Here is a 60,948-nt window from a genome sequence, read left to right on the forward strand (position 1 = left end):
CATGTGACTGAAATACAATTGGAACAACCCCCCACAAGTACTACAGAATCATCAGAATGGCTACATTGGCACCACTTGTATCAGTAGTATCGCTAGTCCTCATCACCGTCTATCATTCTCCAACATCAAGCTAGCCAAATGATCCAAATGTCCGAACTATTCACTAGCTTAGCCAAGGAAGAATATGCAAGAGAATTGGCTAGACAGACTGCAACCAAAATCGTAGACCAATTCTAGGCAATCACCATAGAGGTCAAGGTACTTTGGGCACAAATAGATGAGAAGGAGGTAGAAGAAGTGTGCATGAACCAAGCTCTCCAAGCTCAAGAGAAGGCAGTGAGGGATGTGACCTCCAACCTCCACCAAAGCCAAACACAGCCGACAGCAACAGTACAAGCAATGACAATCCTACATACCTATTATAACTCCTTGACCTTCGCACATGCTCAGTAGACGGAGGTAGTGGAACAAGCTCGACTCACTCTAATTCACAAAGAAGAAGAGCTCCAGTATTGCAAAGACAAGCTTGAAGACATGAAACAGTCTTTAGCAGTACGTGCCTTCAGCATTGACGAGCTTACAAGGGAATGCAAAATCTTAAAGGACCAACTTGCTACCGCTCTCCTACCGCTAAAGAGGCCAGCACTTCACAAGCACAAGTCTTGGACCAATGGTCCAATACAACTGAAGACATTCCTTAATAGGCGAAGGTCACCTTGCAAATGAGAAAGCTTAAGGAGGCATATACAACCATCTATCAGAAATACAAAGAAAAAATGAATGAGATGCACTCCCAAAAGATAATCATCTCCAAGCTTGAACTCCAATTGCTAGTGCACAACAATGAGGCAATGGAAGACAACACCAATGAAGCCCCACTACAATGCACAACTGTGGTGTACCAAGAGCTTATGGCTGCTCTACAAGTGGAAGATCACCTCAACGCACGCGTGCTTATCCAATGGAAGAAACTCCAAATCAGGATCGTATCCGCTTATCCAACAATCAAATGGGAACGTTCCATAGAAACCAAAACTCTGCACATAATTTGTCAAGACTTGTCCAAAGATGAGAAAAATATATTCTGCCTGTCTACACATGCCGGGTTTATAGCACTCAAGACAGATGCTTTCATTGCATATGTATGCCTCATGGGTAGTCCTCCCCTTAGGGTTATTGTTGGTTTGTTGCCATTGCTACAAAGGCCAACACTATTATTTGCAAGGCATGACATAACCGATATCCCACCCATGCAACTGATGATTCCATCGCACTAGCAAAAAGAAGTGTCAGAAGATGACAGGGCCTCAACTTCCCATATCTAACCACTCTCTCTGCCAACCTCATAACCTCACTTACCCTTGCTGCTACCACCCTCTTAACCTTTCCTGAGCTCCATCCTAACATCTATTCCCTCCATCATCTCTTTGCTCATGCCTCTCACCATTTTCAACTGACCCAACAGTCACAAACTTACGAACCCCTCACACCTAGCTTCTTCCCTTCCCTTGCTAATCCTACCCTCGAGGATTACGAAGCTGCTCAAACCATTTGCCCAGTTCTTCCCTCCCTCCCCTCTGCTCCCCCTTCCACAATTATTACTCTTCCATATTTCTCCCCCATGTCCCCAAATTCTCTCCCTGCCCCATCATCACCTCCGACACTACTTGTGCTGCCATCCACAGAAAATAATACAGTATTTGATTTTGAATATTAGGTTTCGGATAATTCAATTCATACTCCCATGCCAAGTTCCAATGATGGGTATGATTTTGATGAGATACCACTTCCCGGTAATCCCATCAAGGAATTTTGGAGCAAATATCCTGATTGCTACAAGTTGAAAAGAGAGCAAAAGGATAAGAAAAAGAATGCGAATTGGGGTGCAAATAAGAAGGAAGAGAGTCCAAGGGAGGACAAAGGAAAAGTGAAGATCGAGGAGATCAATGCAATTCACTGATGATAGTGACAATGACATTCTCTTCATGTCTAGTCTTACCACTTCAGATTATGCATATTCCAAGGACTGGATTTTGGATTCTGGTGCTTCATTCCATGTTACTCACCTTATGGAATGGTTCTCCAATTATGACAGTGGAAAGACAGGTTGTGTGCATCTTGGAAACAACTATGCATGTGGCATAGTGGGAGCAGGTGACATAAAATTTTCTTTTGCAAATGGGTCTGCTTTTGTTTTAAAAAATGTGATACATGTGCCTAAGCTGACCAAGAGTCTCATTTCATCAGATCAGCTAAATGATGCTAGTTTTCAAATCATCTTTGGTTTTGGGAGTTGGAAAATTTAGAAGGGCTCTATGCTTTTAGCAAGGGGTGCCAAGTGTGGGACTCTGTATCCCTTACATGTATCAGGGGGGTCTGATCATGTTGTTGCAATAACTGAGCAGCTAAGCACTTCTTTGTGGCATTGCTGGTTTGGCCATATGAGCCAAAATGGAATGAAACTCTTATGCCATTTGGGTTATGTACTGCATTTGATTTTTTTTAACTTTGAATTTTGTGAGCATTGTCTCTATGGGAAGCAAACTAAATCAGCCCATAAAAGAAGGGGAAAGAAAGAGCTTGAAAAGCTTGATTTGGTGCATTCATATGTATGTGGTCCCATGCCTACAGGTGGGGATGAATACTATGTGACATTCATTGATGATGCAACTAGGAAAGTATGGGCTTATGCAATGGCTCACGAGAGCGATGTGTTCCAAGTATTTCAGAAATGGCTGGCTTTGGTTGAAAATCAATCATGTAGAATGCTTAAATGCCTATGGACTCTGACAATGGTGGAGAGTATCTCTCTCATGACTTTCAACATTTCTATGATACACGTGGGATCAAGAGGGATCTCACATCCCCTCGTACTCCAAATCAAAATTTGGTTGGAGAAAAGATGAACCACACCATTTAGGAAAGGCTGCAATGTATGATTTCCAATGCAAGTCTTTCTAGTGGTTTTTGGGCTGAGGCAATGAAGACTACAGTGCATGTGATCACAATACTAGATCACTTAGTAAGATGGTGGTATTCTTGAAGAGGCATGGAGTGGCAAGAAGCCCTCTTACTCTCATTTACGTATATTTGGGTGTGAGGCATATGCACATGTGCAAAAGCGCTTCGGAAGAAGCTAGATCCTAAGTCTAGGAAATGCATCTTTCTGGGTTATGGTGAAAGTGGAGAGATGGGCTATCGTCTCTGGGATCGAGAAGCAAAGAAGATCATATGAAGCCATGATGTGGTCTTGAATGAGAAGAAGATGCATAAGACACCCATGAGAGATGTGAAAATGAGGAGAATCACTTTCCAAGATGTGAATCCACCCGCGTATGTTGATCGACAACAAGTTGTCCATGCATCGAATGTGCAAGAGATGGTGCCACCAAGTACTCCCATAGGTACACAATTAAGGGCAAATGATGGATCATCTATTGGTGGAAATGATGAGCCAAATGAATGTGGCTAATATGCAGGTGGGACATCAAGCTAAATGCCCTTGAGAAGATCAGCTACCTAGAGTGTCTAGACCACCTGATAGGTTTGTTTCCAGGGAAAGACTATGTGATGCTTTATTGATTGCGAGGAGCCCTCTTACTATAGGGAGGCTATGATGCGTGAGGATCAGTGCAATTGGGAGTATGCTATGCAATCAAATATGAATTCACTCATCAAAATTAAGACTTGGGACTTGGTTTCTTTGCCACATGGAAAGAAAGCATTGCCATGTAAATGGTTCTACAAGATGAAGGTCACACGTGATGATGTGCCTAAGTACAAGGCAAGTTTGGTTGCTAAAGGGTTCAAGCAAGAGAGGGGTGGGGACTTTGATGAGATACTCTCTTCGGTTGTAAAGATGACCACACTTAAATGCATGCTTGGACATGTGGCAACAGAGGATATGGAGCTTATGCAAACGGGTGTCAAGAAAACTTTCTTGCATGGGGACCTACAGGAGTAAATTTACATGGTATAGCCAAAAGGCTTTGAAGAAAAGGGCAAAGAGAATTTGGTTTGCAACCTGAAAAAGAGCCTCTATGGCCTTAAGCAAGTGCCTAGAGAACGGTATCAAAAGTTTGATGCTTTCATTCAGTCCCAGGGTTTCAGAGAAGAAGCAAGATTGATCACTGCCTCTACATTAAAGGGCTAAGGATAATAGCCCGATGCTCTTGACACTTTATGTGGATGATATGCTATTGGCTAGCAATAACACTTATGAGCTAGATGCATTGAATACCAAGTTGCATGAGGCCTTTGACATGAAGGATTTGGGACCTACTACAGGTCATATTCTTGGTATGCGCATCACGCATGACCGGAGTAGTAAACTACTTTGGCTTTCACGAACGCAGCATTTCAATATGAAGGTGGGGAAGGTTGTAAGTACTCCATTTCCTTCATATGTGAAATGAGTCAGGCAAATAGTCCCAAATCACATGAGGAGAGGGCCATGTGATGGACAAGGATACTTGGAGCTATGGCAGATGTTTGCAGCTTGTGAGTTGCTTGCCTTGTCTGCATCTGTGTAGCCCGCTTATACGTGAGTCAATGACTTCTGCAGATGGAGGTTGCCATGAACGTCATTATAGATGAGTGTAGAATGTCATTTGTGAAGCCTTGCCTTGCTGTGTGAGAAGCCTAGCGTTGCCATGGATGCAGTTGTGGAGCTACGTAACCATTTGGATGTCGTTACTTGTCGTTGGGGAAGGCCATAGGTCATAGGGTTGAGCCTTTGCTTCTTGGAGTCATCACTCAAGGTTCGCAGTTGCCTTTTGTTTGCAGCATGGGATCATTTGTCGGTTGGAGATAGCTACTCATTTGATGCCCAATGTAGCTTGTGAGGCGAGGCACTTCTATGGGCTATCTGCGTGCTTTAGTTCTTCATAGAAGGCTTTTGTAGCCTTTGTTGTAGCTTAGCTTTCGATGTGCCTTAGGAGCCGCTTCTCGATCAGTAGCATTGAGGCAATGCTATGCATGTAGATTGCTTGATCTCTCTGGCTTTTACTCAGTTACAACAGCCTTCTAAATAGACTAAGAGTCCCTCACATAGATTCTCTCCAAACACAAGTCTCTCTACAAATATAGTAGAGAACAATGAAACATCACAATGGCTTGGAATGCTCACAAAACTCCGTGGTCACTAAACTTCCCACTTTCATTCTCAATGGAATCTCTCAAGGAATTCAATAATCTCTCTCCCACATGGAATAATGAACACAAATCAATGAATGGAATTATGGTGGACAAAAATTTTCTCACGGAAGAGAAGAATGGAATGAACAACTCTCAATCTCTCAATCAATCTCTCTCCCACGCAATGCCTCAGCGGATGGCAGTAGAGCTCTGATACCATGAACAAATTGGAGAGAGAAGATGGGGAAGAGTGAAGATGGAGCACACCACAAATGACTAACTATACACTATATTTGGAATAATAGTAGCCACCCTTTGGTGAGTTTCTATATTTTGGGGTTTTTTTTGGTGCTTTTCAGGTGTCGCTATTTTGATTCGTAATATGAAATATATGTTGGAGTGCAAAATGACACTTTTCTTCTTTTTGCCCTGACCTATGGGGGAAGGGTATACTGAAAGACTCCTCTCGAGATTTCAAAGAAAATTCGTAGGCATTTTTGGCTTGCCTGAGGAGGGAAGGCTTAAGTAAAGGTATTTTCCCTGAGGAAAGGGAAAATGATGAGCCACCGCCGTGGACACGTGTCATATGTATGTTGGCGTTGTTGTGACTCTTTAAGACTTCACTCCGCGTGGCATTACTCCGAACTTTTGGTGGACACATGTTCTTCCTTGGTTCATCGGCCGTCAACTGCCCACATGGCCCAGCCCCGTGTGGATTTGCTGGAAGCCTCAAGGTAGGCTTGTTATGCTTCCTTCCTCCTTCCCCACATTTGATGGATGTTTCGTTGTGCCTCCCGCATTGTTCACCTCTGCTCTGCGTTTGGCCGTCTTCCATTGGATGTGTTCGTTGGCGTGCGTTTTGTTGCACAACGTCTCCCTCTCGCATCTGTCGCCTATCTCTGTCCGACGGGAGTGATGGTGTTGCAAAATGTGTGGATCCCCCATGCTTCAGACTGGAGCTCGTTGGCGGTGGTGACCAACGCTTCTTCATGTGCAGGTATGGCCGTGTAACCTTCTCTTTTGGATCGGAACTCAATGGCGTTCGCAGGCGTGGCTTGCAGGTATGGCCATGGAAGGTTGTGTGGTTTTTGTTGCCCGACGTATACGTCAGCTTTGCATGGCTATTGGGAGAAGTGCAATTGGGGTGTGGCGATTTCCCTTACGATTGATTGGTTGGTCTGTGTTGGCACGACATCTCCAGTGCCTTTGGATCGTTGATACAAGCATCAGAAACCAGCTTTGCATGGCTATTGGGAGTGACCCCATGGCGTTGTTCCGATTTCCCTCAGGATTGATTGGTTTGTGTGTGCTATCGCGACACCTTTGACGCCTTTGGATCATCGGTAGGAGAATAAGAAAAAGGCTTCTTGGCTCAGAGTTGGGAACATGGTGGCATAAGCAAGTCTATATGAGGGCGGGATGTCCTTGGTGCACGATCGCTTGGGCTTTGCTATTCTTTTTACTCTCCAAAACCCTCACTACTGCATTGCCCACCTCGCCTGTTCTTGCATCCATGGCTTCTCCTTTGCACGTCTTTGGTTCTGTATCCATGGGCTCCGCTATTGGAAGGGATACATTCGAAAGGGATATCTGATTTGTCTCCGTTTCATGAGATTATTTTCATACTTCGATTCCTTCCTTCCTTCGTCTGAGCTTTTTGATTTCACTTCCGCCCTAAACACTCCGTTCTACTATTGTCTTTACCAGAGCTGGAACACTTTGCTACTACTTACGTTGACGCTGGTGCACAGGCATTTCCAGCTGGCTTCTGTGCCGGTATTGTTTGTCTTGTGTGTAGTTTCCTTGCGTAGCGCACGATTAGTGGGTTACCGATACATTGTTGTAGATGAACGAAGTTTCACAAATCTAAAAGAGGAAGCAGATGACTCGAACTATCCAATGCAAGGTGTTTATGTTCCACATTACTTTGTCGTGATGATTTTCGTTAAGGACCCTTGAAAATAGAAGCCCAAAGTTGTGATTGTCTGTGACAAGCGAAGGACTAACAGAAAACGGTGCTGACAAGATACGATCCAACAGAGTGTCGGAGATGTCGGTCATAAATATTAAGGAGGAGGTAGATGAATGGGATTTGTTAATGGGAGAAACAAACGAGGGTGTGCAGCCAACGATGGAATCCAAGCGTGGTTTTAAAGCAAAACGTATGGTGTAGTCTTTTTTTTTTCCCGGCTGCTTCCTTACTTGTTTTAATTGTATTGTTCATGCTTACTCACCTTCTGTTCATCTCTTTTCTGAACTGCAGAACTGTATTCGGAGCCTTCTATGGTGCAGTGTACTGTTGACATAGGCAATGGTAAGCAGTGTTAGCTTCTGTCCTGCATGAGACGTCTCCTTCTATCGTATTGCTCTCAACTGACTTTGTGTTTCTGTCTTGCAGGGTCTACTGTAGGTGGTTCAGGAAGTCCTTTGCAAGGAGGCCCTCACATGATGCACCGGGAGCCAAGGGAGTGAAACATTCTGCAGTGATAGCGTCTACTGTGGCTGGTTCAGCAACTGCTTTGGAAGGAGGTCATGTGGGCTGCTCGTGTGATGCACCCCAAGCGAAAGGAGTAAAACATTATGCAGTTGGAAGCAACGGGAAGAAATCTCTTAAAAGAGCCTTTCATGCCACAGCAAAATATGTGTATGAAGAAGGTAAGTTTCATTCTCAACATTTGTTGTTACTACTTATGCATCCAAAATATTGACGATGTGTGTCTACTGTGCAATTTTCATTGCAGGATATTTTTTTAGGAACCCGCGTTTATGCACATACTCACAAACTACAGTGGTTGTTCACAGACGCTTTTTATTTAGTGTGGTTCATCTGCATTTTGTGCAAAACTTGTCAACGTAGTGCATCAGATTTTGGTGTAGGGCTTTAGGTGTTATAAAAAAAAATTCTAGGCCTTGTATGCATTTGGAGATGGACAGTTTTCTTATTTTCTTTTGCAGCTCCAATGTTTTGAAGAAGCAGCACAGTGAAAACTTACAGACAGTGGCAGTGATTTGTCCTTCTCTTTGCGCTGAATTGAATTATATATGTTATTGACAGTCTCAGTCACTACTATTTTTTTTGTTGCACTTTCTATAACATTGAGTAACCAAGTTTTTTGTGCTTCAAGTATACATCACCGAAATTTCACAACGTGGACCCTTTTAGATTCTGTGTTCACTATTAACTTGGTGTGCCCTCATGAAACGGTGTATCGATTGTGCATTCCAAATTTAATTGAAGTTTACTTCTTGTGCATCCTAAATCTATTACTTCGCGCATGGTAGTTTTGAACATACTGCTGGTATCGCGATAATTCTTTCTATCTTAAATGGTGTGTTGCCCTATCAGCTAGATTTAGATTTAGATGCTCGTTTGGGAGAGACTAAAATGAAATCGTTTAGACTTCACAAGCAGTTGTAGCTTGAATGAAGAGATTTGGACTACTTTTTGATTAGCCTTCTCCTTTAGTGCTAGCCTTCGTCATGGCTGAGTTTGCCCTTCACCTCCGGAGTGCCGACAGAAACTCAGTACGAAGACTTTGTATAAATGGATGCTCAAGTATGTGTGGGTGTGTGGATTTGTATGTGTGAGAGCATACTTTTATACTATGGTCTACACCCACTGTTGGGCACTGATGACGTCAGTGGGGATGTCATAGTAGCTAGTCCCTGCTATGCGTGATGGAGTTTATGGTTTTCAATCTTCTGAGTGACTCTCGTGAGATTGAAACTGCACTATGTTGTGTTTTTAGAGGATGAGTTTGGGAATGTTCCTGGATTCATCTAGGTATATACTTCTCGCATAACTTTACATTACTTTGTGATCCAAGCTGAATCTCTTTTCTTAGTTGTTGTTCGATAAGAAAATGAAAGTGCACACCATATGTGTTTCCATATTGATGCTTGTTATGTCCATTTCCAGCAACAAGGCAGTCATCTCAATAAAGAGGGAGTATGAAGGTGATGCCACATCCAATGCTTCATTCCAAGATAGATGTAGTGCTGTCCCCCCTTTGCATGGGAGTGAGTACAACGTCCGTGCAATTGTCCCTTTGATAGATTTCTTTGTTGGTGGGGGAAACTCATTGCCTGTACTATGCATTGACGTGGTCTCTGAATTCATATGCCATAGATTTGCTTTTGAGGGAAAACTGCTAGCAAAATATGGAACATACAAAGCTTGAAACCCAAACTATCCCACATCCATTAGGGCTAACTTTAGCAACCACCGAAACTGTGATACCATCACTTTGGTCATTCCACACGCTTTTGTAGAACAATATAGGGATTTGCTGCTGCAAGTGGATTCCTTTTATCGAGTAGAAGGAGCTACCGTTGTTCCAAAAGCAAGTGGTGAGGGAGGCACTGCCAATTATTCCTTGCACATCAACGTAATGACTGCAGTTATTCATGGTGAGCCATTTGATGGTAGCATTTCCTTCTTCCTTGAAACTACCATTGCACTATACTTTCCTTGGGCAGCAGAGACAATGAAGTCAGGTTTAGGTAACATATCCACTGTGGGTGGAACAATTGCTTTTGTCATCATCAAAGTTGATTGCAAGGGTGGATAAAACGATCAGGTCATTATTGCTGATGGGCCTCGCAATGAGGACAAGGCTGTGGTAAGTAAATTTTCACATGCCTATTGAAGTCAACCATTTAACCAAAAACATGCACTGACATTTCTGTTTGCAACAGTTGACCTTTGTGAATGAGCAAAGGAACGAGCAAGTGCAACTAATTCAAGAGTTCCATGAGAACGGCATTGTGATGTACACTTTGAGGAATGTTCCATTCATGCGTGTACGCGACTGTCTATGTGTTTTTGACTTTACAATTCTAGGAGATGTTTCGGAGGGTGTACAAAGGAAAGAGTTGAAGCAGGTCTTCATCAATTAAGTGTCTTTGTTCAGATTACGGGCTAGCATGTTGACACTGTCCTTTGTTCACAAACTCCATTTATTGTGCCGCATAATGACAGCATTGTACGTGTTTGTTCAATGCTGTCAGAGCTGAAACCTACTGAAGAATTCACCACCACCATTAACAATTCTGGACATGCCATCGCATTTGACCCACAGTGAACTCATTACTTTACACAGACGTGGTTTTCTCCACAGTTTTATTTTCTGGTAGGCAGACCCCATTTTGGTTTCCTTACATTATGACATAGTCACATGTGGTGCTTCTGTCATTTGTTCTGGACAGCACTGCACAAAACCATTTTGGATTGGTGTCTTTTTATGTAGTGATTGGACAGCACTCACATCTGTCATTTTGGCTTGCTTTCTTATTATGGACAAACTGAGGGGCTGAAGCCCCATTTTGGGTTGAAGTAGTACTTGCCAACTTTTGTTCCTTCAGAAACTCTTGAAATGGAAAAAATTTTAAATCTTGCAAAACTCTCCTTTGTATTATGTTGCCATTTTTTAATGGCCTCTTTAATTGAACATGGTGGCTAATTGATTAGGCTTGCACAAAGTGTTTTGAAACCTGTGAATTGTTACTACATTTGTTATGGTTGCACAAAACACTTTATACTTACATTCCAAACTTTGGGATGCCTCCAATTCAAATGTGTGCTTAAATCATTATGCTTGCAGAAACTGTTTGGAAGGTTTTGAGGTGGTATTACAGTGACTGTGTTTTCAGCAATCACATTACAATTATGTTCATAAGTTTGTAAACAAACAAAACAGAAAAGATCTGTTGCGCCCATTATGGTGGTTAATTATTCATAAATCCAGAATTGTTTTCAAAGCTTTCAAGTCTTTCCACAATCATTATGTTTCCCCAAAACAGTTTATGCTTACATCTAAAGCATTGCGGGGCCTTTAATTGAAACATGTCCTTTGTTTACACTCGCTTACTGTCAGAAACCTTGATCGCCATTGAACATGATAATTCTGATTTCTTATAGCAGATCGTGAAGTTCAAATCACAAACATATCCCTTGCTCATGGAACCAAGAATGTTGGACTTGGAAATAGTGATTTGATGGTGTGGAGGCGTTACTACAATCACTGTTCTTGGAGTGAATATCTTACACTGAGATTTCGAATTCTGTATATTATAAAAAATAAAGCTGAGATGCACGCACTTCACAGTTATTCGTTGGCATGGTACATGGTAATTCTGCTTTATTCTAACAGATTGTGATGTTCAAAATGTAAAGATCTCTTGCGCTCACACAACTATGAATGTTAGATACTGTACAAATGGATTTCATGAAGCACGTAAATGGACATGACATAGCCAGGGCCCAGGCTTTCATTGAAACCAACCCAAACAACACAGACATTATCAAGTCAATTCTTCCTCTCATCGCAAATGTTTTGTGTATGAACAACTGGCAGACACACTACGGATCTCCATAACAAATTCTAAGATGGTGCATAGATCCCCATGGTATTTCCTGGCCAGGATTGTGCATACATTGCATGATGGTGAAGTCACACGAGACCATGTCTCATTGTTTGTTCGCATAGGATCATCGTCGAGGCTCCTAGTGTATGATTGCATCAACTACTTATCAGTACAACTAAAACAGTCCTTCAAAATTTTATGTGATGGTGACGATCTGGGCACGCTGATGAACATTGGCACATATATGTATGTCAATGTCAATGCATTGATGATTGATGAGACAATGCAGACACTGTCCTGCCACTGTTCCCAGCAACTAGAAAAAGAAAGTACACAGCATGGACAAAGGAAGACGAGCTTGAAGTGCACGACTGTGTGTCTGCCTATGCACCCAAATCTTTAGCAAAGGAAATTGCAACATCCTTTACCTGCATAGGCAGTCCCACAAGCAAGTTCATGGTGTCATAGGTGGTCAAGAAGATCTACCACATGCGCAAACAAGCAGAGGAACCACCAATCATCTACGTGCAGTCATACGCGTAAGAACGGACATCCCAATCACGAAAAAAACACATCATCAAGCAAGAGGAGAGAGTGATTTGTCTGAACAGCAGTTATATGAATTGAAAGTAATTGATTCTCCCCATTTTGCATGTGCATGCTATGGCATATTGACATTTGCAAGCAAACTATGGTGCCTTAGCAACAGCAATAACTTATTCTTACAGGAAGAGCACGGACTTTCTACTGACATTTCATTTGTAGAAAAATGCTATTGCAGTGCTTGTGCAAAGCAAATAAGGAAGAAGCAAGTGCCGAAGTTCTGCAAGAACATGACTCAATGAACCATGTCGTTTTGCCTCCACATTAAACAACATTGAGGGACGACCCATCTCCATCCGAATTTCATTTTCTCAAATTAAGCAGTTGTCATATGATGGTTAGTTTGGAATGCGAGGTAGTGCAACATTGAGGGACAACCCATCTCCATCCGAATTTCATTTTCTCAAATTAGGCAGTTGTCATATGATGGCTAGTTTGGAATGTGAGGTAGTGTTGTTAATGTTCTTGCGGATGTGCATAAGGCATAGACAGTTATACCACACTTAATTGACGATGTAGCAACAATATAACCACAGCTATATGTCTGGCCTTATACACCCTACTCTCACAATGAAAGTGTTGAATGAGTTGATCACAACACCACTTTATAAGGACAATGGTGTACAACTCAATACAGTTTGGATGCAACACATTAAAAGTCTTGATTGCCTAAGCGCAAGCATGATTGACATAGACAACTCACTTGAATACGAAGGCGTAGATGACGAAGTACACATTGACACCCTCATACACGGTATTTATACATCGTAGCAAACTGTTGACTTTGAGGATCAAACTATAAATGTTGCACCATTGGAAGGCTTCTCACCGTTAAGCATTCTAAAGGACAAACATTGTGAGGAGCTTGCGTTTCCAACTTTGTTCTTTGGATATGAAAGAAAGTACAACTTACCTTCTACAACAACATACCAAAGCATAGCATAGTGCGAATTAAAGAGCAAGGACCGAAGATTTGCATTGTCAATAGAGAACTTGTTTTTCAAAACCGTGAAAATCATGGTCAAGAAAGTTGTTTCATCCACTTGGATCCGAATGCGCAAAGGGCAATTACGAGGAAGAATGTTGCGAGTAGAAGATGCAACAAAGGACACAAACATTGAGAACTTGTTGCAATCAGACATTGGCTACAAAGACTTTGCCTTTAAGAACGTCGTAGGATTATAAAACCAGTTAAAGAAGAACTTGTTAGCAATGTTAAGGCAATTAGGAGTGCCAATGTTTTTCATCACGCTATCAGCAAAGCCGAAAGACTGTGGGAGCCGTTGGTAAACTATTTACATGAGCTCAGGTAATCGAAGGATGACCAAGACAACAACAGCACAAGTTCTCGTGTCCGTAAATTGATTCGCTCTGACCTCAAAAGAGTTAGGAAAATGGGAAACACAATATTAAACACACAGCATGTCAGTGCGCAACAAGCCGTGTACCTCTCACTATCGCTACCATTAACAAGCACGATAAGAGAGTTCACATATATAAACACTAGCACATCCGAGGAACGCACACTCTTTCGAAAGCGACGATGGCAACTTGAACGAATGGATCCAAGTACAAACATATTTTTCGATGACATAATTTCAAAGTACAAGAAAAGATTACCAAATCTGCAAGACCTTTGCCTAGCACAATTTGCAAGCCACTACACAAGCGTTGGGTGTAAAAGCAAAAAACCTAAGATAATCAAACATTGCTACACCTACCATTCATTGATGAAGAGCACTCCACAGATGCAAGAAACACAACATGGCAAGAGATGTACACTGAAAACATTGACATCATAGAACGAAATAGACAAGATTTCCAAAAAACAATCCTTCCCATTGAGGAATACCACATAGCAATAATCGGAACAACATCATCAACAACATCTATGGAAACAATGCATCAACAAGAGCAATATGACCTTCGCTTAGACATTCCACCCGAATGCAACTCGAAAATGTTTAGCCCACACTCAGCTCGTGTAACCGAGAGAATAGCAAATGAAGAGTACCATACGGTTTGCAGACAACTTAACAACTTGCAATGCATAATCGTCGATGACTTATTACTAAAGAAACAAAAGGAGCCAAAAAAACCAATTAAGCTATTTTTGTTAGGAAATGCTGGAATTGGCAAAACATATGTACTTCTGCACATCGTCCAAGCACTACTTAGGCACACTCTCACAAAGACACTGCGGACATCACAAAACATAGAGCGCTTCTACTAGCATACACTGGCAAAGTAGCTCGAAACATTGGTGGATGCACACTACACTCGGCGTTGCATCTACCCCTGATCACAGCAAAATACACGGGTCTAACACCGAAAAAACAACAGACACTCTCCATGCTATATGAAAACTTGGAGCTTATAAATCTCTCTAATGGGGCAACATACTTTTGTTGGCAGACATGCGAATGCGTGAAATCAAGCACAATCACTCCGAACCATTTAGCAGACTAGACGTTCTCCTATGTGGAGACCTATGCCAAGCAAGCCCAACAAAAGACAACTGGATCTTCGATGACAAACACACATCGTCCACACTTTTGAGCGATGTCTGGAAGAATGAAATAAAGTACTATGAGTTATGTCAACCAATGAGGCAAGAGAATAGCATATACTTACATATCCTGAACAAAATCAGAGTGGGCAGTCACATTCAAGAAGATATCGATACGCTCAACGACCTATACCATCGACAACCTTTAAAAAAGGAACTCATTCCTCACCTTTTCTATACAAATGCTTTAAAAGATAAGCACAATGATGATGTGCTCATAGTACTGCAAGGAGAAGCGCATGTGATAAGAGCAATAGACCACAAAAAGAAGACATGTAGGAAGTAAATAAAATTACCCAAAGACCCTAAATCTGCAGGGGGGCTACACCAAGAATTAAAACTTAAGATTGGAATGATATCAAAATATGCTTTGGAAACCTAGACATTTTTTGATGGGATGGTAAATGGCACAAATGGTTTCTTCATGGGCTCAACATTGACCACAAAACCACCAGTACTATGGATGAACTTCCAAGATCCAAACATTGAACACAACACAAGACAAAAGAATAAAACACTATACGAAAAAGAAACACCCAAAAGTTGGACGCCCATACTTCAAATACAAAGAGAGTTCCAAGTAGGAAAAAACCAGCTCAACACTATCACAAGAACACAATTCCCAATCTAGCCTGCTTCTGCAAGAACTGTCCACACCGGTCACAAGGACTATCAATGGATCCTTGGCGTTTGATCCCACTAACATAAGAACACATGGCTTAGTATACATGGCCCTATCGAGAATACGCAACCCAGACAACCTTTACTTGCTCAACAAAATACTAGCAAAACATGTTAAAGTTGACAAGAACGTCTTACAAGAGATACAAAGACTACAACAAACAAGTGCATGGCAATTCGATCAAATCGACTTACATTCATACGAGAAACAAGAACTTCACATCCAATCACTCAACACATACTCACTCACTGCACATACGAAAGACATCCTTGCATGCAAAACCATCACAACAGCAACCATCATATGCTTCCAAGAAACTAAAATGAAGAACAAAGATCTGCTGGAAATTCCTTATTACAAAAGCATTGCAAAGGAAGATGGGCTTGGAACTGCAACCTACTATGACGAAACGATAGAGATTAAAGAAATACATTATAGCAAAGAACATGGTGCCAATGCTTGCTCACAACAATTCCCAAAAAAAAAAAAAAAACTCCATCGTCAACGTATATAAGCCAACAAAAACAGAAAACCTAATAACAAACTTAAGAACAATTTGCGCAAAAATCAAGGAAGGCACATTAACATACATAGTCGGTGACCTTAACATTAACTACAACATGAAAACGAAACAACTATCACAGCTTCAACAATTCATGAAAGAAAACAATATGAAACAACTCATTAATGAACCTACCACATCAAACGGCTTCACTTTAGACCATATTGCTTATGCGTCGGACCATTCCATTGTGTACACTATAGATTCAACACCACCACAGCAGGCCTCTTGAATGAAATCCACCTTGTTTAGAAGTAGTTGTTCTCTCTCTTCTCCACCATTTTCTTCCTCTTTTTCTCTTGTTTCTATTCTATGTCTATTTCAAGGTATACCTCGTCGTACAATGTATACATAGCTGCTTCGTCCCACGTGTTCTGAGATTGCTTCGAGGGCAGGCCATTTGAATGCTTGTTCTTAATTGATACGAGTGTAGTAGTTTTTGGTTTGTGCTTAAAGACAAGCAAACACCGAAGGCGGTTTGAACCAATGATGTTATGACGCGTGGCAGCATCCAATGGGTTTGATCGGACGGTCAGCATGGAAACCCTAATGTGCCGTCAAAAAGGGCGAGAATTTGCTGGGTTTGGAGGACGAAGGCGAGCATTTGCAGGGGCGACGAAGGAAACGTCTGGAGCTCCTCATCGCAGCTCCTTCATCATGCAGATCTTCGTCAAAACTCGTAAGTTCCATTTCTATTATCTCTTCTAGCCATAGATTTACTGTGAAATTCCTCTCCCTCCCCTTCCTGTTGTTGTACGGTGGATCTCCCCGCTGATTTCTCTGCCTACTTAAAACTTTACAGCAGACTTTCAGCTTGTATAGTTATTTGCCTATCTTTTTAAAGCTCTCTCTCTCCTTCGTAGTGACCGGAAAGACTATCACATTAGAGGTTGAGTCCTCCGACACTATCGACAATGTGAAGACCAAGATTCAGGATAAGGAGGGAATTCCCCCCGACCAGCAACGACTAATTTTTGCTGGTAAGCAGCTTGAAGATGGCCGCACCCTTGCGGATTACAACATACAGAAAGAGTCTACTCTCCATTTAGTACTCCGGTTGCGCGGTGGTGCTAAGAAGAGGAAAAAGAAGACTTACACGAAGCCAAAGAAGATTAAGCACAAGAAGAAAAAAATTAAACTTGCCGTGCTGCAGTTTTACAAGGTGGATGATTCTGGAAAGGTTAATCGTCTTCGTAAGGAATGCCCCAACAGCGAATGCGGTGCAGGCACTTTCATGGCAAACCACTTTGATCGTCATTATTGTGGAAAGTGCGGTCTGACTTACGTGTATCAGAAAGCCGGTGGCGAGTAGAGTAGCATTTGGAATGCTGTAGCTGTACCTGTTTTCTCCAGACTTTTTGGGGGTTTTTGTAGCTCAACCGCCGAGTCTTATGTGCGGTCTTCTTAACTTCTAATACTATTTGACTATCTCACGTGTTTTGATCTTGTCTCTCTTTTTCTTCTCTGTAACCTTGTATATCTCCACTTGACCGTACGTTTCTAAAAATTTAAAAGCCTACGCTTTTTATTTTGTACTTACACTATCTGGGTATCTAAGGTTGAATATGGGTAGTTAGCTCACAGTGGTTGTCTTATATCTCTTCTGTGTATAGTTTGCAGAAGGTAACACGTTTTTTGCCTTCCATGTGCCGATGGTGCGATTCACTTGTAGTCTGCACTAGTCTTGGGCCGTGGGTTGAGTGGGTATATACCGCTTATGTTTTGGCTGAATCTCTGATAGGGCTTATATCTTTTTCCGGTTGGGCAGTGGAGAGCTTATATATACCTCCTCTTTCCATGGTCAGTCGTTTTACCCCCCCTACCTTCTCAAAGTACATTAAATGGCTGTTATACTCTTGTGTGAATCTGCCACTTGCTTGTTGGTTCTTTGCCCATGTTATCAATTCTGTCTTTTAACTGCACATGGTATCAGTTCTGTTCCCAGCGTAGCTACAAGTATGGCTAAATGGATTATTAATTAGTTAGTTTTCACAGACTCAACACTATTTTGATGTTGTTAGACTTCTCCTCAAATCAAGTTTATACATTGGTTGGGGATGATTATTAAGGCAACAAAAATCTGCTTGAAGATAATTGGAACCTAGCATTTTGAGTTTGCTAAACTCTCTTTTGTAAGGCATGGAACTTTTGATCCTAAGAGTGGAGAGGTGTGGTGAAAGTACTAGGTGCTTGGCAAATATGAATCCTTGCTTTGATTCAGCAAGCTTGGTTTAGATCCTTTGGTTATGAACTAAGCTTTGACGCAGGGTAAGCTATGGGATTGTATAACGGCTCATGCATATTGGTGATATAATTTGAGTAACAGAATTTAGGAGACTAAGGTGTGAGGTTTTTCCTTGTGCATGATCTAGATGGTTGGAAACCTCTTGCAAGTAGCAAAGCTGAGAAAGAGCCTTTGTGCATGCAAAAGTGCTTGAAGGCTACAAACAGGTTGTGGATTTGAACTAAGTTATGCTAGTGTGCATGTGTAAGGCTGAGTGTGCATACAAGAGTGCATGTGTATTGTTTGAGTGTACATACAAGCTTGCATGAGTGCATGTGGTATAAATTACATGCAGAGTTTGCTAAACTCTCTTTTGTCAGGCACGGAACTTTTGATTCTAAGAGTGGAGTGGTGTGGTGAAAGTAGTCGGTGCTTGGCAAAGATGAATTCTTGCTTTGATTCAGCAAGCTTGGTTTAGGTCCTTTGGTTATGAACTAAGCTTTGACGTGGGGTAAGCTATGGGATTGTATTGTATAATGGCTCATGCACACTGGTGATATAACTTGAGTGACAAACTTTACGAGACTAAGGGGTGAGGTTTTTCCTTGTGCATGATCTAGATGGTTGGAAACCTCTTGCATGTAGCAAAGCTAAGAAAGAGCCTTTGTGCATGCAAAAGTGCTTGAAGGCTACAAACATGGTTGTGGATTTGAACTAAGGTATATGCTAGTGTGCATGTGTAAGGCTGAGTGTGCATACAAGAGTGCATGTGTATTGTTTGAGTGTACTGGATTTGAACTAAGGTATGCTAGTGTGCATGTGTAAGGCTGACTGTGCGTACAAGAGTGCATGTGTATTGTTTGAGTGTACATGCAAGCATGCACGAGTGCATGTGGTTGTATAAATTACATGCAGAGTTTGCTAAACTCTCTTTTGTCAAGGCATGGAGCTTTTGATTCTAAGAGTGGAGAGGTGTGGTGAAATTAGTGGGTGCTTGGCAAAGATGAATTCTTGCTTTGATTCAGCAAGCTTGGTTTAGGTCCGTTGGTTATGAACTAAGCTTTGACGTGGGGTAAGCTATGGGATTGTATTGTATAATGGCTCATGCACATTGGTGATGTAATTTGAGTGACAGAATTAAGGAGACTAAGGTGTGAGGTTTTTCTTTGAACTAAGGTATGCTAGTGTGCATGTGTAAGACTTAGTGTGCATACAAGAGTGCATGTGTGTTGTTTGAGTGTGTACATGCAAGCATGCATGAGTGCATGTGGTTGTATAAATTACATGCACATTTATGTTCACTTTTGGCTTTCCTACTTCAATTTAGGACAGCTCGAAAGTCCAAAGATCTTTTTATGTCATGTTCTCATGAAGTTGAGTCAAACTAATGCGGGCATGGGCATGCATGCAAAATACCTAGTGACTACATGTTCAAGGGTTGCATGTGGCCAATTTTCAGGCTATAAGAATGGTTGTGGGATTGGAGGAGGGTGCATGCAAGTGTGCATGTGTGTCCATGCAAGCATGCAAGAGTCAATGTGGTAGCATGAATACACATGCACATTTGTGTTCACTTTTGGGTTTCCTACCTTGGTCAAGACTTAGGTGGTGTGTAGGCCAAGTTGAGTGCAAACTAAAGCATGCATGGACAAATGGCAAGCATTCCCACACTTTATGTTCATTTTTGGCTTTCCCACCTCAGTCATAACTTATGGTTTGTAGGCCAAGTTGAGTGCAAACTAAAGCATGCATGGACAAATTGTAGTGTTGCTTGAATGCAAGTGTACTTGGTGGCCATACATGCAAGGGTTGCATGTGGCCAATTTTCGTTTGGCTATAATTTATTATACTTTGGGCTTGTGGTTGCCTATCCGTCCCATCAAATGCACTTGTTTCCTTGTTTTCCTCATCATCTTTATCATTGAAGTGCTTGATTGCCATTGCTTTCTCTCCTACATTGAACCTACTTAGGTTGCTTGTGTATGGCAAATTTCCTTGTTGCCTTTGCAAGAAATCAACAATCGCCCAAACCTTAATAGTCTACGAAGCTTCACGTTGAAATCCATATATGAATACAAATGGACTCTTAGAATCTTTGCACTATTATATGCAAATTTAGGCATGGAAAGATATCCCAAATAGATTGCTTGTAAGAGATTTAAAGCTAAAAAAATATCCTCTTGACACATTGCATGTATCCATCTGAGTAAGGATGATTAGATGAACTCATACTTAGTTGAGTCTCCAATATACTTCACACCAAGAATGTTGCAAAAGTTTGAGTGGTCTACGCATACACATAAGAAAATTTGGAATGAGGCTCAACACTCTTCAATGTTGAGATGAGTAGAGAGAAATGGCCAATCTAAGACTTGAGTTCTTGGATCCTAACTCATGGTCCTCTCAAGGCTTTTGACAATGCATAAAGACGGGCACTCTTCAATGTTAAGATGAGGAGAGTAAAATAGCCAATCTAAGACTTGAGTTCTTTGATCTTAACTCATCATAAAGACAATCACAAGAACTCATTGCAAGATTCTCACAATGGAATAAAAAATGAAAAATTATTAAGCACAAGGATTACACAATGATTCATTGATATTAATGAAAGAAAGACTATGCGTAAATTGAAAGAGCACAATAGATGATAAGTATCATTCGATTTCATTACAAAGGAGGGAGGATTGTGGGACAGGTAGGAGATGTGCTGCACTCACCCAATGAAACACGTTCCAATAAGCCAGAGTGGTGCCTCTCTTCCATTGGGTATCCCCTTCCCAAAGTTGGATCTTGCTCAAGACAAGGTGTTGGTCTTGGTTGGACAGCCTAAATTCTCTTCTTATCTCCAACCAGTTCTTCCATATGAACTCTCCCTTAAGCCATAATTGGACCCAACTCTAAAGACATTTCATGAATAAAAGGCTGGCCTTGAAGAAATCTGGAGGGCCTTTGCTAGAAAAAATGATGTCAGCCAAAATTGTGTCAAAGGCTTTCAAGATGGACTTCCAAAGAGGACTCCCTTTGGCTGAGCAGGGTTCGGAGTTGTATAGAGTAAATAGCATAGGGTAGTTCCTGAGAGGAAGTTGAGCCCAGTCCTTTTGAGGATTCAGTACAACTTTGATGATCCAAATTACTGAAAGTTCATTAGCAGAGGCTTGAATGTCAAACACCCGTGACCCACCCGGATCTGCAAATCTCAATGAACTCTTCTAGAGAAGTAGTTGGCTTAACATCCTCTCCACCTTTCCAGTTTTTACCTGAGCCTATCAAGGAAACAATCCCATTTGTTCCTCATTGAAACCCCAAACCCCATAGGGATGCCTAGCAGTTTGAAGACAGTGCCTTTGGGGATGTTATGACATGCAAGCTAACAAAGCAGGACCTGCTCGCTTCTAGAGAGTGTGGCATATCCTATTTTACAGTGATTGGTTAGAACTAGAGGCTCTGCAAAAGACATCCAAGCACTCAAGGACATCCAAAACATCCTGTATTGTATTCCTGGGTGTTAAATTTGTATCATCAGCAAATTGTTGTGTGACCAACTGTTTCCCAAAAGGAAGCTCTATTAGATGGCACCTACTCCAATCTATTCAGTTAAGAGCCACCCTAAAGAGTTAACTACTGCAATGGCAAAAAGTAGAGGAGCTAGGGGGCAACCTTGTCTTATTGATCTTTTAAGAGAAAAGGGGTCTGTCATCTCCCCATTAACACACACACTTTAGCCAAGGCATTAGTCAATAGCAACTTGACAAAGGAGACAAAGCCTTGTCTCAGCCCCCCCAAGTCCTACAAAGTCTGGATGATGAAGTGCCACTGCAATCTGTCATATACCTTGTCAAAGTCCTTTTAAGAACCAGATGACTTGGTCAATATCCTTGGCATATTCACATCCTTCCCAATAGTTCACAATGGCAAATTGTTATTAATTTCAAAATAATATATCATTTTATAAGTAATAATATATTATTATATTGCTATTTTAAAAAATCTTTTAATGTTTATTACAAACTATATTAATGTACCAACATTCATTGATAAAGCACAACATTATGAATGATCATAGTGCAAATAGATGCTTACTTGAGAAACAACGAGACATAAGAAAAGGCAACCTGCCATCCCATACCTATGTCAGTAGGTAGATTACCGGGTTTATAATCATCCAATTATATCAGGAGGGGCAAGACAATTGGATCGTTTCTTTCTCTTGAGGTCTAGCTAGCTTACACCAAATGTCACATGCTAGATGTAGATACTAACAAGGAAAGCACAGCTACTTGAAAATTCTTGAAAGTGCCAACAAATATGAATGACATCAAATTGTTTATCTTCTCTACATGGACAACAATCATGGCAGAGAGATTGGAAGAGATCCCTTACAAAGAATAGGGTAGGTCGTCAGCAATCCCAACTCATGGTGCATGGACACATGCAAAAATACTATGAAGCCACGAGATTTTGTTACTATGTTATATGGTTGTAAGTGGAGATGCGATATTTGTAACAAGGTGTTCATGGGGTCTTCCTTCCATAAGGATGAGCAAACATTTGTTCAACAATGACCAAAAACTCATTACAAGGTGTGAGGGATCAGGTGTTGAGAGTGTTGCTTCCATCTTCAGGTGTTACCCATGCATATGTGGATCTCATGGTAGAAAGTAGTATATCACATAAAGAGCCTAAAGTTGTAGATGAATGATAGTATGACATGCATCTAAATCCAACCATTCAAATGTAACATGACAATAATTTGGATCATGGACATTATGTTGATTGTACGAAGCAACTGTAGAAAGCATAGATTTGGTTATGTTGAATCAACAACCATTTTGCAGATATTCCATACTATGTATAATGTGCTAAATTACTGTTAAAACTTTAAAATAATTTATGTGGGTTTTGTGGGTGGATGATAGTAATTATGCCTCCAAAGAAAGGTGGTCATGCACGAGACATTACATGTCATTGGGTCATTGCAACTGAAACATGTAATAAGTGGAAGTGTAAAATATGTGTGAAATAGCTCACAAGATCAGCAGCACTAGAATTCGATCCCACTTCTTAGGAGATCCAAAAAAGCAAATCGGTAAGTGCACTAGACCGTGCATTGAAGAGGCAACACGAAAACTAGAGGCAATACAAAAAAGTGTTGATAGCATAGTATATGATATCACAGTACCGGAGAATCCAAATGCAAGGCATCCGTTGCTCTAGATGCATCTATTGACTTAGGTGCCTCATACCAGGATGTTCTCTAATGCACTCCTAGTGGTTAAACCACATAGACATCAAGTTGCATGGAACACATTCACAAAGAATGGGTAGTGTAGAAATGTGTCTTGTCCGAGTCGAACACATATCCTTGGGAGCACATTTCAAAACACAATATCTTGAAAGGATGTCTTCAAGGCATTCCTTTTTGTGTCCTCACCCAAGCTTTTCCTTTTTAGCCCTCATGAGTCACTATATGAGTGTAAGAATATGATATATGTGTCACACTAACTATCCTTTAAACATGGTTCAGAGTGCCCATTGGAAAAAGGCTATGGATTCATCACCCAAGCAAGTGCTGGATTTACTATGCCATTGTACCATGCCATGCAAGTATTATGACAAGATGAAAGAAGAAATCCATTAGGTTGTATATGATATGCATGGATACGATAGGTTGCACTGTTATGAGCAATGGATGGAAAAATGTGTCGAAGAGGTGTCTTCTTAATGTGATGGTCGTCACTTTCAAAGGCAAGGCTTTCCATCATTGTATCAATACAAGTGTCCATGGGAGAGTACATTGCCAAAGAGTTGGGTGCAATAGTTGAGGACTTGGGGCCCATAAATGTGATTTAGGTCATCATGGTCAATGCAAAAATCTATAGAAAATTTGGAAAACTAATGAATAGAAAATATCCCATAGTTTGGGATTTGTTGTTTTCATGTCATTATCTCGACCTCATACTCAAGGATTGGTATAAAAACGTGAAGACCTAGTTCTTTAAGACAACTATCAATGAGGGTTGAAAGACAGTTAACTACTATCTCAACCACAAAAGATTATTGGGCATATTTAGAAACCACCAAGATCTATCCAACAAACTAGAGTTTTTAAAGCCTGGTGAGACTTGCTTCAGAACAAACTATATTATGTGGGAGCGTTTATTGAAGTTACAAAATGTTATTATCGAAACATTGTACAGTGCAGAGTTAGCACTGTGGATAGTTGAGAATCATGGGGCGACCTTTCATGCAGAATTCAATGAGCTCAAGAGCCTTTGTAACAACTAAGCCTTTTGGAAGAGGATCATTGATACTATGGAGGCAAACAAACCCATTCGGCATGCCATTCATAAATTAGATGTGAAAGGCTAAGCAAGGGAAATGTATACATGGCTTGGTGAACTACGGAATGTGAAGCGCTGAAGGAAAATACATGTGCAGCTGAAGGTAATTACTCTCTTAACAGATTCCAATTACTAAAGACATTTCTTCAAAAATCATGGCACCAAGCTTACAACTTGCTTCACTATGCCAGTTGGATCTTGCTTGGGGGGAATATTGGCTTGAAACTATTGTGCAAATCATGGAACCTTGGCACGTGTGCTAGCCAAAATTATTTGAGGATAATGTTGATTATGCAGCTATAGTTAGAGAGATGTCCACCTTTTGAAATAAGGAAGGGTTGTTTGCAAATGTTAGAATACAACAATTGGCATGGACAGCGGAGGCCTAGCCATAGGTCTGCATCCAGTTGATGTCAGCTTAGAGGCTATCGTCAGGAGTGTAGAACCATGGGCTGAGTTTATCAGGCTTCACTAGTTACATGACTTCATCATCTTGTGGATAGTTTGTGGGCTCTTTGATGACCTGGCACCACGCCTGGAAGTTGAGCAGGATGGGGTGGGCATCGAGGGTCTGAAGATCAAAAGGATCAGGAGGAGGAGAGACTAGCGAGCTAAAGGTCGAGGAAGAAATGCGACATGGCCAGGATGGGCCGGCAATGGTCAAGATTGTGGTTTAGAGTGCATTGGGTGGAAGAGGGGCAGTGACATCCATGTGGAAGATCACGTTCTGTGCACGGAGTGCATCAAAGTGCATTTGGAGTGTTTGGGGGACAGTGCATGGGGCGAGCGTGTAAGTGGCAAATTGTGAGGAGACCACCTCCCGATACATCTAGAACTCCTATTGCTCCCTATCTTCCAATGTCGATTCCTCTAAGTGGCCAGAGGTGTGCAAGCTCTCATTCTCTGCTTGCATGGTGACTGTGAGGGTGCGCTCCTATGCTAAGAGATCCTAGAGGGTGGTTTAGATCTATCTATCAGATCAATCCCTAAGTCTAGCTATGCTGTGATGTCAATACCCACTTGGCATCCAAGGTATCTCGCTGTCTAGCCCTGCGATATCCATCTGAAACCAAAGTCACTTCCCCACTCACGGATATCTTGTGTCTCCTCAAAGCTTGTGAAGAAGCCTATGGATTTCGTCCAATTGATTCATGCCCCTGAGGCCTCACAATAGATAGCCAAGGTGCCTCTGACTCTCTCTAGACTCGCTGTGGTGCCCTCAACATACAAGGTCGTGTTATCTCCAAACTCTAAGTCAAGGAGCTCCTCCTCCTATCTGATTGGGAGCCTCAACCCTGTGAGACCCGCCACATGTGATCTCAAGTAGTAGCCCAATGGACAGCCCTGGTGGACCGAGCGAGAGAGAGGAAAGGCCTCGCTTGTGTGTCCTCTGATAATCATCTAATTAGAGCTCCCTGCGTATAGTGCTGAAATACTCTGACCCATCCGTCTGAGAAACCCAATCTCCTCATAGTGCCCTTGAGGAAAGACCACTCCACCCTGTTGTAGGCCTTCTCAAAGTCCAAGAGAAGGATGGCCAGTGGCTGTACTCCTCCCTAGACCAATCTACTACCTCCCAGAACGTGAATATGTTGTCCAGGATGATGCGCTCCTGCAAACCCAGTCTATGTGTCATGGATGATGTCAGTAAGATGAGGCCGTAACCACAAACTCAAGACCTTAGCGAGGATCTTGTATGCAGTATCAAGCAAAGTGATCGGCCTCCACTATTGAATATCTGACCTATCTCCCCCTTTCGAGATCAAACAAATCCACCCCCTGTGCAAGGACTAAGGGAGAAGGCTTGTGTCGAAAATCTCCTAGCAAGCTAAACAAAAAGGGGTGGAGATAATCTCCCAGAAGTTCTAAAAGAAGGCCAGAGTCAAGCCATCCTCCCCTAGGCATTTTTGGGTCGAGAGAGCCTTGAGGGCTTCCCAAAGCTCCTCATCTGTCAAAGGCTCCTCAAGTCTACTGCATAGGTCCAGCGAGACTACTAGTGGAATGTGATCCCAAACAAGCTCTCAGGCCATCCTCTCTGTCTGAAAGAGCTGGCTATAAAAACCGGTGGTCATGTCAAGAATCTCCTACGGGTTAGTGTGCATGATGCCCTGTGAGTCCCGAAGATGCTATAGTTGTGTGCCGATCGATCGGGGCCCGGTGGTTTGAAAGAACTACTTCATCATCCTATCCCCATGCTGTACCCATTGGGCCCGGGAGGAATGATAGGAGAACTCAGCCCGCCGTCGCAGCTCCGTGTCCTGAAGCTCAAGACGAGCGCTCTCCAATCTATCACTGAGCCACTGAGACACTGGGTCCTACTCCCTGAGCCTCTCGATGAAGGCGAGGTCTCTCCTCAAAGCCCGCTCGCGCTCTTAGAGGGTCCTCCTCCGCCTGCTCCTCTGAATCGCATCAGCAACCCATGCCACCTATTGGTGCCATCTTTGAGTGCTCCCATATCTCTGCCATAACCTATTGAATGTCCTCATCCTGCAAGAGGTCCTCTGGGATGTGGACCCCTTTCCGGGGGGAGATCTGGATGGGGCTGATCCAAGTGAAGTACCACTCGAGGTGGTCAAACATCGTGGTACCTGCTAGAATCCCAGTAGCACCGCCTCTGTGTATCCCCAACATAGAAGCGATCTAATCTCTCGAGCAATCCATCGTGTCTCCTCTGTCCAAAGGAGAAGAGAAGGCTGCCAGGAGTCCTGCTGAACACAGTACTTGATGCTCTGGCAGGAGTTGCAAAGGGCATTGGTAGGGTGTGCAGTGGACATTCTCATGATTCAGGAGCACATGTTTTTAGCAGTAGACATTAGACGATGCCATCACCTTCTTTCAGGGAGAGGTCCAGAGGAGTGGTCTCTCGTAGTAGGACAGAGCGGAGGGGTCTGCATCTCAATCTCATAGACCTTGGCTCCAGAGGTCTACGATCAGGGCAAGCTCATTCTAGGATGGGCAGTTTGGATGGGAGTTCGGACATGAGAGTCCAGGATTGGAATCCTGAATGTGTATGCCCCAGTGTGTAGACAGCATCGCCCGGCCTTTTGTAGGAGGTTGTCAGAGTGTCTTTCAGATGTTGACTCCAACAACTTGGAGTTTGGGGAAGACAAGCAGGGCAGTGCGTTGTTCTCTGAGATGCCAGCAGTGGAGCGTAGTACCTGGGAGCAATTCATTTTCATGATCAGTGGTAGAGACCCATGGAGGAGCCCGTGTACATTCCAACACGATGGTCCAGCTCATGAGGACAGGGAAGTCGAGAACAAGGCTCTCCCGTGTGTGGGTGCCTGTCCTAGAAAGACTAACTTGTGTGATTTTGCTGGGGGTTTGGAAGGTGAGTAGTTAGTGTCTGTGCGGCATCGTACTAGGGTGGATACCAGCTCAATACTGATCTCTCTGTGCCCACTTCATCAGGAAGGACAATTTGATAACTCCCGTTGCTAAACCACACACCAGATCCACGTGCGTGAAGGTCAGTTGAAAGTCACCTCCACGCCATGGGCATACCAAAGATCTAGTCCCTGTGGTCCCATCCACTCGTCCATCATGAGCATAAGCTGATTACCCAAAATAGCATCAAACACCTCCAGGGACCACTTCTCCAACCCTGTGGAGGCAAACGAAAATCTCCAAACGGGGTGTGTCTGAGATCCCACTACACTGATCAAACCCCCCTTGCGGGGCTAAAGGACCATGAGCATGATCTCCAATGGTTGAGGGTATGAATCCGAAATCTCCAGATAGTTCCATGGTCCTAACCTCTAGAAGTCCCACGGTAAGGGGCGCCCAAGCTGGAGGTTGGGAGCTGCTGGCTGGGAGGACGAGCCTCGTCTCTCAGGATCCCTCTCTGAATGGACGTGCTGCTGCAATGAGGAGGAAGAAGGGGGCATTATCATTCCCTTGCCTGATGGCAGGGGTGTTGAAGCGAAAGAAGATACTATACTGAAGTGGCGAGGGGAGCGACGGGAGAGGGAGAGGTCGGGACATGGGGGACAGAGGGCGGGGGGCGGGTGGTGAGAGTGACCATCAGAGGGGGGGTTGAGGGGGGGAGGGGGCAGGGGGAACCTTGGAGGGGGAGGGGGAAGTGAAGAGGAGGAAGGGGAGAGGGAGGAGGAGGGAAAAGGGCGACCTCAGGCCCCCCGTACTGATTAGGCTCATCGGGGCTCTAGATGGGCTCCTCCACGGTCCTCGTTGGGCTAGTGACTACAGCTTCCACCATTGCCACATCTAGAGCTCCTAGAGCTCTCTGCTACTGCAAGGGTGGGTGCGGAGGCTGGGCTTCCAAAGCTGGAGGATCGGCTAGACGGGCGGAGGCTCCCACTTCTGGAGGGGGCTCCTGCTGTTCCTCTTGCGAGGCCTCTCGGTCAACCCTGTCCCTCTCATTGCAGTTGGCCCTCTCTTTGTGGCATTTGCGGGCCTACTTGCTTGTTTTCTTTTTCTTTTTAACCTGTGTCTAGTTCCCTTCCGAGGGGTAACCCATGGGGTCTGAGACTCTTGTTGCTCCTACCTGAGAGGGTGCTGAACTCGGGCCTATTGACTCTACCTACTCTGTGGAGAAGGGGGAGGGGGTGCATGAGGGAGGCCATGGGGGCAATCTCTGGCGAGGTGGCCCATGTGCTTGCATCGAAGACACTGGCCTGGTAACCTAGAGATCTCCACCCTTTGGCGAAGTGTGCCCCCTTCCAGGGTCTCAAGAAGGATCAACTCTGGGAGGGACTCCGCACTCTCCACCACCAGTCTGATCTTGGGGACTCCATCTGTTAGAACGGAGGCGGTCGTCTCTAGCGGGGACTCTAGCACTGTGCCAAATGCCCAGCCAATGGAAGGGAGGATGGCTCGATACTCCTTCGGGAGCCCTGGGAAACGGAGTGTAACCGAGAACCATGGAACATGGTGTGTCGTATCCATGTCGTCCTCTGTGAACCCATGATACCAAGGAAAAAGGTAGACAAGGTGCGGGCCAAGGAGTATGGGGCTCTCCTCCACAAGTGTCGAGGCAGTGACAGGGGAGCTCAACTAGATGAGGAAAATGCCTCGTCCATAGATGGCGACCTCCTGAATGTGTTCGCCCTCTAATAACAAGCTCGCCTGGATCCACTCTCACACCTATCTCCGTGTAGGCGTGAGGCCCACAATTTTGCCCACCACAAGCGCCTTGTCCTGGAGGGACTGAACTGCCTGATGTACCTGTTGTTTGTCAGCTTGGGAAAGAAGAACCTTGACGACTGTGGGAGTCGAGGGTGCTACCATAGAGCCCCTCTAGCCAGACCAAAGGTCGCCACCAAGATTTTCTTTTCCAGTAACAAACATGAATGCTCCCACTGCTGCAGGGAGGCAAATGAAAAAGGGGAAAAGAAAAAACAACGAGGTGAGGCAAGGTGGAAAGGCGGAGGAGAGAGAATGGGAGGGCAGTAGGGAAAGTAGAGGGGAGGAGAGGAAGGAGGGAGAGGAGGAGGAATGAAGAGAAGGAAGGAGGGTAGGACAGGCAGGAGAAGAGGAGAAGAAGAAGGGGGGGGGAGGCAGAGGCAAGGAGGGGGAGTGGGAGGCAAGGAGGCAGAAGGAGGGGTGGAGCGGGGAGAAGGCAGGGCAGGGGGTAGAGCAAGGGGGCAGCGGGTGCGGGGGCGGAGCAAGGGGTGACAACGCAGGGGCAGAACAAGGAGCGACGATGCGGGGGCGCAGCGAGGGGAGGAGGCACGCGGCAGGGGCAAAGTGAGGGGTGGAGGTGGAGCGGGGAGGGTAGGGCAGAGCGAAGAGGGAGGAGGGGCGAGACGGAGTGAGGGTGAGGTCGAGGGCGAGGCAAGGAGGAGGGGCAATGAAGAGGAGGGGGTAGCGGGCAGAGCAGCTAGGAGCCGCGGGTAGCAAGGGGGAGCTCACCGAGCAGCTCCTCCATAATTGTAGACTAGCATCTCAGATAGTTTCAGTGATTCTTCAAGGCTCAAAATACTTCTTGTCCTTTGAGGAAGGATTGCATCGCAATCCGATACCAACATAATAAGATACCTGGGGGTGAGCATAGAGAGCATCAACAAGGACACATGCAGAAGTATGTGTGCTCTGATCGGACTTTCATAGGCCAGTGAAGTAGCCAATTATCGATCCAAGCCATTTTTCAGCTTCTGGCAGAGCTGATGCGCGAATAGATCAGTACAAGTTCCACAGCTCCAACAAAAGCCCGGAATCCTGCATGGTTGCAAGGAAACAGAGAGCAGCAAACAAGAGGAAGCACCAAACGAGCTCAACAAAGAGCAAGGCAAGCAGAAAGTGGGAAGGGAGCAAGGGAAGGAGGCGTCGGAGGGGGAGCATGGCAAGAGCCGTTGTTACCATTAACATGTTTGGACAAAACAAAGATAATGTGTGCATGCCTGATTTGCCTAGAGGTAATGATGTCTTCTTCATCACAACCTTGGCTACTATATGGGCTATGTTTATCTATTGAAGATAATGTAGTTGGATCTTCCTTCCAGAATTCTCTACGTGTTGAGTTGTTGCTTGTGGACCTTGAAGCTATGCACACAACTTGTTGCATTTTGCGGTTTGCTAGATGCTTGCTAGGAAGGGGATAGCTTGGTTCTCTTTTTGGCAATGGTGTGCATGATTTTTGGTCATTGTTTAACTTTGAACTTTTTATTATATGCAATGCGGGTTGTTCTCTTTATCAATTGGGGGGAAATCCTATCATGAGGTAAAAAATGAAAGTCAACAAATTTGTAAGAAACTAGAAAATTTTATAAGAAGCTAAAAAATGGATTATGAAACTGAAAACTTGATTATGGTGTGTGTGCCTGTGTGCGTGTGCACGTGTGTGCCTATGTGTGTGTGTGTGTGCATGAGCATGCCCATAAGCATGCATGTGTGTGCATGCGTGTGTGTGTGTGTGTGCATGTGTGTGCGTGTGTATGTGTGTGTGCATGCGTGTGTGCACATGTTTGTGTATATGTGTGGTCGGGTGGGTGGGTGTGATTGAGTGAGAGGGAAAGAAAGAATATTAGGAATGTTAATTGAGAGTTTATTGATTGCTTTTTATTGACTAAGCACACATCATGATAAATATGCGTTCTTTAGAAATGGATTTATGATTATCTTTGAATTTGGTTGAAGTGCTCACTCATGCAATAGAGATCCTCTGGAAAAATTCGCATGTGTAATGCATTGTTCAATTAATTATAATTTAGTTGTTTGAGGTTTTGTGCATTTGTTTTTCTACATTAGAGTTTTTTTTGTAGTTGTGACCATGGCAAGGAATAAATAAAAATTCAATATTATACCTTGGATTATTTTTTGCACAAAACAACCTAGGGCCTTGCCCCTTATTTTTCATAGGGTCCTGCCCACATGTAAGTGCAAAATGCATGCCCCCGTGATAAGAGAAAGAATGAGCTAACAGGTGTACACATGTATTGCCAAGAATAAACAAGCTCTCAACTCCCACTACAAGAGCAAATATAACCTTTGGTGTAAGGGTCCAAGTGTCAAAAAATAGGGGCCTGATGCATGCTACCACCCTGTGCATGTTTTTAGCTTTGGGGTGTTTGTGCATGCAAGATCACTATGTAGAGAATGTCGTTTGCCATTGCCCAATAGGCCATGGACATATCAAATGTGCATGTCTGCTATAGCTATCTACAACGAGAAAGTAGATGTTGCAGCTCAATTTGCTATTTGGGCAAAAAATGCAAAAGACAAGGAGCTCAAATTGAAGAAGGCCAAGCCCAAGCCTGACTGCGAGGAAAAGGAGCTTGAAGGGAGCTGCTAGCCCCCTTCAGGAAAGGAGCAAGAAGGGCCGAGCCTGCAACCAGGAAGCTCAAATCAAGAAAAGAGGAAGCGACATGAAGGGAGGGGCTGGGCCTCTAAAGGAAGGAATTCGGGAAAGGAGCAAGGAAAGGTGTAGCCACTCCTACAGCATAAGATATATCCCAAGGTCACAGAATACTACTACATATATCACTCTGTGTGTTGTAGTGCATAAAGAAACACAAGCACAGATATGAGAAGTTCACAGCAAGTAGAACCACCAATAATCCTATATAAAGAATGCTAAAAAAAGAATAGACTCTAATACAAAATGGAACTCAGTGTACCACCTTCAAGCAGCAAAGCACTGTCATGATATGGACTTTTGGAAACTTCTAAATGTCTTCTTCTACCTCCTCCTGGCACCCCAACTTCCTGTGAGCTTGCATGCTTTTCCAAGAGCTCTAATTGTGCATTGTACAAGGGCCCAGGTCCCTTCTATATAGGGCAAGGCCTAGTAGCCCCTACCTCCCTATGGCTAACCAGTAAGGCCTCCTAAGCCAACCAGGAGCCCAATTGGCCAACCCTCTAGGACCAATAGTGCTGCATGTACCCATCCTAATTCAAGCCCCACTAACATGTCAAGAACTCCTTGCCGACCAGCTCTTGCTGTCTTGACTTCTTGGCCTATATATATATGGCTTGTTGGCTAGGCTGCTCTGCCCCAACCTTGCCCTCACAAGAGGGTCGTATCTGCCCTCAACATTGGGCCCTACAATAGCCTCACACAGCCACCTTGTGTCGCCTCCATGTGCTACCAATGTGCAGCCTTCAATGCTCCCCACATGACAATCGCACGTATGTAGTTTGTTGCAATCTCTGCCAATCCCTAATGCCTCTTTGCAGAATCAAGTCTACCCACGTGGCATCTTGTGCATATGTCTTCATATCCTCATTTGGGAACTCAAAGGTGGGGAGGTGACCACTAGATCCCAATGTACCCTATCAATGACCCATTGTGGACCCACAACCACTCATCGATGCAATTGATACAGTAGCTTCCTCGAAAGAGCTCTCCTAATAGTTGGAACGCGTCTTTGATATACCTTCATAAGACAAAAATATCCAAACTTATAAATTAAGATTTTTTATAGAATAAGCATAAGAGCAAAAGAAAAGAGGGCCAAAGGTAAGCGACTTTATGAGTAAATGAGAAAATAGAGAGAACTAAAAAAATAAAACTAGAAAGTAAGAATTGAAAATAAAAATAAAAATAACTTGGTAGGCAAAGCTAAGCATAAGCTGCTATTTGGCTTTCGAAAGATTCTGAAATCCCTTGGGTAAACCCAGTGCTTACTAAGCTTTGAGATCCCAACTAAACAACAAAAACTTGATAGCAAAAAGGAACAGAATATAAGAATTCTAAGAGAAAGCAAGCGTGCACGAGAGGGAGAGAGAGAGATAGATGATGGAATCCTAGAAATCTCGACCCTAGCGTAACTTGTGACACCTTGCCTTGTAATAGAGCTGCTCTGATACCATATGACACGACTGCGCAAGATCTAACTCTATCACTTACCTCTGATCTCAATGAACATGACCAAAATAGGTGCAGGCAATCTCGATCCACCCGACCATCCCCGAGCACGTGGGTTGCAGCAAGCTCGACTGATCCATAGACTAACATCTAACCTAGGCGTCCCATACCACCTGGGCCTGTCGATCCAAGGCAAACCCTCAGTCAAGGAGCGCTCAACTGAATGATTTACAATAGCTAGGGCCTCACATATAGGACACCTGGCTAAAAATAGCATTACGCTATCAATAGCTCCCTCTATAAAGCAAGCTCTTTATATAGACTCCTCTATATATGTCCGTCCTGGCCAAAATTAGCCCTTTGGCCCTTTGCCATCGTCCTAACCCACACTAGCCTACTTCTAACCCTAGGCGCACCAAGCACATGACACCATCAACAATAGTTCACCCAAAATACTCGATCATCCTCCAACGATCTCCAGATCCAAGCCCAAATTGAGGTTCCTCCTGAATAACCCATGAGCAATAGTAACTTCTCGAAATCTAATGATTCATCTAAATCAAGCTTGGGCGAATCCTCTTGATCAAATGCCGCCTTCTTGTAGTCTCTTGCATAATCTCCAAGTTCATCACAATAAAATTGTTTCTTGTGCTTTTTGCCTCCACCTCCTCATCCTGATTAGAATTCTCTTGAAGTGGAGATGGACCAGTTTCATTTGGACTGGCATTTAGCGCTTTCTTTCTCCCCTATCTTCATTACTTGGGTTATGTGGCATGGCTCTCACTTACAAGGCCTTGAATTTTTCATGAGTCGGAATTTCCCTTTGCTATCTGAAGGTCTATAGTTTTACAAACTTCAGGCTATATACCTAGAGGAATCCAAGAACTTTCCCAAACTCATCCACAACATAGTGCAGTTTCAATCTCACGATAGTCACTCATAAGATTGAAAACCATAAACTCCATCACACAGCAAGGACTAGCAACTATGACATCCCCACTAACGTCATTGGCGCCCAACAATGGGGGTAGACCATAGTATAAAAATATGCTCTCACACATACAAATCCACACACCCACACATACTTGAGAATCCATTTATACGAAGTCCTCATACTGAGTTTCTGTCGGCACTCTGGAGGTGACGGGCAGACTCAGCCATGACAAAGGCAAGCATTAACGAAGAAGGCTAATAAAAAAGTAGTCCAAAATCTCTTCATTCAAGCTACAACTGCTTGTAAAGTCTAAACAATTTCAATTTAGTCTCTCCCAAACGAGCATCTAAATCTAACTGATACGTGTACAGTTTTACAGACTTCAAGCTATTCCTTCTTCTCAATACAGGCTTGCATTTGCTTCAATAAGCGAGCAGCACTACCTAAATAGAAAAAAAGGAACTTCTATTGAAAGAAACCACCTACAAATCAGCAAAACCAAAGGTGTTGATCAAGGGAAAAAGAAGAAACAGAAGCTGCCTAAAGGGGCCATCCTGTTTCCTGAGCTCCCAGCATACTGCATAGAATGTCTCTGCAGTCTCTGCAGAACCCTAAAGCCTCTTTTCTCACTCAGATCTACCCACGTGGCATCCTGTACATATGTCCACGTGACAGCCCTCTTACAGTCCTCCCCCATTGTCCTCATTTGGGTCCTTATAAGTGGGGAGGTATGATCACAAAATGGGCCTTACATGCCAACCCTCTCCAAAGTGTGAGGCAACATCCAAATTACCACTCTTTACCACTATAACTGGCATTGTCTAACCACAAGGCCACTATTTAGGACTGATTGAGCAAATAGCTGCTTGAGCATCAATTGCAAAGGCAACAAAAGTTCAAGCAAACATTGGAAGCAAATGTAAATCGACATTTTTGGCACATTCCAAGAAGGATAGAAACTGTCATGCAACAATGCAGAATCATATTAGCATTTAAAATTTATTCACATTCCTTGATGTCTATCATTCACAAATTTGAAGATAGTCTTTCTAGGCAAATTCCTCACAGAGCAAAAGGTACAAGGTTGAAGATGGTATTCAATAGTCTTAAATTAGTTGATGGTCCTAGATTATGAACATTTAATCTCACTATTTTTTCAAATTTGCAAGAAGATTATTTAGAACCCAAGCATATAAAACACAGAGCAGATTACAATGATGTCCTTGAAGACCAACTTCAAAGCACCACCAAGGAACAGAAACATTTCAAAAACGTCTGATGCTGGGAAGGGAATGCTTTGGGATGGGGGAACATGGAAGGGGAAACACGAACATGACTTTTTTTTTTTTTTTTTTTTTGGGGGGGGAGGGGGGGGGGGGGGGCGCTGAGAGTAGAGGCAAAGGGAAGGGGACTGAGAAGGGGTGGAGGGTGGGAGCAACAGTTCAAGGCCCGAAAAACGTTCAGGAGCATTCTGGACCTTTCGGGTTCCTTCCAAAACGGTAACTGTGAAGGAGGAACTGTATTTCCTGGTAACTGTGATATTAAGACTGCTTTCTTTCTACTTGAGCTAAAGTACAACAGAACTCTGGAAAAATTATTTATACATAAGGCCTTCATTACCACTTTATCACAAAAAAAAAAACTAATTAGGCAATGTAGTAAGTAATTTGCTGCTCTGTACAGTTTAAAGACAAGGCACATAGAGTCCATCGAGTGAGAACCATGTCACTTGGTATCAGCAGCAATTATGCTATCTTGACTAATCATATAGAAACCAGTGAGGACTGATGACCGTGCGTGTGCACAAGAACTTCGGTATCAGCGAATTGGATGCAGTCTAGCTGGATGGTTTCAGGACCTTACATGATTACCAAAGTCAACAAAGCGTTAGAATCAGCACCAAATTTGATGAAAACTAGATGGAATGGTTCCGGTAATTGCTGGAAATAGAATGCCATTGTACCCAGTTTACAAATAAGTAGAGCCCTTTCACAGCTTTCTTTTGTAATAGTTATATCTGTACTGCAACTGATAGCTCTCACATAAACTACAAAAGACTTTCAATGTCAAAATGTGCGGGGCTTCATCATCAACATTGCAACGCTATTCTATTCACTTCCACAGGAAGACTACTCTTGAAACAGCTTTTCTAGTGCCGCTGATGACTGAGAGGACACAAATACTTCACTAGAATGCAACTCCTCACAACCAAGACCTTTCAGATCTCCATCTAGACCTTTCAGATCTCCATCTAGCCAATCCTCAGTGGCACCTTGTCTTGATCTTCGCATTTTGGCTAGTGTTTCAGGATCCTCAGAGCAAATGTTGCGCAGAGTTCGTCTGGATGGACGCTCAGCAACTACAAACTTGTTACCCTCGCGCTGTCTCTCATAAAACCCTGCCCATACTGGAGTAATAGAAAGACCCATTAGTAGTCAACCCTTTCAATGGAATTACTATCCGCACTCATTATTTAGAAGTCAACCCTTTCAATGGAATTGCTATCATCATTTAGCTAAAATACTCTTTTGAGACGAAAACAAGGTAGCATGAATATATCAGTCATTTCCTCGTGCCTTGGTTTTTGGTAGTTTTCCGTAAAACACTAAAGGACTCCAAATCTTTGCTAAAGCACTACTCTCTAGTGAGGCAGTGCTAGATACATATGTACTGCCAGAGTACAAGAAAACCTTAAAATTCCACTTGAGCTTTGGTGTAATAGTTGCAACTTCTCAGTTTTAAGATACTGAACATATAATTCTGGATAGCAATGAGACAACTGAAAAGATGTGAGCTAATCAAAACAGTCAGTTCTCCGCAAATATGTATGTTACAATCAAAAGCCTTAGCATAACAACAATTAAAAGATCCCACATTCTTACCTCCAAAACCTTTTGAGGTCAGCTGAACCCGCAAATGAGAATTTGTTGCTTACTATTTCAATTGCTATTTTATGTCTGCAGACATTGCTGATGTGTTTTAGGGAGACTAATTTCTCTACAGATGAGGCAGATAGGTGGAGACAAATGTCAATTCCACTTGGACGAGGAGCAATAGATCCGAGCAGCAGTCAGTGAAAAATTTGTTGGTAACAGCAACATCAATGTGGACAACAAATATACAGATCAATACATGATATAAACCCCTTTTGACAAGATGCATTTACATCTCCTTATTATCACACATTATCACACACAAGATACGAAATGTGTATACCTGCAAAATGGTGTAAAACTATGGATGCTGCAACAGTGACATTCAATGATGCAGTTCCACATCCGTACTGTGGAATGTACACAAAAGAATCACAAATAGCCATTTCCTTCTCAGATAGGCCCATTCCCTGCAAAGAAAATAATAACCAAATAGTCACAGAACCAACCAAAATCAGCCCATTGATCAACCAAAATCAGCCCAAACATAACAAATTAAGAAGTACTGAGACACAGAATGGAAAAGAGTTCACAGAGACCATGCTTCCATGTTCTGTCTGGCAGTGTTATGACCATTAATTTCACATTCAATACATAACACATTGCATGGAAACAAAAATTAGCAAAACCATAAACAGTTTCTGGCTTCAAAGGTAACATACACATTGCATAAAGCTTTCAATCAGGTAGACTTCCACAGTGAAATATCAACACTGGCCTCGAAAATAACAAACACATTGCATAAAGCCTTCAATCTGGCTCTATTTTGCTTCATTCTAGACTTTCATGGTGAAAGTATATCATTTGATCTTGCAAACTACCTTTGTCTATTTTTCTAGAAACACATCACCACTGGCCTTGAAAATAACAAACACGTTGCATAAAGCCTTCAATCTGGCTCTATTTTGTTTCATTCTAGACTTTCATGGTGAAAGTATATCATTTGATCTTGCAAACTACCTTTGTCTATTTTTCTAGAAACACATCCCCCAGAACATAAGTAAACTTCCATTACCACATGCTTTCTATAGAACAGTAAAAAGTCAGCACCATCAAAGTACTTACCTTGCATGTCAAGCTACAAAGGCTTTCATATTCATGTGGGGATCTTGTGTAAACCTCAGAACCAAGATTGAGACTTTCAAATACTAGCTTTTATAGGCTATAAAGTACCTCAAAAGACTTTGATCTCAGCTCGGGAAATCTGGTGTTGCTCCACTTTGTGGATTCTATAGGAAGGGTAAGTTTAGGGACAGCCCCATTGTTTTACGGTATAGACAAGATCCGAAAAGGACACCATGAGTACAAGTGAGAAGTCCAACACCGGAGGGGATGAGGGTGTTGGAACACTGAAAGGAAAGAGTAGAGTTGACACAAAATCAGAATACTTGCTTATAGAATGAAGAAGAAAGAGGTCCTTAAGTAGGCACCTCATACAAGGTCACTGACATCACTGATGACCTCAAAGCTCCACAATCATCTCCTCAATCTGCTCCTAGATTCACTCAATCATCCTATGTGGCTTTTCCACCACCTAACTGTGCTTGTGGGCACCTAACTGTGCCTCTAGCACTCACACATAGAAACATAAGGTGTGCCTGAGGCATACACCTTGAGATATCCCAACAAACCCCCCCTCAAGGGAATGCCTCAAGCTATGTCAAGGATACATCTAGTCTCATAGTTTCTCATGCCATCTCATGGTGGTCAAGGATAAATCTATGGCTAGGTTCTCATGCTAGCAAGGGTTTCCTTGGGTGTAAGGTAAACAGAAAGGGATACAAACAGACCTTCCAATGGTTATCTCTCCTACATGTACATGCACACAATGTCTGTAGGAGGTACCATGGAACAAACATACACATGGCCTACATCATAAGGTGACCAGAGGTGTTTACAAACACACACAACACAATAATTTATTTTCATTCATTTTGGAGGACTATCCAGGCTGAGTACCTTGACATAAAAAGAGAGATCTGGAGCATACATAGAGATGAGTTTAAAATGCATAATCTTCATGGGATGCCTCATCTTGTGGAGGCAAAATATCCATGTCAAGGCAAGGTCTTACCACATGGGCAGTGTCTAGTGCCTTATAAGATGGTACTATGATAGAACAAGTGGATCTGAAAGTCATATCCTTCAAGAGAACAATTATCTTGTCATCTCCATAGTTGTGTAGAGAAGCATATCTTAAGTATCTGAGCTTCATCTTTTTCTTGTACTTGGAGTCAAATAAAAGTGCCATGAGAGGGTAGATCTCTGTAGTTGCTTCCTTTTTGGCAACCATTGTTTTGGCAATCTTCAACAAGGAAGTCAGGTTGGCATTTTCATCCTTTGTAGCATAACAAGACATTGCTTTATGTTTTGGCTTTTCACATATTTTGCATAAGCAAGCCATGAGAGGCTCTAACCCAAGTATTGGGTAGTGTCTTCTCTCTTACAGGGCTTAGAATAACAACTGAAATGCTTCAAAATATAAGCATTTAATGTAGCAAATAGTAGTAACTAGATTTCAAACAATGATGCTTCCTTTTACATGCTTCATAGAAGTGGATGAAATGAACACTTTCCAATCACAACCAGGTCTAGCAAATCAAAGAAAAACTGAAGCAACACTTGTAATGAAGTTATTGAAAACTTCAAAAGACCAGAAATGCTAGAGTAGCATTTTATGTAGCATCATCTTCAAAACTTGTCCAAAACTGTCAAAAATGAAAAGCTGAACTTGGAGGGCTTGTAGCTCACTCTTCAAAGCAAGGAAAAGAGGGCTTTTTGAAGCAAAAGAAAGCTCATATACCAGAGAAGGTCCAGCACAGAGGTTGGACGAAATGGTGCGCACTTTTGCCCGAGAGAGTTGCTACAGGCTGAAACTGAGTTTTGACGATTTCTCCCTCGTTACTGAACCAAATGACTTGAAAAATGGCTCAAAATCTTCGTCTTGAGGTCGCCCATCTACTCCTAAGAGGGCTCAGGCAATGGCGGAGCAGGCAGGGAGTATTGAGCAACAGAAGAAATTCGCTGTTTGGAGAATGGCAGCCACCACAGACGTTTTTTCTTCAATTGCTTGCAGGTGGAAGTTCGCCCATACTAGAGGAGTTTCCAGCTCAGAGGGTTTGGGCAATGGTCGTTTGTAGGTGGAGAACCAAGCTCTCAAAGATTTTGAGAAGAAAGAGAAAAATGGAGAAGAAGAAGATGAAGAAGAAGATGATGATGTGGCAGAAATGGGCTCAAGGGGGATCAAATGGCTCTGATACCATGTTGGAACACTGAAAGGAAAGAGTAGAGTTGACACAAAATCAGAATACTTGCTTATAGAATGAAGAAGAAAGAGGTCCTTAAGTAGGCACCTCATACAAGGTCACTGACATCACTGATGACCTCAAAGCTCCACAATCATCTCCTCAATCTGCTCCTAGATTCACTCAATCATCCTATGTGGCTTTTCCACCACCTAACTGTGCTTGTGGGCACCTAACTGTGCCTCTAGCACTCACACATAGAAACATAAGGTGTGCCTGAGGCATACACCTTGAGATATCCCAACAGAGGGATCCGCCTCCCAAGCCCTACCACCACAGAATCCTGCATAGCCCTAGATCTCTGCCATGATGGCCACGATGCAGACTATGATGCAGATGCAGCAACAATAGTCCGAGAGTCTCTTTAACTGCATGGCTCATCTCCAAGAGATGCGGGACAATCATGAGGCCGCCAGAGAGCGCGAAAGAGTAGATCAGGAGGCAAAGGAAGAACACGATTGGGAGGCTCTGGAAGCAAAGGAGCTATGAGATCGGGAGCAGGCTGCCAGAGACCGTGAGGCTTAGGAAGCCAAGGAGCTCCACTACTCGAGGCCCCGGAAGCCAAGGAGCATCGAGATTGGGAATAGGCAGCCAGAGACTGCGAGGCTCAAGAGGCCAGAGAGCTCAGAGAGCATACCGCCCGACGGAAACGAAAGAATGGGAGCGTAATGCTCATGAGGAGAAGGAAAGAAATGGACTGGAAACTCCTCATTTCTCTACTCCGACTACATGGAGGAGGAGGAAGGGAGAGCATCCCGCAGTCCGTCAAAACTTCTTTTCTTAGGAAGCTCAACTTCTTTAGGTACGACAATAAGCGAGAACCTATAGGATTGACTTCATGCCTCAATCAGTTTGAAAGTTACTTTTCAGTTGTGCCTACAAATGACAAAAAGCGGTGCAATCTAGCATCAATGCACCTCACAGGCGAGGTAGTCACCTGGTGGCTCAAGTGGCAGCAGGACCTCTATGATGTAGACGAGGAGGCACCTCATTGTGGGTGGACAGAAATCATGAAAGATATCCAACCACGGTTCTTGCCACCTTAGTACTTGGACAGGCTTCAGAGTAAGTTATGAGCTATGCCAGGGGGGAGACAGTAAATCATTATGCCAACAAGTTCACTCAGGTGTTCATACAATTGCAGTTATGAGTGTGCATACAAGCTTGCTCACAACTTCGAGCTCATGCAAAAGGGTCAAGGATCCAAGCAAGTCAACAATAAGAAGTCCTAGGATTCCACATCAAGAATAGGCAGCACAAGAAGAGGACGATGGCAAAGGATAGCAACGCTATGGTGGGTACTTAGATGCAGACACGAGCAACCTATGCCAAAGAGAAACGATGCTTTCATTGTCATGTGTCGGGTCATAAGAAAGAAGATTGCCCACATCACTAGAAGCTTCGAGCAGAAGGAACCATGTCAAGTGGTTCATCCACTCCTATGAGATTAACCTCAATGGTCATCAAGGAGCTTTAGATCAGCAAAAAGGGGAGCCTCGTCAGTTTCCCAACATGTTTCAATACTAGGGCCACATTGGTGGTTGGAAGGTCCTCATCCTGCCACGTTCAGGGAGCTTCGCAAGGACATCACTTCCACCAAGGTAGTTAAGAATGCCTAGTTGACTCTTACGCTGACGGTTTCTATTGCCTTGAATGGCACATTTCCGAGGCAACAAATAGAGAGCAACATTCAGGTCTCTTCATCCACTTTGAAGATCTCAAGGTGGGTAGATAGACGGCTACTCAAGGTCGCACCTACTAAGGCAGTCATCTTGGGAACACAATGGTGGCACAAGTTCAAAGTCCGACCTAATTATCACAACCAAGGCTTGGATGTCAAGATCCCAAGCCATGGGTCCAAGTTCATTCCTTGGCTTGGTGATGTTCCACCTTAACCTTTGATTTCAATCTATACCCTCTTTGTGTCCCTCCCTCCCTCGCCTCGCTCCTTCTTCCCTCACCTTGCTTTCTCCATCACGTCGTAATTCTTCTCACCGATTTTTGTCACGTTGGCAGGATGGTAAAAATAAGAACTTCTGAGAGGAGGGGGAGAGGTGGAAGAGGAGAAAGAGGAGGCAGGAGAGGTGGAAGGACAAGTAGCAAGAGAAGTTTGCAAGTGGAATCTACACCAAATTTAGAGATTCAAAAAGAGGTTGAAATTGGAGTTGAAGAGGATAAGGAGATTGAAGACTTTGAAGACACTACTATAATTGTGGAGGAATCTTCTAAGAAGAGAAAGAAAGAGGATAAACAACTAGATGAGGAGTTTGAGCAAGAGTTTCCTGCTGCACTTGATATTGGCCAGGGGAAGGATGTTATTGAATCTCTTGCAATCAATCCTGGAAAGATTGCTCCCTTAATCCCTTTATGTCATTGTGTTGTAAACACAAGAGTGAGAGGCCTATGAACTGATATGGATAGCCTAAAGCAAGCCCTAGAGGCAGACTCCGGGGGGTCACTATGTATAAACCCTCTATACCACGTTCATTCAAGGCATATTTCTAAAATCCCTTATCTGTAAAATTTTCATTAATAAAATGTACCCCTTTTCTATACAAATCTGTAAATTTTTTCCAAAACTATTTTAAATAGTCCCTTATGTATATTTATTTCTATAAATTTTAGAAATAAAAAATATCCTTCTATTACTCACGTGATAGGGTTACATACGATGAGTGACCCCCCCGAGGAGGCAGAAAAATATATTCAACAGAAAGGAATGTTTATTTTATCTACAACACTTCCGGATGGTGTTTCGCAAGAGGTGACAGATGAAATTGAACAATCATGGGATTCTTGTTGGAGGGATGTAAATCCAGAATTTGAGGCACAGATTGTTGATGATGATGAATGGTCATTTTTGTCTCGAAAGATGTTTTTTGTGTGGGAGAGGAATCACCGTACTGTTGCATGGATGTCTCTAATTGAAGAGAAATTAAATTCAAGACATCAAAGGCATGGCATATTCGAGTTTTAGCAAGTTTTATTACTCCAGAGAAAGAAACAGAAATGAAGCTAATAGCTGCTCTTCAAAGGTTCAATCTATAAGTGCGAGTTCTTGCTTATATGTGTTACCTTTTTTCGAGCTTTTAAGGGTTTTGTGAACAATTTTTAATATGTTTGAAGCTATGTATTTTTTATTTTTCAGCCTTAATGAAACAGCAATTATTAAAACAAATCTCAAGGATTATTTGTACAACACGGACAATGTGTTCGTGTGATGAGAATGAGTACTTATCACTGTTTTTTGAGGAAGAAAAAAAGACACTTGAAAAGCATAGGGCAAATGAAAGCAGTAAAGGATCAAGTACTTGGTATCCTTTGACATCTCTGATGCTAGGGAGAATGGTATTTGCAGTAAGTTTCATACCATTTGTCATGGATGTCTTTTGAATTATAATTAACTAATTCATTGTACTCATTCATTTCTTTGGAATATATTTTAGCCACTATACAAGCAAGATTATGAGGCAAAGCTAAAGGAACTTCAGCCAAATTTGAGTGTTGCTGATATCGAGAAAGTACTTAAAAGTATTCGAAAGGATGTGAATCTCAAGTATGGTCGAAAAATGATCAAGGTATGGTTAATTTAATGATTCTTAACATAAAGTTGACTTTTTAAAGTGTTCAAGTGTTTTTTGAGATTGGTCATATGATGTTTGTTTACAAAATAATCAAGGTATGGGATATGCATGTATTGTATGATTAAAAAATATAGTTGAGTGTGACGATTGCATGTATTGTTTATATGTAGATTCTGTCTATTGTCAAACCAACAAATGGTGAAGATTGGTTTAATATCTTGTGGAGCCTCCCATTTAATGATAAATCATCCATTGTCACATTGGAAAAGTTGTATAACATCTCCATTGCAAAAGTCTCAAAGGAGACACAACTAGCAACCCTCAGAATCTTAGGGTCAGATTCAAATTTGAGAACAAGTTATGGGATGCCAAAAGCTGATAGAGAATTCATAAAGTGGATGGCGAAAGAGGCATGGATGGATCAGTTGCTTTGTGAATTTGAGAGGTTACTCTCTCAGGTCTTGGTTGCTAGTCAACAAGCTAGCTTTGTGCTTCCTCAAGATCCTATGTTGAGAGAGTATTTTGGGGAAATACAAGCAATGAACAGACTTGAACTTTATGGAGATTCAATGACTGTTGCTACAGCTGCAACAGGACAAATGGAGATGACGAGGGCATCTCGACGATTGGTATTTAGGTAAGCAATACATGTTTTTTCCTTTTCAATTAAAAATCCATCCTTAAGTATTTCGCTTTTGTACTAAGACTCTTATTGTATGCAGATTCTTGCAATCCTTAAAAGCTGTTGGTAAGATTAAAAAATTGTTGCCCATATGTCGAGTATGGACAAAAATTCAGGACTTAAAATTCTGTATGTACTCTCCATTCATAATAGGAAAAGAAGGGAAGCAAGTGCTCTCTGAGTGGGAGAGAAAGAACTTCCCGTGGTGGCTCGATATGAAAAAAGGATGTTGCATCGAGGAGGAGGTAGAGCTGTACACACAGCATAAAAAGGGAGAGATGGGTTCATCGAGCTCAAATTCAGTCCACGAGGATGATGCAGTCATTGAGGTTCAAAAAACACTTGAGAAGATGACTAAAAAGGACTGGATGAAAAGCCAGGAAAAGATTTTGACACCGAAAGGTTCCAGAGGACTACGACCAGGGAGTTACTGGAGCATCTTCATCGACGTGTTGGCATTGGGCCGAGATGTGTCGGTGAGAGGGGGTGTTGGAAAGGTCACCTCCCCATCTCTAAGCCCCCATATGAGGAGAGCATGGGGGAGGTGGACCTGGGTTCTGAGGGATGGCCACATGGGCAGCAAGATGGCTGCCATGGGGGCAGAGATCAGAGAGAAAAAGGAAAGTACTTGGACGCATCAAAGTGGCTGCAACACATGGCGTCGAGACCATGCCAGATGGCGATACATACATGGCATAGATCTGGCCTGGAAGAGACATATCTGGAGCAGCACAAGATGATGGCGGGGTATCCCGGGGTACAGGCGTCTAACATGGCAGGTGTCTACAGGCAGGGACACGACCTGCAAGCAGAGCTGGCACATGGCGCAGCATAGTAGGAGCAGAGGCGTGCCTTGAGGGCAGGCTGGAGCCTGCAGGAAGGCCCGCAATAGGGCGCATACGTGGAATGTTTGCTTGTCTTTTGCCTAACAAAAATTGTACAGATGAGCCTGCAAGTAGGCAGATCAGAGTGGCGCAGCAGAGGCGGGACAGACCAGCACATGGGTCGGCCAGGAGAGAGGCTGGTTGGGCTGTTTTGAGGCAGCCAACCAGGCCTTATATAGGGCTGACCTAGGGGCTGGGCCCTTGCCTAGGATGGAGAGCCAAAGGACCCTAAAAGTGTGGGCCATAAAGGCCTAGTTTTGTGAGCCCTTAAAGGGCTGGACCAGCAGCAGACTGGTCGGCCAGTATGAAGCTGGCTGGTCAGTTTTCTACAGCAGGCCTCAGGGCCTATAAAAGGAGAGGCTCAGGCCTCATTTCATCATCCAGCCTAGCAGCACTTCAGGGAGCAGGAAGGAGCAGCAGAGCAGCAGCAGTTGGGCCTATGACCAGGAGGTGAACTGTGCTGAGGAGCTGCAGACTTAGCTCAGGGAGAGGCTGAACCTAGACTGTCTTCTAGGGCAGAAGGTTGCTGAGATCATCATCACTTGGAGCAGCACAAGTACCAGCAGAAAGGAGCAGCAGGGAGCTTGCCTTAGGCCTCATCACTGGAGGTAAAGGGAGCACACAGGAGCTGCAGACTTAGCAAAGAGTGCTGCCCACCTAGGCTGGTGCAAAGACAGCAAGGTGGAAGGGATCTGGACGGAAAGTCTACAGAAGCTCGAGGTGGAGCACGCGGACTCGAGTCTAGAGATAGCCAACAGATAGGAGAAGGACTTTGTGATGAGATCAGAGGACCACACCATTGGTGGGACTCTGGATCTCTCTCTTTTGTATTGTGTCCACAATTGTGGACGGAAATATATATTTTGGTGGTTTCTCTATCTGGTTGGTTCATTGTCTATTGATGAGTTTGCACACCTATTGTATGCACATAAGTAAAGAAGTCTGTGATTCCATACCCACTCCGCACACTGTGTGAGCTCTTGCGCATTACTATAAGTCTTCCACTGCGTGTACCCTCTGTTGGGTATTTTCTAACATGGTATCAGAGCCCAAGTAGGAGGCTCACAGGTGTGGGAGCCTGAAGGCAGGGACCTTGCTGAAGGACGACCCTGATTCAGAAGCTCTAGGGAATTGACTTCCATGACTGGAGGATTGTGCCCTTGCGAGAAGGAGGGTGACTCAAGTTCAGCCAGGTGCGTTTAAAGTTCGCAGTCCAGGTGATCTTGAGATGTACTTTTGTTGCAGACCTTGCCAAAGGAAGGACGGGTTGAAACAGACCCCCAGAGCATGGTGCCTGGAAGACTCCAGGTTGTTCACTCATTATGAGGGGGACGACTGGAAGATTGTGGAGGTTGGGTTGCTCGAATTTGAAGGCAGGAATGTGACGGAAGCGGGTGGTGCCAGGAGGTGCTACCAGAGATGGACCTGTGTACCAGGATGGTGTGCGGAAGCGGAACCGGACCTGGTGGAGCAGGAGCCATTGGATGAAAAGCCAGGAAAAGATTTCGACACCGAAAGGTTTCAGAGGACTACGACTAGGGACTTACTGGAGCATCTTCATCGACGTGTTGGCATTGGGCCGAGATGTGTCGGTGAGAGGGGGTGTTGGAAAGGTCACCTCCCCATCTCTAAGCCCCCATATGAGGAGAGCATGGGGGAGGTGGACCTGGGTTCTGAGGGATGGCCACATGGGCAGCAAGATGGCTGCCATGGGGGCAGAGATCAGAGAGAAAAAGGAAAGTACCTGGATGCATCAAAGTGGCTGCAACACATGGCGTCGAGACCATGCCAGATGGCGATGCATACATGGCATAGATCTGGCCTGGAAGAGACATATCTGGAGCAGCACAAGATGGCGGGGTATCCCGGGGTACAGGCGTCTAACATGGCAGGTGTCTACAGGCAGGGACACGACCTGCAAGCAAACTGGCACATGGCGCAGCATAGCAGGAGCAGAGGCGTGCCTTGAGGGCAGGCTGGAGCCTGCAGGAAGGCCCGCAATAGGGCGCATAGGGCCTGGACCAGTGGCGCAATGCCACGTGGCAAGGCGTGTACAGATGAGCCTGCAAGTAGGCAGATCAGAGTGGCGCAGCAGAGGCGGGACAGACCAGCACATGGGTCGGCCGGGAGAGAGGCTGGTTGGGCTGTTTTGAGGCAGCCAACCAGGCCTTATATAGGGCTGACCTAGGGGCTGGGCCCTTGCCTAGGATGGAGAGCCAAAGGACCCTAAAAGTGTGGGCCATAAAGGCCTAGTTTTGTGAGCCCTTAAAGGGCTGGACCAGCAGCAGACTGGTCGGCCAATCTGGTCGGCCAGTATGAAGCTGGCTGGTCGGTTTTCTACAGCAGGCCTCAGGGCCTATAAAAGGAGAGGCTCAGGCCTCATACCATCATCCAGCCTAGCAGCACTTCAGGGAGCAGGAAGGAGCAGCAGAGCAGCAGCAGTTGGGCCTATGACCAGGAGGTGAACTGTGCTGAGGAGCTGCAGACTTAGCTCAGGGAGAGGCTGAACCTAGACTGTCTTCTAGGGCAGAAGGTTGCTGAGATTATCATCACTTGGAGCAGCACAAGTACCAGCAGAAAGGAGCAGCAGGGAGCTTGCCTTAGGCCTCATCACTGGAGGTAAAGGGAGCACACAGGAGCTGCAGACTTAGCAAATAGTGCTGCCCACCTAGGCTGGTGCAAAGACAGCAAGGTGGAAGGGATCTGGACGGAAAGTCTACAGAAGCTCGTCGAGGTGGAGCACGCGGACTCGAGTCTAGAGATAGCCAGCAGATAGGAGAAGGACTTTGTGGTGAGATCAGAGGACCACACCATTGGTGGGACTCTGGATCTGTCTCTTTTGTATTGTGTCCATAATTGTGGACGGAAATATATATTTTGGTGGTTTCTCTATCTGGTTGGTTCATTGTCTATTGATGAGTTTGCACACCTATTGTATGCACATAAGTAAAGAAGTCTGTGATTCCACACCCACACTGCACACTGTGTGAGCTCCTGGGCATTACTATAAGTCTTCTGCTGCGTGTACCCTCTGTTGGGTATTTTCTAACATACACTAGTTTGTTTGAGTTGATTGAAGCTCTAGACACCGTCATAGGGGTACTTGGTAGGTACATCAACCCCTTAAAATCTTGTTCCAATCCGACTTCCCGTTGGGGAGAACGAGGGGGTCTCTTTTCCTCACAATTTAAGGGTTTTAAGGACTCATTCACGCGAGGGGGGGGGGGGGGGGGGGGGGTCAACCCGTTCCCCGTCCCAAGAGCAGAATTTTCAGAGAAAGCCTTGACCCCAAACCCTCCAAATTCCAATGCTTGCATAGAACTTTCGCTCAAGAAAGCAAGCCTCCAGCCCGATCTGACTTCGCAAATCTCGTGGGAACTCAGAGGGCCTGCCCTGGTTGCCTTCTGTCTATCGCACGTGCAACCCCTTCCCTGCGACCCTCCTCCGTGCGTCCCCTCGTTTGGCCCAACCTGCTTGCCTGTGTGCTGCCTGGAGGACCTCCCTTCCGAGTGCTGCCCGCCCGTACTGCTCCGTATGGGTGCTTGCGGATTGTTGGCGTCCGAACATCCCACACGTGCTGCTGGTACTCTGTCCAACCTGGTGCCATCTTCCCCTACACAAGGGATCCTCACGCTCTTCGCGTCCCTGCCCTAGATCGTGCCACTCTGATACCAAGTGTGAAAAACCAAACTTCTCAAGAATGCAAATGTGTGCAATGCATGCAGAATTTGAATGCCAATTGGCCCTCCAATGGGGAAAGAGCGCCCTTACCAGAGTACTTGTTTCTCTTTTCGACCTACATGCAAGGTGGGAGAGAGATGGCAGATGAATGCAAGGTGGTAGCGAGAATGCTACGTGAGATTCACAATGAAGGGTGATAACCTTTCATTAATGTCCCTTGAGGTCACTCAAGTTCCATCTTCCCATTTACACCTACCCTTAGCCTATGGCCATGCATCTACGATTCAATGCACCTTAATGCACTCTTCCATTGCTATTGCCCCTAGGACCTACACACGTGGGTGCAGATCTTTATTAATAGAATTAGTGTTACATGTCCAAATTTGATGCCATCTGAAGCAATGGCTCCAGCTCAACTAGTCCTACCTACTCGGATGATCCACCGCCATAACAATTCGGTCAGTGTCCATCATAAATATAAATACATGTTACACCATTGGCGTATAATATATAATAATGTTCTAATGTCTACTAATCATGGATTAGTGATTTCTCTCGTCATGACATAGCAATCCTCAGGTCCAACTTACAGTGACAAATCTCCCTCTATACAGTAGTCTGTTGGGGTAAAGGCACATTGCCACCCTTTAAAATGTTATGACCACTATGACTGTCTTAAGACAGTCATAGGGTGAATACCTAATCCTAATAAAACCTTTGAGTTTGTGGTGTGGCTCAACACATTCTTACACACCCACACTCCTGGTGTCTCTGTCTCCTAACGTTCCACCCCCCTCTTTCCCTCACAAGTGGTATCAGAGCCACCCTCTCCCTCTCACTCCGGTCTACCCCTCCCTCTCCCCTCGGGCCTCGTGCCCTCTGTCAGCAGGCAGCACGCGGTGTGCTTCAGGGCGCAGCAGGTGCGCGAGCAGGGCGCAGTAGCAAGCAGGGCGCAGCCGCGCGCAGCAGGTGCGCGACCAGCCGCGCGCAGCAGGCCTGCGAGCAGCCATAGCTGCAGCAGCAGCTAGCTGCTGCTAGCTGCTACCAGCAACCGGCGGCCGCAGCCTACCAAGCGGCCGAAGCCAGCCGACCGGCTGCAAGGCAGCAGCCGACCAGCCAGTCGCGACCGCGACCAGCCGTACCGGCTGTACGGACGCGTGCACGTACAGGTACAGCCGTACCGGCTGTATCCTCAACCGAGGGAATTTCGACATTTTTTTTTGGGATCCGTGCCCTCGCAAGTACAGGGTACAGCAGGTACTCTGTGTAGGCACAGCAGGTACTTGCAGGTACAGCAGGCACATAATTTTTTTTGGGGGAAAAAGGAAAAGAGTGAAGAGCACTTTGCTCTTTTGCGTGGTACATGCAAGTACGCGCAGAGGGCTTTTATGCTTTTGCTGAGTGCAAATCTCAGTTTTCGAGTGACAATTTCATAGGACTTTTGCCTGACAGTGAATGCAGTGTATGCCTTGGGGCAGTGTGGAGCCAGGGTGCCCACATTGGTCTCGTTTTCCGCAGTGTATCAGTGACATTTCTTTGCAGGTCACATTTTGTGTACGGCACTTAGAAAATCTCAGTTGAGCCACGCTTGGCCAGGGCACATCGAGTTTACTCGGTCCCTAACTGTCCATCGTTGACAGTGCTCAAAAGATTTTCTTTTCGGTGTTTGTAGGTTGGGATCTATGTTGCTACTGTGCACACAGGCAGTTTATGCATTACATTGTCAGGTGAAAGTGCCAGGAGAGTGCTGAATTTTGTATGCTACCTCATTGTTGAGGGTGTTTTTCACTTGGCACAGGTGTCAAATCAAGGGGCTTTTGCCCAGATTGTGCTTGAGAGCAATTTGGTCACTGTGTAGAGACTTCAGATGTCTTTTATCCCCTTGACTTAAGGGTGATTTGTTGGGATTTGTCCCATACTTTGTTGCAGGTTTGTGACAGGCTGAGGTGTTTGGAGCTTTTTTCAGTGGACAAAACAGTGGTATGCCAAGTGGTTTATGCATATAAAATCAGTGCAACACCTCATCTGAGGTGGGAGAAGTGTCCAGGACAGCAGTGTTTTGTGCTTCATCAGATGATGATGCACTGATAAAACACTTGTGGAACAGCTGCAGCATTCTGTAGTTACTGTTTTATGCCTATTTGAGCACGGTACAGGGTGTCAGAAGGTACAGTGACTGGAGGGAAAATTTTCTGTTTTGCTGCAGGATTTTTTGACAGTAAAAAACAGCACTATTGTGAGTGCTCCTGGCTCTTGATAGAGCAGGTTTTCTGAGAAATCAGAATTTTATTTAGTCATTTTTTGACTTACAGGGAGTCAGGCACTTTCCTTGTCTGATATGGCATCAGGGGGAAGTGAATCCTCAATACTGAACATAAAGAAATTGGAAGGGGCACACAATTATGCATTATGGGCAGAACAGTGTTTGAATGTACTTATGCTAAAGAAGATTTCTAAGCCCATAAGGTTGAAGGGTGTCAAGCCATCTGGGATGGCAAATGATGAGTGGGAGGAGCTTGATTTGTCCGCCAGGGCGGCTATCATGCTTACTCTCACTGATTCTCTTGTGTTCAATGTTCAAGCAGAAAAGACCTCTTATGGCCTATGGCAGAGGCTAGAAGAGTTGTATGCCCAAAAGAGTTCAGCTAGTAAGGTTTATTGGTTGAAGAAGCTTGTCGACCTTCGCACGAAGGAAGGTACAGCTATGACCTCACACTTGAGTGAGTTCAATGCCATCTTTACACAGCTTATCGCACAGGGATTGAACCTTGATGAGGAGTTCAAGGCTACTTTCTTGTTGTGTACCCTCCCTGAGAGTTGGGACACTTTCAAGACCACTCTGTCAAATTCAAATGTCACTCTTATGTATGCTGATGTGGAGAGCTCTCTCCTTATGGAGGAGATGAGCAGGAAGAATAATATGGGCAGCAAGTCTTCCAATGCTTTGCAGGTACAGGAAAGAGGTAGGACTCAGCAGATGGGGAGATCTGCTGGCAAGTCCAAATCCCGCAGTCATTCCCGTGGCAAAAAGGATATTGAATGCTTTTACTGTGGCAAGAAGGGACACGTGAAGTCTAAGTGCTTCAAGTTTATACGGGATCAAAAAGCCAAGAAGGCTGAGACAAAGGATGCAGGTAGTGGAAGCAAAGGCAAAGGCAAGGCCAAGGCAGATGACTTGGATGCAGTGAATGTTGCAACAGAGGACAGTGACAGTGACAGTGACAGACATGATGTATTATGTTCTTCTGCTGTAATTGCACATACATTGGTTGTTGATGGCCATGACATGCACACCTGGCTCTTGGATTCAGGTGCTTCTTTTCATGTTACACCTCATAGGGAGTGGTTTACTTCCTACACAGGTACTCATGGAGTTGTTCACCTTGGGAACAACTATGCATGTCAGATTGCAGGGATTGGCAGTATACAGATAGTATTCCCTGACGGACGCATATTTATGCTTGATGGTGTTCGCCATGTGCCGCAAATCAAGAAAAATCTGATTAGCACTGGCTTGTTGGATGACAGTGGTTACCACACCACATTTGGGGATTCCAAATGGGTGATTACTGATGGCCAGGTTGTAGTGGCTGAGGGTTATAAGAGTGATACCTTGTACCCTCTTTATATTTCCAATGTAGGTAATCATGTTGTTGCCATAACCGAGCTGCCGAAGGTTTCATTGTGGCATAGCCGGTTGGGACACATGTCCGTTAAAGGAATGCAAGAAATGTCACGTTTGGGTTATCTGATGTCTCTTTCATTTTCAGAGTTGCCTACTTGTGATCATTGCATTTTTGGAAAGCATTCTATGACTCCTCATAAGAGGAGAACTCCCCAGAATAGAGCACCGCTTGATCTAGTGCACACTGATTTGTGTGAGATGCCACAGCTATCACTAGGGGGTGCAAAGTATTTCATTACTTTTATTGATGATGCCACACGCAAAGTGTGGGTCTATTTCTTGAAGCATAAGAGCGATGCCTTAGATGCTTTCAAGAAGTTTGTTGCTCAGGTTGAGAATCGGAGAGGACGCAGGCTGAAATGCCTCAGATCCGATAATGGGGGTGAGTATGTGTCACATGCTTTTGTACAGTTATGCGAAGCTAAGGGCATTAAACAAGAACTCACAGCCCCTCATAATGCATCTCAAAATGGTGTGAGTGAGCGAATGAATTGGACTATCCACGAGAAAGTTCGATGTATGTTGTCTTATGCTGCCTTGCCCCATGGCTTTTGGGCAAAAGCCGTGCAAACAGCAGTTCACCTAATTAACAGGTCGCCGAACAAGGCTTTGGAGTTGAAAGTGCCAGAGGAGGTGTGGTCTGGCAAGCCACCTTCATATAAGCACTTACGTGTGTTTGGCTGCGAGTGCTTTGCTCATGTACGCAAAGAACTGCGCACCAAACTGGAGCCAAAGTCTTTCAGATGCATCTTCATGGGTTACGGTGACGAAGGTGAAATGGGGTACAGGTTATGGGATCCTGTCAAACGGAAGATTATACGCAGCAATGACGTCATCTTTAAAGAGGATAGTGTACACAAAGAACCCGTGCAGCCTGTGGAATACAGGAGGGTTGTTTATGATGATGTCGGACAGCAAAGAATGCCCATTAATATGCAGCAGCAGGCTGCTGTAAATAACCCTGTTCAAGAGGGTATACAGGCTGAAAATCAGCCAGACAATTTTGCCAATGATGCACCACTGGATATGCCAGCAAATGGCGCTGTAGGACAGCCAAATATGGTGGTAGAGCCACCCGTCATGCATGACGAACAGGCTAGACAGCAGCCTAATACGGAGCATTTTGTTAGGAGGAGCACCCTGTACAACGGCCTCCTGACAGGTTTGTTCCAGGAGCCAATAATGTGGCTCATTTTATCATGCTGACAGATTGTGGTGAGCCTTCCAGCTTCAGGGAAGCTATGGGAAGAACAGAGAAAAGGAAGTGGGAGAAAGCCATGCAGTCAGAAATGGACTCCTTACTTCAAAATGATACATGGGACTTGGTGCAGCTACTTGCAGGCAGAAAGGTTTTGCCATGCAAGTGGGTTTACAAAGTCAAAGTGGATTCAAATGCTTTACCGAGGTATAAGGCCAGATTGGTTGCCAAGGGATTTAAGCAGGAGAAGGGCATTGACTTTGATGAGATTTTTTCCCCTGTAGTCAAGATGACTACTTTGAGAGCAGTGTTAGCTCTTGTTGCTCATGAGGACATGGATTTATGTCAGATGGATGTGAAGACTGCTTTTCTTCACGGAGATCTCCATGATGAGATCTACATGAGCCAGCCAGAGGGATATGCTGTTAAAGGGAAAGAGCAGCTTGTGTGTAAGCTCAAGAGGAGCTTGTATGGACTCAAGCAGGCGCCAAGAGAATGGTACAAGAAGTTTGATGCCTTCATGCAGTCCCAAGGGTATCATAGGTGTGAGACCGATCACTGCTTGTACACCAAACGGGCAAAGGATGGCAGTTTAATGCTACTCATTCTATATGTGGATGACATGCTGATTGCCAGCAAATCTCAGCAGGAGATCATTGCTTTGAAGAAGCAACTACATAAGTCTTTTGACATGAAAGACTTGGGTGATGCAAATCACATACTAGGTATGCGGATTACTTGTGACAGGTCTAAGGGACTTTTGTTTCTGTCACAGGAAGAGTACATTGGCAAGGTACTGCAGAGGTTTAACATGGAGGGGGGGAAGTCTATTAGTACCCCGTTGCCTCCTCATTTAAAACTCAGCAGTAAGGACAGCCCCAGATCAGATGATGATAAGGCTGAGATGGCCAAGGTTCCGTATGCATCTGCAGTTGGTTCTTTGATGTATGCCATGGTTGCCACTCGTCCGGATATTGCTTTTGCGGTGGGAGTCATCAGCAGGTATATGGCAAATCCAGGCAAGCGGCACTCGGAAGCAGTGAAAGGCGTCTTGAGGTATCTCAAGGGTACCAAAGACTTGTGCATATGCTATGATAGGCAGGATGCATTGGTGCATGGTTTTACAGATTCAGACTATGCAGGGAATGCAGATAACCGGAAGTCTACTACCGGTTATATTTTCACATTTGCAGGAGGTCCTATATCATGGGTGTCTCGTTTGCAGAAATGCATTGCTCTGTCAACCACTAAAGCTGAATATATTGCAGCCACTGAGGCTTGCAAGGAAGCAATATGGCTTACTCGGCTGGTGGGAGATTTGGGCATTACAGGAGATATACCAGTTTTGCATTGTGATAGTCAGAGTGCTATCATGTTGGCAAAGAATCCGGTCTTTCATCAGAAGACCAAGCACATAGATGTGAAATATCATTTTATCAGGGAGGTACTGGAGGACAAGCAGCTTGAGCTTGTAAAGGTGCACACTGATAATAATCCTACAGATTTGCTCACTAAGAGCTTGCCTACAGAGCGGTTTGTACATTGTCGCCGCATCATGGGATTAGGTTGAGACCATTCTTATTTTACGGTCTTGTATACAGTAACTGTATATTGCTGTGATTTTATTCTTTTCTCCCCTTTAGGCACATTGGCCTTTAGGTGGGAGGTTGTTGGGGTAAAGGCACATTGCCACCCTTTAAAATGTTATGACCACTATGACTGTCTTAAGACAGTCATAGAGTGAATACCTAATCCTAATAAAACCTTTGAGTTTGTGGTGTGGCTCAACACATTCTTACACACCCACACTCCTGGTGTCTCTGTCTCCTAACGTTCCACCCCCCTCTTTCCCTCACATAGTCTCTACTCTCTTTGGCAGTGAGGGTGTTCTCCTTCCATACAGTACTTGTTCTTTACAATTGTATTCAGCCCTCTCATTGTTCAATTATTATTACTTTCCCTCTTTAGAGACTCACTATATTAATCTCCCTTTGATTCTCACACTCACTCCACAGTTCCGCTTGTGTTTTGACTGCATCATTCTTTCAGTTCAGATAGTAGTGAGAGAGAATGAGTTAGGCTGTCTACCTGTTACAATCAACTTCTAAACCTAAAGAAGATTGAGTAACACTAAGATCCAAGAGTAGCTTCCCCTAGCTATACAATTAAGTTCACCAAACTCTCAAGGATAAATTTCTCCACCAAAAGAGTTTGAATCTTTGTACATAAAGTCTTTAAAGTTAGGCTAGGACATACAAGTCATCTATGAATCTCCTTACCTGACTAAGTTTACGAAGAACAATTGGACAAGTCTCACACGAGATCAATTGCTGCATAAACTAAAATTCGTAATAAAAAAGGTAGAAGTTTGCTAAGAAAAATAGCACAATGAGTGCCCATCGGAATACCAATGTTTTGTTGACATGAAGCATCTCCTAGAGTTATGAAACAAATTATCCAGATGGAAGTTTAAACTAACAAAGGACGACAACTTTTGTGCACCTTTTCTTTTTCAAGTCAAGGTCTTGATTTTTATATTTATTCAACAACCACCAAAATGCAAGGCTAATTTTCAACTATTAAAAATTTGCATCTATCTTTTTCATATGTATAGTTGAAAACTTGTGAAACAAGCTTTTTTTTTGGGAAAAAAAAAACTTGTGAAACAAGCTTTCCTATTCGTGACTTCAAACTAGAGAGTGTAGTAAAAATCAAATGTTTCAAGCAACATTGGAGTACACTTTTCTTCTACACTCCAAGAGGAGTTGAAAAATTTTATGACTAGTATGACTCCCACTGAATCATTCAAAATCCAACTTAAATCTATTTCAACATCAGCCTCTCTCAATAAGTTTCTCCAAAGTTCATGGACAGTTGGTAAAATGGCCTTGAAGCAATAACTCTACCCCTTTGATACATCAATTATAGAAGTCCTACAAGCTGCTACAATGAATATAGGTTTCTTAGGATTTTATGAAACTTCCAGGCTGCACAGAGATAAGGAAGACTTGGATTGCAAATGAATCCAAAAGACTTACAAAAGTTTTGATGTTTCAAAATCAAATCCTTTTGAGGTATAGGACAACTGTCAAATTCCCGTTTTATCCTTCCATTAGTAAAAATCTTGTATACCTTCATCCATCTCCTAGAACTCGAATAAGATAAGACTTCTGAAAGCCTTGAACAAATCACAATCTTATTTCTGTTGCATCAGCTCCTTTGTCACTATTGCTACCTTTTTCACCTTTCGCTAGGATTGGGAGCAACTGAAATCTTTCCTTGAGTCGTCTGCTCTCTTCTCTAGTCTTTTGGTACAGGTTGGTGGGTGCAACCCCAACCTCTTGCACAAATCACCAAAAATTATAAATTATTGCTTGTATTTTAGGGCTCAACTAGGGTTTTTAATCTAGACTCTAGGGTTTAGAGATTATGTTTTAGGATCTAAGATATAGGTTCTAAGATTTAGGATCTAGGTTGTACGCTTTATAGCTTTGCATCTATGGTTAAGAGTTTAGCATATAGGAAGTAAGTTGTACGGTTTACGATTTACGATTTAGGGTTTAGGGTTTAGGATAGATTTATGGTTTAGGGTCTAGGGTTTAGGATTTATAGCTTTGTATCTAAGGTAGTTTAGAATAAATGAAGTATATTGGATGGGGCTCTAGCCTACATGGTTTCTCAAAGATGTCTCATATAACACAAATCTCAACATGATTATAACACCACCTCTAACTAAAGAACTCAAATCTCAACATGATTATAACACCACCTCTAACTAAAGAAATAACTTCGGAACTTAGGAGTTAGTAAAGCCTTCAAGAAAACCCCATGTGATGTTATAAAAGAAGGGCTTGGCTCTTTGGTAATTCTCCCAAGTGAACCTGGTTCTCTGCAGCCAAGGGAGAGGCTAAGGGGTCAGCAATCAAGAAACAGCTAATGCAATGTATCCACTCTTTACTATAGCAGCAAGTCAATGCAATAGCAAACTCAGCTCTTTGAGGCCGAGAAACTCAGCTCTTTAAGGCTAACAAACTCACCACACATACATATTCACATGCCCAGCTCGCTTGAGCACCCATTTATACAAAAGTCTTCGTACTGAGTGTCTGTCAACTCTCCATAGGTGAAGGGAAGACTCATCTGTGACAAAGGCTAGCACTAAAGTACGACTACCTGTGAGGAATAATTTATTTCGTTTTAGTGTCTCCCAAACGAGCAATTCTAAGCAAAAGATGCTGAGAAAAGATAGCTGATAGAAAGAATTTATTGCAGTATCAGTCTGCCGCAACATGGCCAAAAACTTCATAAGGTGAGATTGCAAGTCTGCTAATACTACGGGAACATATATATGGATGAGTCTAGGATATCAGTATTATATGCAGAAATGTTTATTTCTCCCATTCTTTGAAACATAATCTAAAGCAATATCAAAATTTCGAAGTACTAATATTTCAAACCATTGAAAAATACTTCGTTTATTTCTATAGCCAACATAAAATATTAGTATTATATCCAATGCAAAATATTATTGTTTCGGATAGGACTTAGCATTTGGCAGAGACTTATTCTCCTTTCATTTTGGTACCTCGTTTCCAAGAAGAAAGGCCGTGCTGCGTGTGAAAGGCTTCTCATGGATTGCCTTCGCGCCTTCCACTATTTCCACCCCAAAAATGTCGCAGCTCTTTTGCTGCATAGAGAGCAACGTCACAAAGTCTGCAAATTTGCAAACCTTTATACAGACCCCACCAGATAGCAAATCACCTTCAGATAAAGACGAGCCTCGGAGAGGGTGAAGAAGTGCCTGAATTGAAGGTGCAGGGTGGCACCATGACTGCCAAAAGCATTAAAATCTTTTTTCCCAACGAGGATGAGCTCTGAGACTCCAAACGCAGTGGCACTCCGGGCAAGGGTTCCAAGATTGTGTCGTTTGGAAACATTGTAGACGATGACGAAGCTTTGGATGCTGGCAGCGCACTGTGCATCATCATCGTCCATGCTCTTCTTTGTGAAATATGAAGTCTGCCCTAATGGCTATTAAGGATGTCAACTTTACACTCCTATGGGCTGCCGCCAGCATGTACACCAAGCTCCTAAAACGTGAGTGCGGGTCCCAAGTTTAAACCTGGGGGGCAGGTTAGGATTCTATCTTGGTCACCTGGTATGAGGACGTTGTTGGCAATTTCAATAAAATTAATAAAACAAGAAGATGCATTTCATTCATGTAGCCTACCCGAGATGGTGAGCAAATCAAAAGCAGAGAGGGAGAGAGAGAGAAGACAAACAAGAGAGAGAGAGAGAGAGAGAGAGAAAGAGAGAGATGGGAGGATTTCAAGGGATACAAATAGCAAGCGCAACGAGATGGTGCATGGAAAAGCGGCTGAGAAAGAGAGAGAAGAAGAAGAAGAAGAAGAAAAGCAGAGAGAGAGAGGGGGGGGGGGGACAGAGTAGCTTCTCAAAGTTGAATCTCTAGTTAGACCTTCCACTGTAGGGCAAATAAGAGCTCCACCGTGTATGAGTACTCTCATCAAAATTCTTTGAGTCTGGAGTGAACCAAGCTCTCCTACAATAGCTTGCTATCCTTTGAGTTCATCACAGCCAGTACTTCATCTTCTTTCCTGCCTTCACATTTATCCATTGAATTGCGAGCAATCCATTGGCAATATTATTTACCACTCACGCACTCCTTATGGACTCACGGAAGTCTGAGGTGCACTAAGCTCCCATATCACAGCTCGCTACTCTTGGAGATCTTGATATCCCGCATGGTAAGACCTCTCTACTTGGGCATCTCCCTTGCTTTGTATCAAGTATGGAACCTCACAAGTTATTGATAAAGTATCCAAAATAAGAAACGAGCCACCAAGTCATCAACCTCCTCCTCTCTTCTCAGTTTGCAAATCTTGCTCAATTATTTCCTTCTTCTATCCAATCCCGAATCCACTTGATTCATGTTTTGCCACGCTGCACCATCTACATGGTGATACAATGCAAAAGAGCTCCTCTGATTATGGAAGTGAACAAAAAGAAACATTCTCACAGAATCATTCGAGCGTCAAGAATGTGAAGGCGAACAAGAGATGGACTTTCCTCTCCATTCTATACCATCCATCATTGACATCTTCTTTCTCACAAGCTAAGGCACTGAGTTTGAGTTTCTAGCAGCACTAGTGTAGCATAACTGTTCGTGAGGTGCCCTTCGTGCTTTGCCATCTCCTTCCTCACTAGGTTCCCTAGTAGCTCGCTATCCCTGGAGTTCCCAAACAACCGAGATTTCTTCGGCTAGTACCTGGCACCCGTCTAGCCAAAGGCCTCTC

At 43.7% G+C, this 60,948-nt stretch overlaps 3 protein-coding genes across 9 annotated transcripts; 2 read left to right on the forward strand and 1 right to left on the reverse strand.

Moving 5' to 3' along the window:
• The first annotated feature begins 5,865 nt into the window (after positions 1 to 5,865).
• LOC147896300 (uncharacterized) lies at positions 5,866 to 10,399 on the forward strand. Of its 7 annotated transcripts, XR_015541855.1 has the most exons (7): positions 6,033 to 6,197; positions 6,338 to 7,042; positions 7,137 to 7,298; positions 7,400 to 7,450; positions 7,535 to 7,791; positions 9,056 to 9,758; positions 9,835 to 10,399. XR_015541855.1 is itself a non-coding variant. In XM_087382131.1 (5 exons), the coding sequence occupies exons 1-5, from the start codon at positions 5,910 to 5,912 to the stop codon at positions 7,606 to 7,608; spliced, it is 666 nt and encodes a 221-aa protein (XP_087238257.1). In that variant the 5' UTR covers positions 5,866 to 5,909; the 3' UTR covers positions 7,609 to 8,468. The 7 variants fall into 7 exon arrangements, 3 of the variants coding, with proteins under 3 accessions (XP_087238257.1, XP_087238255.1, XP_087238256.1); XR_015541853.1 differs by having other exon boundaries at positions 9,056 to 10,399; XR_015541854.1 differs by lacking the exons at positions 9,056 to 9,758; positions 9,835 to 10,399 and adding an exon at positions 7,878 to 8,467.
• Positions 10,400 to 16,437: 6,038 nt separating this feature from the next.
• LOC147896301 (ubiquitin-ribosomal protein eS31 fusion protein) lies at positions 16,438 to 17,364 on the forward strand. Its single transcript, XM_087382826.1, has 2 exons — positions 16,438 to 16,597; positions 16,782 to 17,364. The coding sequence occupies exons 1-2, from the start codon at positions 16,456 to 16,458 to the stop codon at positions 17,228 to 17,230; spliced, it is 591 nt and encodes a 196-aa protein (XP_087238952.1). The 5' UTR covers positions 16,438 to 16,455; the 3' UTR covers positions 17,231 to 17,364.
• A 19,003-nt stretch (positions 17,365 to 36,367) lies between these two features.
• Positions 36,368 to 60,605, reverse strand: LOC147896302 (tRNA/rRNA methyltransferase (SpoU) family protein). Its single transcript, XM_087382581.1, has 4 exons — positions 59,396 to 60,605; positions 59,220 to 59,321; positions 37,899 to 38,025; positions 36,368 to 37,089 (listed from the first exon to the last, which is right to left on the reverse strand). Exons 1-4 carry the CDS (start codon positions 59,627 to 59,629, stop codon positions 36,812 to 36,814), a joined length of 741 nt encoding a protein of 246 aa, XP_087238707.1. The 5' UTR covers positions 59,630 to 60,605; the 3' UTR covers positions 36,368 to 36,811.
• Between the last annotated feature and the right edge of the window lie 343 nt (positions 60,606 to 60,948).

The sequence above is a fragment of the Dipteris shenzhenensis genome, chromosome 12 (assembly GCF_047967505.1).
Source record: "Dipteris shenzhenensis isolate YYH24624 ecotype China chromosome 12, Dip_SZ_1.0, whole genome shotgun sequence".
NCBI classification, from domain to species: domain Eukaryota; kingdom Viridiplantae; phylum Streptophyta; class Polypodiopsida; order Gleicheniales; family Dipteridaceae; genus Dipteris; species Dipteris shenzhenensis.

Coding starts and splice junctions, on each gene's coding strand:
- LOC147896300 (XM_087382129.1), top strand. CDS start 6,556: ATGTCCTTGGTGCACGATCGCTTGGGCTTTGCTATTCTTTTTACTCTC. Junction 7,299..7,399: donor GCGTGGTTTTAAAGCAAAAC/GTATGGTGTAGT, acceptor TCTGAACTGCAG/AACTGTATTCGGAGCCTTCT. Junction 7,451..7,534: donor TACTGTTGACATAGGCAATG/GTAAGCAGTGTT, acceptor TCTGTCTTGCAG/GGTCTACTGTAGGTGGTTCA.
- LOC147896302 (XM_087382581.1), bottom strand. CDS start 59,629: ATGGACGATGATGATGCACAGTGCGCTGCCAGCATCCAAAGCTTCGTC. Junction 38,026..59,219: donor CCTTTCTTCTTGGAAACGAG/GTACCAAAATGA, acceptor TTTTCTTTGCAG/GGAATGGGCCTATCTGAGAA. Junction 37,090..37,898: donor AGTTTTACACCATTTTGCAG/GTATACACATTT, acceptor CTATTACTCCAG/TATGGGCAGGGTTTTATGAG.
- LOC147896301 (XM_087382826.1), top strand. CDS start 16,456: ATGGAAACCCTAATGTGCCGTCAAAAAGGGCGAGAATTTGCTGGGTTT. Junction 16,598..16,781: donor GCAGATCTTCGTCAAAACTC/GTAAGTTCCATT, acceptor TCTCCTTCGTAG/TGACCGGAAAGACTATCACA.